This window comes from Embiotoca jacksoni, unplaced genomic scaffold (assembly GCF_022577435.1).
Source record: "Embiotoca jacksoni isolate LCO1_2020_lvr unplaced genomic scaffold, fEmbJac1.0.p SCAF_53, whole genome shotgun sequence".
In the NCBI taxonomy this organism is placed as follows: Eukaryota; Metazoa; Chordata; class Actinopteri; family Embiotocidae; genus Embiotoca; species Embiotoca jacksoni.
Genome location: NW_027185407.1, coordinates 1,011,745 through 1,074,500, shown reverse-complemented (window position 1 = coordinate 1,074,500; position 62,756 = coordinate 1,011,745). Strand labels below are relative to the sequence as shown.

Here is a 62,756-nt window from a genome sequence, read left to right as displayed (position 1 = left end):
CCTGAATTAGAAAGTCATTATGGAATATAAACACACATCACTGCGTGCACACACATTAACACACACACAGAGACACGCACGCACACACACACACACACACACACACACACACACACACACACACACACACACACACACACACACACTATTTTTACACAAATTAAAAGCTGAGTTTTCAGTGATCTGTTTTGATTCGAAACAATTTGAATATATTGAACTGCTGTTTTACGGCATTGCTGGTATGAACAACAGTATAAATGGTGCCCAACCTGAGGGTCAGGATCCTAATGTGGGTCGCAAAATGATTACTGGGGTAAGAAAACATGTAAAAAAAAAAAAAAAATCATATATACATATTTACTTTCTCTAAATGGACACAGTTGTGCATCTCAAAAATAATTTCAATTAAACAGCGGAACAGCTTTCAGACTGCAGAGCGCCGGTGTAATTAGAGGTCAAAGGTTATGTCGTGTGGTATGATGGGGTCATAACAAAAAATGGTTTTAGGGATAAGATTGACGTTCACAAAACATCAGCACAACAACTTTAACTCTGTGGTTTTATTTTTTTTTAAACAATTCATCTGTTAAAGAACAGAAGGGAAACGTGCATTTGTTGGGGACTATTTTTATTGGCGTATTAATCCATATGTGATGCTGTAGTGATGTCGAGCATCAGGACGTAGTGAGTGGATTTGACTTAAAATAATCGACTTTGTGTGTGTGTGTGTGTGTGTGTGTGTGTGTGTGTGTGTGTGTGTACATGCTGATGAAGGAACATGTCAGCCAGTGTAACTCACTGATTTAAGAGTTTTTGAACAACAATGGAGCTCTGAGGCTCAGAGGAGTTCAGATCTATCAGGTTAAAACACACACACACACACACACACACACACACACACACACACACACACACACACACACACACACACACACACACACACACACACACACACACACAAACTCTTTTGCTTTGGCTCTGCAGATGATAATTGTTGACAATAACTAAAGTATGAATGACAGGACAACAGAAGAACTTAAACTTCTCGTGCCAGTCGTCATATTAAAGTCACAAACAGTCATCTTTGAAGTTGCAGCACGTTTCTGGCCACAGAACAAAGTTTCTTTCCTTTATTTATTTAATTTCACTGCTTTATGCTGCAGGTTCGGCCCACCAGGTTAACTTCCATCTGGCATCCCCAGACGTGCTAAAAAGAAGAAAACAACACATCTCCACGAAATTGACATGCACAACGTAATAAATATGCAAGACTGCACGGTGTTCCTCCATCAATGGACCGTGGACAGCTAATCACAGGATCAATCCCACCCGGTACCTGTTCACGATCACCAATCAGCCCGACATGATCGGACCGTGGGAGGAAGTCGGCACCGGGAGAAGATGTGAGCTGACCCACACACAACCTGGCATCACGGCAAAGCGTGAAATAGACACACCCGTCCGCCGCGGTGAAACGTGACATAGCCACGCTTTGGGATGTCAAGGTGTGAACGTTACACATTTTGTAAGCGTGAAACTTACACGCATGTAAATGTCTGTCTCGTTGACGGTTGTGTCTATTTCACGCTTCGCAGTGAAACCAGGTCGCACAAAAATAGTGAATAATATGCAAAATAAATGTGTAAAAAACGACAATATTTTCCATCGTTATAGACATTTTAAGTAGCACAAAATGGACATTTTAATAAGTAGAAGTACCTCAAAAGTCTACTTAAGTAGCGTATTTGAGTAAATGAACTGAACAGGACAAAAACTGAAAACGTCCAAATCAAACCTGTTGTAGTTGCATTGATTTTGTTTTTTATCACCTCGTTTAAAAATGAGATGAATCCGAACCTACTGAGACGTCAGTCGCTCTGCTGCACGAGGCCCATATCGAACCCTCATCTCCCGACGGACCCTCCCTCCCTCGCCCGGCCTCCCTCTTCTCCCTCTCTGCCGTCTCAACATTAGTTAAGATGGCTGCACGGCGGCTGCCAGGAAGAAGCGTTTAAAGCTCTCTGAGGTGCAGGCGGCTTAAACTGGCTCATTTGTTCGCGCTGCCTCCGAGAAGACAAACACTGAGCGGTTATTATGAGCGGAGAGGAAGCCGGGCTCCGGACGGACCGGACAGTGAAACACACACCGAGGGGTCGGCGGGTCGGAGGTGGGTTTCACTGCCGAGTCTGAAGTCTGAGCAGAGACGAAGCGATTCGGAGGGAGATGGTGCAGACGGATGAACACACACGAAGCACCGGGCGCAGCAACACCTGCACCGAAACCACAGCCCGACCATTTGTTCTGAAAAATCACTGAAAAAAAGAAAAAGAAAAGAGCATATGGAAGCCCGGCAGAGACATTCTTATATCTATCTGTGAAAATTCAATACGGATTCTCAGAACGAGCGTGTGAGAGAATTCTGCGTTTGTTCTCGCTGCAGCTAAACAAAGGCACATGTGCTCGTTTTCAGAGCGGGAAGCTGAACGGCCTTATTTCAAAGGCGCGACTTGAAAGACGACAGACAGCTATTTACAATATTTATACATTTAGGATGCTGATACTATGCAGAGGCTGTGTGTGTGTGTGTGTGTGTGTGTGTGTGTGTGTGTGTGTGTGTGTGTGTGTGTGTGTGTGTGTGTGTGTGTGTGTGTGTGTGTGTGTGTGTGTGTGTGTGTGTGTGTGTGTGTGGAGAGTGGGGAAGGGAATCGCTGATGAAAAAAGGTTACTTTGGAAATTCTCTGATAATTGGTGCCTTAAAAGGAGCTCATTTTTAACTATGTCACCACGACTGCTCGATGACAATTAATCTGTTTGCGGCTGCTTCCTTGGCATCTGTGCCAATTACTTTATATGCTAATATATGTAAATGACATCTCAGATGCCAGTTTCAAGTATTATGCGAGTGGCGTATTGTGTCTTTTTTTTTAAGTCATATTGTTGAGGCTGATCAACAATGCGAGTGCTTTAAATTCGGAGGTGTGTTAAGTTATGAATTTCCTTCCCGGTTTCCTCACAAACCGCCACAGCTGACATTTACACTCATGATACATTTCAAATACAACCTCGACTCTTTCTGTTGATGTTGTTGTTTTTGTGTGTTTTTTTTTAAGAATTTGACTCGTGTCAGAGCGGCTTTAAAAACAACATAAATTTACACAGAAGATAATTGCACCGTTTGTACAGATGAAATAAAGAAAGCGTGCAAACAAACAAACAAACAAAATAAAATGTGGAGGTTTTGTCAGGTTTTATGTTTCTGGTCGGGAAGACGATTTAGTACAAATTATTCTAAAAACACAATAGTTTAAAATAAATTATGAAAAAAAAGAAAACAAAATTATCTTTTACATTTTACAGCCAAAAATAAATACATAAATAAAATCTATTTTTGTTACATAATAACACAAATTAGCTCTCAGGTTTTTGGAGCTCAAGGTTGGTTTGATTTAATTTCATATGTAATATATATATAAATACAAATTTGAGTTTCAATGGTTGCAAGCTTTTTGTACATAATAATTGAAAACATTTATTTATATTTTCCATAATATTGGTTTGAATTCCTGGAATAAAACTCAGTAAATCCAAACATCAGACAAAGCCGAGTGTGGAGGCTCCTGGCAGCAGGCCAGACATCAGGGGTCAACGTTATATCAGACCGGCCTTACAAGCAGCATATAGGATCTAAATACTGTTTATTCATGTGTTCATCAGTGATTATAAATCCTCCTTTGAATGAGCAAAAACTAGTAAATAAAAACTGAATTGTTGTTTAAAACGTTGAATCTGTGACCTTTGATGTTTTAGTGAAAAAACTTTATTTAGAGTTTTTCTTCATTTGTTCTTAATTTCACAAAATAAATCAGACTGTTATGTTAAATACTGACTATACAAATACATATAAATAAATACATATATGTGTTTGTGTGTGCGTCAACTCTATAAATAATGTACAATAGATGTACCTGTGTGTGTTCAGATGTGTGTGTGGAGGATGTCTCTTCATTATGGGAATGAGGTGGGATGCAGGGGACTTTCTGGAGACTACATCATTTGGTTATGAACATCTCATACTTCATCTAATATGAACAGTCACATGGAAACACCTGGAACATGCATTACAATATCATTTCATTTAATTCAAGTCTGTAAATGTTTCATTAAAGACTCCAAGAATCCCAATCTGACCTGAGATCTGATCTGGAAACACAAGTCCCAGTTTTGACCCGTTTGGAAGTTCAGTCCTGGAGCCTCCACCCACGTCTCCGCCTGACAGCACCAAGTCAATCAGCTGCTCCTACGTCAGATAACTGGACCGGCTCACCGAACAACAAACTGAAGCGTCACCCTGTTATTTAGTGGAAGTGGAGTAACGCTGAGTAAATGTTAATGAATGCACTTTGAGCGTATTCTCAGAGCCTCTTTTTTCTCTTTCTATAAATGGCAGTAATTACCAGCATTTCTGCATCAGACAGAGACACACACACCGAGCTGCTTTCAGATGCTTTTCTATTGTTCTGGGTCGTTCTCGGTCCTCCGCAGCCTTCCATCACTCCAACTGAAGATGTCACTGTTGTATACCAAATAGCTGCTCCCTGAGTGTGTGTGTGTGTGTGTGTGTGTGTGTGTGTGAGTGTGTGTGTGTGTGTGTGAGGGAGATGAGAGAATATGTTTTCATGTTCATCAGTGAGAAACAAAGCTATGTTGTTGTATTTAAGATGTTTGACTGTGAAGTTTTGACAATGCAGGGGGTACAGCAGACACAAAGAAGAGACGCAGAGGAATGAATCCAGCTGGGTGATCTTTAAGAGAGAAACACATTCATGGAAATGGCAAACCGCTAAATTACATGTTGGAATCAGATTGTTGTGCACATACAGATAAACTGCATTAAAGATATGACATACATCACTTTTATCACTATTATGTTCTTATTTTGCCCCTAAAATCTCACGAATCCACGGCAGAATTTAAAAAAGTGTTTTTATTCCGGTATTCATTATTGAACCGTCGGCTGGTGTTTAAGGAGCAGGAGGTGGTGCCACAAACGGGTCCAGCTTCATCGGAGTCTTCAGCAGCACATGCTGAGCTGTTTTCTGTCTTATTTTTGGGAACTATAACATCATCGCTGTGACTTTATATTTATAGAGGTTTTTTTTTTAAAAAAAAGGAGGCTGAACACGAGACGCCGCAGAAAATATTGTCTGACTCTGCAGTCATAAACATTTTCAATCCCGTCAGCGTGTCTCTGTAGATTTGGTGAGGTCACAGATTCAATCGACTTTCAACAACCATTAGATTTGTCTTTTTTTGTTAAATTGCTCTGTTTATTTTCTGCAGTTCAGTTCGCGGCTTTCTATGAACTTCTTCTCTCGAGTGTTTGTGGAAGTTCAGTGAAAAAAAGAAAGCAGTGAAACAGTTGAATTGAGCCGCAGCAGCTCGGCTTGTTGCTGCGTTGATGCTGAACGTAGAGAAAGTGATCAGGACCAGGTTGTTACAAAGACGGAGGTTTACTAAATATTAGTAGGTTAATTTAAAAGGTTAATATTTAAATATTGGTCACAGTTCGATCCATTCAGATGCTGAATGTTTCCTGTAACAGAAGAGTCTCTGAATTATCGCTGGACATTTGGACTGACTGGTAAATGTGCAGTTGAGAGTTGTGTTCAACATACATTCATGCCAATAAAATCCTGTTAATTTATTCACACAGAAAAAGAAAAAGGAAAAAGCAAATGTTGTAAATGCAAAAATACTTTATAAATACTGAATAAAACAAAATTAGAATTGAATTCAGTAAATGTGGCGTAAAAGTTAACAGTCAGTGTTTGGTGCAAAAATGGTTTTAATGTAACACAATGGGAAATACAGTTATTACTTTTATGAATGAAAAACTTGAACTGGGCTCATTTTAAATGGCTCAGTTTGGCTCAATGTTTTTATTTGAAGTCCTTTTCAAAATAAAAGTCACACTGAGTGTTTAAACTCGTCAAAAATCTTCTCTGCTCCAGAAAGACGAGTCTCCTCAATCTAAAACTGAGTCAGAACCAGAACCAGGGAATTATAATTACTCGAGTCAGGAAGTTTATCTGTAAACGACAAGAAGCCTTGAAAGAATTTGATTTGGAATTCGACGTATTAATATTTGCTGATAAATCAATAACAGCAGGTGGAATCCGTGATTTGATGATCCGTCCTTGAATCATATAAAAGTGTTGCAGCAGGTTCCTCCGTCCCTCCGATCACTTTTCATGAGGATGCTCACGTGTGTCTGTGTGAAAGAAAATCCAGAAACTTTTACTGTCTATATTTTCAAATTAGTTCATTTTGAAGTTGGAGACAGACTCTCTGTGGCCTTAAACTGCCCCCCCCCCCCCCCCCCCACACACACACACACCCTGTCTGCTCTCTCCACCCTGTATTTATCAGTGTGACTTTCTAATCCCTCTCTTTAGCAGCGGTGTGTGAAAGCTAACACTCCTCCATGTGATTACGGAGGGCCCTGGGCTGCTGATTATCTGAAGAGACCACCGCAGAGACCCCCGGCCATGAGCTCCTGAGCCAGCACCGCTTTAACTCTCTTTAATTGATCTTCACACTTTTACAAGTCCTCCTCCACCCCCACCCCCCACCCCCCTCCCAAAAAACAAGAAGAAATCAACTCAGGTGAAAGTGGTTGCTTTGGCTGCGAGAGATGAACTGCATCCGTTTATTTATTTATTTATTTTAACTGGATGTTGTTGGTGTTGACGGATTCTGTCTTTAAATCTGCCAGGATGCTTCATCTGAAACTTGTCAGCCATGTTTCCAGCTCTCCGCTGTGTTGTGTCTGAAATCGACTGGTCAGAGAACCTAAACCTAAACCTAAACCTAAAACTAAACCTCCCCTCAGCTCAACTTTTCATGTCCTGTATATACAGTGTTGTTGTGACGCATCATGTGATTATATTACTAATATTTTAGCTCCCTGACATACTTTTAAAGGAGGAACAGGCGTAACAAGGAATAAATATTTCAGCTGGAACATGTTGCAGACGAGAGGAAAAAGGAGCGACGCAAAGAGCTGAAGTTCCTGAACACAAACAGTCGGACTCTGGGTTTTATCTTGCAGCTGCTCCCCTGAACTCCAGGTTATTATCAGGCTAATTTCACCACCTTTTCTCTGAAGCTCTGATCTCGGTCATTATAACCACGCACGCTGTCACTTGTTCGTCTTTGACTGTCCGGTGAGAACAGACCAGCTAAAATAAACATGTCTGACAGCTGTGACGGAGCTCAGGACTGAACCTGAACAGCTGCTCATCAACTGTGACAGCTCACATTAACCGTGAGATCCTGATCAACCCCGGCTCCGTGTTGGACATAATTCAATTAATCATTTTAAATAATTAATTAAGTTACTTCTAAGGTGACAAGAGACTAAATGTTCACAACTCTCTTTCTGTTTGGAGACACTCGTATGATGAAGCAGGTTTTTATCAAACAAACAAAAGTCGGCCACGATGGCAGCAGAGTTACAGGAAGATCAGCTGCACTGCTGAGCGACCCGGAGGAGTCCGATCCTGCAGGAACTGTTCGTACTTAATTCATTCGCGCCCTGCAGCAGCAGTGGCAACTTATTTAGTTAACATTAACGTTTTCTTTTTTAAGGTTTTGTTTTTGAGCGTTTGCTCATAAAGAGCCGTCTCACTCACGTCTTCTATTCTTCTTTCTTTTCTGCCGAAGAAAAAGAGGAAATTAAAGGAAGCCCAGGTGGTGACGACAGATATAAAGTACCTGTTGGTGGAAGAGGACCACGAAGATGATGAGAAAAGGGATCACGTTCAAACACAAAGTCAAAGAGCCCACATGAAGAGACGGGACATTAGATCAGACAAGACTTGAACCAAACTTCTTCCAAAACTTCAGTCCTGAAGATTTAAAGTCAGCAACTCATGACCTAAATGTCATATTGACCCTGATCTCTGACCTTTGAGCAAATTAAGGTCACCGTGACCTTGACCTTTGACACCCAAAATCGAATCACTTCATCCTCGTACCAAGTCAACCTTTTTGCCAAGTGTGCAAAAATTCCCTCGAGGCGTCCTTGAAATATCACGTTCACGAGGACGGGATGGACAGACGGACGGAGAGCCTGAAAACATAACGCTTCCAGCTCAAAGGTATGAAACGAGTCTAATCATGAGAGCCAGTCTCTCCTGCGGTTTTCGTATTCAGTTCAACCAAACACTGGAATATCGCGGCAGTTGAAGCTCAACGGTTCAGACGCCTTCTGTACGTGTTCTGCTGTAACTTGGAAGCAGCGGAGATGAAGAGTGAGGCGTCCGCAGCACCGGCTGACACCAGATTCATCTGCGCGCAGCAATTATCTGATAAATTCATTAGTAAATATATGCAGATATATTTCAAATGTAAAGCAGCCCATGTGAAGGAACCACTTCAGCAACTCGTACCTTCGCTGAGCCGCCGAACGAACGGAAACCTTCCAGATGACAAGAGGCGGCCACGACAACAGTGCAGAGTGTGTGTGTGTGTGTGTGTGTGTGTGTGTGTGTGTGTGTGTGTGTGAATAGGATGTAGGTCAGCTACACCTTAGTGATGTCAGGTCATCCATCAGAGAGGATCTTAATTACTGTTAATAACCAACAAGCCACCTGTTTGATTTCGTCTCGGTTAGAAGGAGCCTTAAAATAGCAAAGTGTCATTTATTTCTGGTGTAAAATTTGAGGATGGTCCAAGAGCGTCGTCTCCTCCATCTGGGGATTCTTTCTGCCTCCTGACGGTGCTGCCGCCACCTCCAGAGCACACAGTCAGCGCTGTGTCGAAAAAGGGAATAAATCCAATGCAAATAACCCTATTTTTTCATTTTAATAACTAAACATACCTTCTCAGAGTATAATATCATGATATCACCATTCAGCCTGGACACGTTAGTGACTTACTGACTCCATCAACTGCAGTGGTTACCAGTGAGTGTGTTTAAACGTTGTTACGTGACTAGTTACTACTAATACAAATACAAAAAACAGTAAGTCAAAGAAACAAAATTAGAATCAATAATTAACAACTTTGATCAATCAGATATTGGCATAGATATATCCGTCGCACTTTTTTGTTTATTTAATATGTTTTTGTTTGTTTGTTTGGACTTGACAATGAGCATCTAATAAAGCAGCTCTGACAATAAATGCACAGCAGCGTTTCCTGAGCTTTGTGAAACACTAAAATGTCTCCTGTTTATTAATCACATTTAAATTCTCTAGTTGACACAAAAGTAATACATGCAGCATATAAAGTGTATAAAGCAATAATGATCGGCCACTCAGCTCCGGTTGTTTCTTTAAAGACAGCTTTCCTTATTCAGTCCTCATCCTGCACTCAGATTTATTTCATGTTGTTGAGTTTGTATCTGTCCGCTTTGTGTTTTTCCTTTTACGAAGACTGATCACTTGTGCTTCGTCATCACCATCATGCACCAACTGGTGAAGGCCAGTTTCCCGCTGCCGTCTTCGGGAGAAGGTTCGTGGAAAAGGTCCGGAGTGGATCTCCGGAGGCGGTTGGACGACGTACGGATCATCTCCCAGCACCTCCTGCAGCTGTGCTGGTTCATCCTTCCCTTCAGATCCTACCAGCATCACCGAGAGGGGAGTCTTGACATCTGGGCAGCCCAACTCTTCCCTCCCGCCCCGGCCTGCAGCACTGGAGAGGAAACTCCAACGACGTCGCAAGAAAACCACCAGTAATAAGCTTTGTCCGTGTGGCGTAGAAAGAAGCGGCAGAAGGTTGCTTGAAGAGATCACCGGATCTCCCTGGACAGCTGCCGCTGGCCTCGATGCCGGGCAGCCACCAGCCAGATAGGAGCTGCTCCACCGGGTGCGTCGGGCCTCCAGCGGCCTCGGCGACTGGGTGGCAGTAACAGAAAGAAGACTCCAGGTGGGAGTGTGAGCCACGGACGTACCGAAGACCTTCAGCAGATCAACGACACACGCAAGACTGCTGTTATCGAAATGGAGCCATGAGACGAACATGGATTCTGCCTGAGACCCGTCTGGCTGACGGTGGTTCCATCACAGTCAAACTACAACCTTTTTCAGGCCGGTTTTGCCACCAGATTAACGAAGGCAGCACAGAGTTGGTTCTGCTGCTCAGACGGGTCGATATCATCAGTCTTCTCACATCACTCAGAAAATAATCCTGTGTATTTCTCAAAATGTTGAAGGATAACTTTACTGTTTGCTTTGGTCCTGAACATTTTTTTCTCTGAAATAAATAACGACACCACTGACTGTATAAAGGAGCTGTAACATGCACATGTAAAAACACTTTCAAAACTCCCAGTACTTACCCAGTACAATTGCTTATGACAATCTAAAAGATGGATGATGCCACATGAGCCTCATGTCCACTTCATGTCCACTTCATGTCCACTTCATGTCCACTTCATGTCCACTTCACGCTCACTCACGCCACCTTGTGACGTTTTTTTTTCACCGCCATCAACACACTAAATGAGGGGAAATCTTTTGAAGAAATCCTGTAGATTTCCACAGACATCTGAGATTTCAACAAGGGATGTAGATTTATTCTTATTTTATATTTATTTTCCACTCTAACCAACTGTACTTCCAGAGTTTTTATTGAAGCCACAGTAAGTCTCAAAACTTTACAAGCATCCGTAAGATCAGGTGGAGCTTCTTATTTGCATTAATTAGGATACTTTTTTTGATTTTTTTTTTCTTCCGGGATACTGAAGACATAGCTCATTGACCCCTGATAGGGTGAACTAGGGGACAACTGCAATGAAGCCTAAACTACAGACCTTGACTTTGGCTGGCCTCCTGTCAGCGCTTTAATACGATGCCTAGAATCATAGTGCAGCGCGGGGAATGCCAGGACACCGGAGTCTGGTGCCAGCATCGCCCCCACCGTCCCCATCACCCCCATCGCCCCCACCGTCCCCATCACCCCCATCGCCCCCACCGTCCCCATCACCCCCATCACCCCCATCACCCCCGGCCACAGAGGAGCGTTTGTGGAGGGTTTCACTGACCTCTCCAACAGAGTGAAGGGGGACTGGCATCTGCTTTAATAAGGCTGCCCACTCTTCATTCACCCCACGCGCGCACACACACACACACACACACACACACACACACACACACACACACACACACACACACACACACACACACACACACACACACACACACACACACACAGACACACACTCCCCAAGCTGTGGAATGAGCACTGGCACTGGGGGAGAGATGGCAGAGGTAACAGCTGGCTGTGGCCGCGGCGTCGCGGCCGTGGCATGACCACGGCTTTATTAGTGGCGTCCAGGACACCAGCTGATCTTCTCCCAGGGTCCCTGTCACACTGATGTCTTCATCACTAAGCTGAGCAGACAGGCCAGACCTGCCAGCCAGCAGAGGTGACAACAAATCCAATTACCTCCCCTCCATGGTGCCCGGACCAGACTTCGGTGGAGGTGGGGGCGGGGTGGAGGTAGAGGAGGGTGACGATGGGACGGTGGTAGATGTTATGAGGATGAGGGACATGCAAGACAGGGTGGTGGGACAAGACTGACACACTGTTCAGGATTTCAGTTTGGCCTCTGGATGATCCAGCAGGGTTTCTGTATTTTTCATGCTGTAATACATCAAATTCAAAACAAAGTCCGTCTGCATCGCAGCCTTTCAGCTTTCAGTAAGCTGACAGGGAAAAGTTTGACAGGAGGACTGACTGACAGACTACGGCATCAACATGACCAACACTGGTCAGCAGTTCATGGCCACAGACTGTTTATCAAAGTGGACGCAGCTTCCAGGTCTGAAACCGAGGCAGGAAGTGTCTTCAGCTGCAATACCAGCGAGTGCCACTAGAGGTCGGCTCCAAAAAGCCTCCGGCTCCATAGACTCCCATTCAACTTCTCTCATCAAATCCAAAGTGAATAAAATGTGTCCATCAGTTATCTCGGTGTTGTTAGCTAAAGTCACTCCTTCTTATTAGTTTTCTGGAGGTCCATCTGAAAATAATCCCTCATTCATTAGAAAAGAAGATTCAAGAAGACCTGTTTTTGGGGGCGTGTCTGTTTGATTGACAGGCCTGTGGTGCAGTCAGGTTACAGCGATCGGATCCACCTCTGGCTCCTCCCCCAGCTCGTCCAAATATGGTCACTTCCTGCTCCAAACCGCTCCAAACTAGCAAAGATGGTGACGGACAAAATCTGAACTGGAGGATTCATAACGTTCACAAACCAACGATGACATGACTGATGGTTGATGACATCATCGCTTGTTAAGAACTGTTGACCAACAAATCCAGTGTTACTTTAGCATGTGATCGGGTCTTTGTTTGAAATCTCAGAAGCACCAAAATCAATCAGGTCCAACCTCTGGGGACCAAGACTGAATGTTGTATTTAAAGTGGATTTATATGTAATCTGACACACAGCAGGCTCGACACACGTTTCAGCCTCCACCACCCTCCTATTGACCAGCATCAACTCTGCAGCAGGACAACACTTCTACCACAGTTTGCAAATTCTAGCTCCGGTACTTCGGTTTGTTGCATCTGTTGTGAGTTACAACCACTGAAGGCCTTTAATGACCTTTAAAAATGTCCTTTAAAATCCCTCCGAGCAGAGCTGAGAAGACAGAACTTCTTCCATGAATATCTGAAAAACCCGTTTGAATATCCTGAAAGTCACAGCAAAGATGCTGTCAAATAAAAGCGTCGGCCTTCTAGCGGATGCATGCGGTGAGGGTCGTTGGCCCGAGCACCGACAGCGAGGCTGACCGTGGTCTCGAACGTGCCCAAACTTGTCTCAACCCATTTAGGTCCTACTTTTATTTCCATACCGAGTAGAGGTTGACAAAACACCAACCCAATGAGCTGCTGAGGCCCAGTTTTCAAATCCTGCTTTTAAACATTAACTCAATTAAATCTCCATAAACAAATTGGTTCCTACTGATCGGCCGGGATAGAACATGTTAAGTGCTGATCATCGCGGGCCGGTATTGATCCGCCATCGGCCCTGAACGTCCCCTGTGTGGATGAAGGTGAAGGAGAAGGGGAAGTTGTCTCGCAGCGAGGATGGAGGGGCGTCTTCAAAGGAAAAGAAAAGCAAAAAAAAGGAGGCAAACAGCCAAAGCAGACCTCCTCAGCCATTATGTTTTCTCCCCACACTCTGTCTCCTCTTTCCAGCCCGGCTGTGTCAGAGGAGTCTCACCTTATCATCTGCAGAGCCTCAGTGTCTGGAGTTTCGCCTTCAGTCGCTGACTTTGGTGCCCAACCGGAGAAGATCATTCACCACTTCCTCTCCTGACATCCCTTCATACAGGGACGGGATGATCGATTCATGAGCGCCAAAAAAAAAAAAAAAAAAAAAAGAAGGAGGGGATATTGGGAGAGTATGCTGAAAGAGTTGGAGGGGCTCTCACTTTTTTTGAAGGTGGTTGAAGTCTTGCCAAGATACAGTATTTCATATTCATAGTTAAATATTCAGCGCGCATGGTGGACAGGGGCAATTTCTGCAGTCAGCCCGCCATTCAAAAGTGAAAGGGATGTGGCTTGTGGATGAAGGGAGCGAGAGAGATAGACACGCATGGGGCTTCATGGTAGTCAGATGAGAGGCTGCCAGCTGCTGATGGGTGACTGTTTGAGCGTGGCGCCTCAGGACATGCCCGTTGAAAGGCGATGCGATCCGATACCCCCACTTATGCGGGGCTTATATACATATGCCCCCTCTTATGCAGAGGAGGCCCATATCAATTGCAGAACTTCCAATGTTTTGGTCATTATGCCGAGTTGTTTGAGTGAGCGTCTTGCATGTCTGAACGGGGAATGTGGACTTACTGGGCTATGACCACTGAGAAAAGCCTCCTCTGCATAAAACGACCTTGTGGCTCCTCAGAAATGTCGAATGGCGCCGACTGGTGTGTGTCAGCAAAGATACTCAGTGAATAAAGTTTGGATAAAGCACTGAAAGTGTGTATTCCTGTATTTTAAAAGGGTCAGTTCACCCAAACTACAGGAAAACCGGTTTCCTCTCCGCACCGAACCAGACGGATAGTTTAAGTGCTGGTAAACAAATTCTAGTGGAGTGCTGACTTCTTGAGGAGAAAGTCGTTTCCAAGAAACCCCGTTCACCCTGGAGATCACAGCTGGAGATCACAGCTGGAGATCACAGCTCTGCGCACATCTAGTGCGTTAATACGAAGGCAGAAATCTCCAAACTATCGTGACAATTTTCCTCGATTATTTAATTGTATTTATTTGCATCTGCGTGAGGGAGCCTTTTCATTACGTTGTGAGTGTTTCATGTAAACCAGAGTTTCAGTCGAAACCCATCAGGGCTTATTAACACTTTGGATGCTAAAGAGATGTCCTGCAGGCATGAAGACGGCTACAATACAATTTACTCTAAAAAGATGCACCAAGGATCATTAATGTTTGTATTGTTTTTAGAGGGTCTGATTGAAGGAGCTGTCTTTGTCCATTGTTGCATCAGATTGTGGTGCTGTTGTTATCGGGGCATCACCGATGTCTGACCTGGTCCAACACGACAAGCGTTTGTTACATCAACAACAGAAATGCAAAAGATTTATGTTTTATGAAGGATTATGAGCTGCAACTATCTCTGTGCACATAACTGCTGTTTTTCAATTCATGTTTGTGCAACACTGAAGAAATACGACAGTACAGTCAACTGGCATCGCTTGTTGGTTTGTGAACGTACGTTCAAGGTCACCGTGACCTCGTGCCGCTCCCATCCGTCTGTTTTAGATTTGTGATCCCAACATCTTGACAACGTTTTGAGAGAATTTCTTCAATCTGGGCGAAAATATTTACTCGGTTACCAACGATGAACTGATACGAATCTGCTGGTCAAAGTCAAGCTGCCGTCTGATTGGCCCGTTCCCGGGAACGCTCTGTTTCAGGAAAGTCTGGAGGGACTCGTCACAAATGTTCGATTTAACTCGAGGATGAACTCATTAGTTTTGATCGTCAAAGGTCACGATAAGTTCACGTCCGTTCCCCACTAAGAACGCCATGTCTCTACAAATGTGGCACAAACATGCGTTTAGATGTAAACTACAACAAAATAGTCTCAAAATAATCTTTAAAAAGTATCAAAACTTTCGCATTAGTTTGGCGCAGCTACAAAAAAAAACTTGCTTTAGGTCCATTTTCATTTTCAAGCCGGTATATCCTGTCTAGGTGTGACTTCTTTGAACAGTGAGTAAAACATGTTTTGGGAGCACAACCATGAGACAATCACGTATGTTCTCATGAATATTAAAACAGGAACGCATGAAGACTGAGCAGTGTTTCCGTGTTCCCACCTCCTCTCCTGACAGACAGCTTTCCACCACTCAGGTCACTCCTCCGGGTTCATAAAAGTAGGAGTGATTCAAAACAACAAGGAGCCGATGCTGAGTGTTAATAATCGAAGAGCTCCACCTCGCTGTGTACCAAACCCAGCCCGTCTCTGGGAACCCCCCCCATCCCCTCCGGACCTAATCCAGACCAATTCAAAATGGTGACCCCCCCCCCCCCCTCCTTCTCCCTGACTACACATCTAAGTGATTATACTACACCCCCAGCCCCAAACGCACACATACACACACACGCAGGCACATACACACGCTCAGAGGGGCTAATTAAAGCTTTAATATGCAAATGAGAGCCGCAGTAAATTACACAGCTGGCAAATATGCCTGTTTTTGCCTGAAAATACATCAGGAGTGCAGCGAGGAGTGTGTTGCTGCAGTTGTTGTTGTGTTTGCAGAGAGACAGGGGATTGCCCCCCCACCCACCAACTCCAGCCCCACCACCACCACCACCCCTCCACCCACCCACCCACCCACCCTTGTCTGCAGGAGAGACTCATCCAGCTTTGTCCCTTTCAGAGGTATCAGGAGGAAAAAGTCGACTCTGAACAAGTCGTGTTGCAGTTTAGTGAGCGACGAGCAGGTATTTAGTTCACAGATATGAAACCTTTATCGAGCTGTCAACCGTGCAAATACAAGACAATACCAACCGATAAGAGTTCTTTTATTTTGTGCTGACAAGGAACGTTTTCTAAAATAAGGTGAACCGCCTCACACTGATTGATAGAAGAGAAACGAAGGGCAGTTTTAGACTTTCTACATTTAACCACTCCACTTTTTAAGACACAGTTTGTCCTCCAGAATTAAGGAAAAATGAATGAAAAATATTTGCTGTAACATCTGTGATTATTTAAGTAATTTTCAATCCTGTAAGGGCCACAAATTCCGTTCACCTCCACTGTGCTGTGTTGGGTTGGATTCATAAATCTGAGATTGCAATTTGGGTGAATTTATCCTTTTAAAAAAAAGCTTCTTTTATCCCATTGCTTCCTGTTTCCTTTTCCTTTACGTAGTTTAAGTGTACGTGAGGTTGCAGATTGCTTTATACAGCTCATATATAGCAGATTAACACCAGGATGTGAGTTGCCATTGTACTTCCTGTCCCTCGGGGTAAACTCTTTTGGCTGCGGTTCGGTCCGTATTTAAAAGGTTGGGAGCCGTTCGGGTGTTTCTAATCTCATACAGAAGAACTTTGTTGGATAGTGTTATTCATTTATTATTTCCTGTGTGTGTTTGGTGAAAATGAGCTGTTCTCTGGTGACTCACTGTGTTAAATACTGGTTAAAATGCCTCCTTCCTTTCTGCTCCCTGAGCTCTGTGAGCTGTATTGTGCGCCGCGGTTCCAGTAGGTGACTGACTGATCCGGGAGCAGCGTGAACCCTGGTTCCTCCAGCTGCTCCGAGCCGGTCCCTGCTGCCCTCTGAGGCGTTCACGGGGAGGTTTGATCTGCCTGGTTGCTGTTGTCTGCCTACGTACTTTTATTCCCCGGAGCAGCGGTGTCATGATGATGCGAGCTGAAACCTGAGTGCCGACTACATGCATGGTCAGGCCGTCCTGTCACCTAGCCACCCTACTGGGACTGACCGTGACAGGAAGGGTGCCCAAAAACATACCCAGAGACCTCTTTGTCTCACGCTATTCTTAAAATAAGCACCGCCGGCTCCTTCCAACGGCGCCCTCAGTTTCTCAGCGATCTCTCCACAGACCCACACCGACAGATGTATTTCCTCTCAGATGTCGCTCCTCTCACATCCACAGCAAAGTGATCGAAGCCAGTCAACGCTGTTGGATAAAATAAAGCCTAGACGCTGTTGATCTTTTCACAGTCAGTGATCGCTGCGTCTCCGTTCGGCCATTTAAACTCTCTGCGCTGACACGAGCTGCACGATAAACATCACAACAAGAGGAGCGAAGCAGTACAGCCACTGTTTGGGCTGATTGCAGCCTCTCAAGTTCTTTTAGAGTTTTATTGGAAGAAAAGAAAACGTTTTCTTGCAGTTATCAGCTGCATCACATATCTTCCTCCATCCAGTGAGAAATAGTGGAGTTTACAGCCACACATGTTGATGCCAGCGTGCTCACATGATCACAGATGCTGAAGCTAACTGGCATCAAACACAACGTACAAAGGAGCCTGATGACAGTGTCACTTTTGCAGGTATTTAATCACAAACTAAATTCAATTAAACACTGAAATGAGGAAGGTTTTAAGATGGACACGTCACATTTTGACCTTTTTTTATGGTCAATGTTGAGTTTTTACGGGTGGAAACACCAGCGGTGGTGGAACACTATTGTATTTGTCCGAATTATTATTATTATTATTAGTAGTAGTAGTAGTAGTAGTAGTAGTAGTAGTAGTAGTAGTAGTATTAGTCCATCCAAACAAACAAGGTGCAAAGATGAAATTTCAATGAAAGATAGTGAGCCCCGAAGATTCTTTGATTTGACACATCAGCCATTAGGGGGCGCTATAGAAAAGGTCAGCGCGTTTTGTTGAATAGCGCCTGACCCGTACGTCACTCATTGAAATGCTTGCTGCTTGTATAGGCCCCGCCCACGTCCACCTTTAACTTTTTATCGCAAAATTGCAAAACCCACTTTTTCAAACTAGTAGTTCTTGGATTTGATATTTTTCTTGCAGGTGCATTTTTCTAGATATCTCAGAGTATAAGTACTGTTTGGTTTCAGGGGGTTTGAGCACACTGTGGGTACTTAAAGGCAACAGGAACTGTGTGTAGAGAAATAGATTCTCTTATCTGCAGTCTGTGATTTAAGCAAGAAGACACTGAAAAGTCACCTGTGTAAATGTGAATGTCATCATCCTGAAACACCTCAATGGTCACATTTATAAAAGCAACATTTCTTCAACTGAACGTGTTTTTTTTTCGGTCAGAAGTTTGAAACACAACTTGAAGGTCATTAATTGAGGCAGTTTGAGTTTGATTTCTCTATTAAAAGTTGAATAATATAAAAGGTCAGACTCAATGAAGTCATTTTTAAAGTTCGGTTAAATCGTCTCCAGCATTAAAATACTTTTCTGTCCTTTAGTTTCATCAGCGTGAGTCGACACAGATAACCGCATGCTGTTGTAATTATCACTCGGCGAGACAACAACTCTCAGCTACACCTTGCTGACACACGACATTCAGGAGAGGACACTCGGCGGCGTTATCACAGAGCCGCTCTGCTGGAGAACAGCTGACACGACGCTCACGTTGGCCAAATCCAAAGCCAAATATTTAAGCATCAAACAGGTAAACAGGCGGCGAGGCTCGCTCGCCCAAGCCGAGATTAAGAGAGCGTCAGGCAGGAACTTCAGTTCATTAGCTGGGTTAACAGAGTCCCCCGATAAGGATGTATAAACAGCTCCACCTTGCAGTGGCTACAGAGAGAACTTGCCCCTCGGAAAAGGCGGCTTTCCACCAGGGCCAGGGTGCATAAATATTTTAAACGGGTAAATAATTAATAATTAACAGCAAACAGGCCACTGATCAAATGGAGCAGCGTCGCAACCGACATGAAAAATCTGACTCTTGTAAACAAAGACGAAGGTCCCAGATTTCCTCGCCGCTTTCCAACTTCTCTTTCTCGCCTTTTAAATATGCGCATCTTCAGTCGCCTCCTGCATCGCCGTAAAACCACACGCACAAAAAGGCACACGTATGAACACACACACACACACACACACACACACACACACACACACACACACACACACACACACAGTGCTGCCGTAACCCCCTCCTCACATTCATACACACACCTATTTTCCTTCAGAAGAATGAAATTTCGCCGTATTCCTCGGCGACCCGGGGAACGTGACTGAGCGAGAACACTTGATCTGGCCACCCGCTGTTTTCTGATGGAAAGATTTGCTTTTTAATACAACCGTCACTCCTCCCACCTGGATATGCCACGCCAAGACAAATCCCAGCTGTGTGACTCTAAAACCTGACAGAGCTTAAAAATTCCCTTATTACCATTCCCTTAAAATGCCCGGCCACACTAACTCCCAACAATAGTGGAAATGCTAATCACATCTCTCAGCAGCTTAGAGGAGCACGGAAACACGACCACCGATGTGCAGGCTTTTGGGTGCAAAAAAATAAATAAAAAAACAAGTGAGGAAGAAGAAGAAGGAGAAGATGAAGAAATCCCAGCTTTAATGACACACATTCACAGAAGCGTCATGGCTCTTCAAAGCTGCTCCTCCAAAATCTGGCACATCTTGCCGCTTGACTTTAGCCAGAGGAGACATTTCATAAAAATCAGACTTAATCGTGTAAACAACATGCAGACAAACAAAAAAACCACTGCAAACAAAAATAAAACAACTTTGGAAGCTGTGCACGGATCGCCTTCAGAGTTAATTTTAAAGTAAGCATTCCCTTCCTTAGAGATTTTAATTAATGCTTTAATATGCAAATAAGTTAGCGGAGATAAAATCATGACAAACAGATGGCAAGTGTGGGTAATTATTTTGTGAATCCAGCAGGGGCATGTATTAAAGTTATGGCATCGTTTTCCTCGGGCCTCTGCAGCCACGGAAGGCAGAGAGGAGAAAAAACAGGAGGATCACCGATGAACTGAGACATAAATGACTAACTTGTGTCTCCAAGTGACAAATCTGTGACCACAGTGAGCCTGAACGCACCACAAAGGGCAAATAATCCGAAAGTCACCAGCAGCTCCTGTTTATGAATTAAAAGGGAAATTCAGATGAAAACAACAAACTTCATTTGAACGGCTGCAGAGAGACGGAGTTCCTCCGTTTTACTTCGAAAGCAACAACAGAAGTCGGCGTCGTTCACCGGGAAGACGTCCGATAGCGTCGTCATAGAAACACAAGTCACAACTCAACAGACCCGTCAACGTTGTGATGCATTTAAAAACTATCTGACTGTCGTACAGACTTCAATCATCCACAGGATCTTCAGAAGCAGATTCCAATTCACAATTTTCTGAGGAAATTGTAACGTTACCATGTTGATAATTTACCAGAAATGTTTTCACTTGTTCTTTATTTTAGTTTCTCATGTTTGTATGATCACATTTGCTAATTAGCAGTAAACAGACATCTGATCAGGATGTGGTTGCAGGTTTTCTAGCATTTGGTCAGAAACCAAAGTATCAGACAGACCGAATGTTTACCTTGATGGAGATGTGTGTGTGTGTGTGTGTGTGTGTGTGTGTGTGTGTGTGTGTGTGTGTGTGTGTGTGTGTGTGTGTGTGTGTGTGTGTGTGTGCATTGAATGCATCCAGTCATTGTCGAGCTGTTTCACTCTCAACCATTCATCTTCCCTGTTGTTGCATATTTAAGGTGCATTCGACGAAGTCATCAGGATTCATCCTCTGTGGACCATGAATGTCTGAACTAATCCACCCAACTGTGGAGATTTCTATGGAAGATGAAACAACTAACAAGACAAACGTCCCCAAACAATGCCGACCGGTTGAGCCAAGCTGCATCGTTAAAAATGTGATACGTGGACAGGAGTTATTTTTTAACATTGAAAACATCACAAGCAAACTGAAGAAACAGTTTCTGAATGAACTCAAACATATCTTTGGATTGCTGCACTGGATCTTCTCATCACCGAACCTACTTCTGTGATGGGATCACGTTGGCTGATGATATCGTCTGTGCTGACGGATCATTTGAACCCCAACTATTCGCTGTGTAGATCATTATTTTTGGTAACTCTAGAAGCTGCTGCAGCTACAACGACATAACAATGTCTAATTGGATGTTAGATGGTTATCACCATGAACCAGCTGGTTGAGATGCCGTGCAGGTACTGATGAGGATTACACACACTGATCTGAACGCCTACCTGCTCCTGTGGAGGTTGGTGGTCCACGTCCAGACCGGCCAGGGAGCGGTTGATCCTCAGGGCCAGACTCAGGGCCATCAAACCTCCGACCTTCACCTGGTTCTGACGGAGGTCCAGTTTCCGAATGAGACGAGACTCTGCGAGGAACTCAGCCAGCGCCACGGCACCTTCGAGCAGAGGAAGTGATGTCAGACAGGAACGAGCTTTAACCGACAGGTTAGTTTGGTTTTAAAAGATCCAGATTAACTGGGAACCGCAGACGAACTGCCTTTGTACATATTTCATTTTTATTATGTCACCTGTGACCCCATTTCTTTCATGTTTATAAATGTTTCACAGCTCTTCATTTTTGCATCCAGAGCAGCTCTAAAAAAAAATTTGAATTTAAATCTGTTGTGGTTCGTTTGCTGCTAATTGTTCTAATGTTGGTTAGTTACACATTAGAGCTTTAAAGGAGGAGAGGGCTTAAAATGAATGATCTCATCTGCTGTATCACAAAAGATGTTTTAACATCACAGATCCAAAGGGGAAATTATCAGTTTAGAAAAAATATATATATATATTTTGAAATGATTAATTGGCAATATGTTGATAACTGATTGATATGTAACAGTTTTGAGTACAAATTATAACTAAATAAAACAAAAACATCAACTCTTCTCTACAACAACTAACTTAATATCTTCAGTTTGTTTAAAAATATAAATTTTTCGTCTGTGAAACTGTGGTGGGCCTTTTCATAATATTTTATAAACTGTTTAATCAATATTGCGCAGAACATTCATTAATGAAAACAGTTGGTTAATATGAAACCAGTCATGTATTACTGATAAGAATATGTTGGCAAAACAAACAGAAATGCATTAATAGACAAATTAATATGTGACCAAATTCAACAACAGTACATCACATACAATCATCTGATATAGAAGAATTATGACTTAATTTAAACATAATAAACCCTGTGCACCTTCACAGGTGATGTTGGCTTGAGCCAGGCCGAGCTGCAGCAGCGAGCCGTTCACCATCAGAGGCTCCCTGATCACCTGCATCCCCTCGTTCCCCAGGATGTTCTCGCCCAGATCCAGGATCTGCAGGACCTTCAGCACCGGCTGCAAAACAGGATGTTATTGTGAATTTTACATCAGTCTAAGTGAGTTCAAATGACTTCTTTAACCCAACAACTGCTTGAGAATCTACTTGTGTGTCAGTGTGCTACTTTCAGTGTGCAAGCGAGTGTGTAAAAGGCTGAGAAGTTTTAATTATCATTATTATTATGCAGTGATTATTATTCCTTTTCAAAATGTTTCCTCTCGTGTTAAACGCTCAGAACTTCTGCTTTCGCTCTCCAGAGCCACATTAGCATTGAAGGTTGATTAGCTTGTGCGTGAAGCTGGGGGTGTCTGGGGCACGAGGGGCCCGCGTTGCCCAACAGCTCGGAGAGGAACGGTGCCACCCACTCCTCGGTTGCCCCCTCGCCTCGCCACCCTTGTTAACTCCTCTGGTCACTGCTCTGAAGAGAGAGGGAGTACGGGGGCGGAAAGGAAGCCAGGAAGGCAACTGACAGACCCAGAGAGCGTCTTCTTCTGAGTTAATTTGCACCACGGTGACAACAAACACACTTGAGATCCCCCCCCCCCCCCACCACCACCACCACCACCACCCTCCTCCCTCCTTTTCCTCGGCACACAGAGGCACCGCCACATCCAACGCACGGCAACAAGCTTCTCCGGTGAAGAGGGGAGGAGGAGAGGGAGGGAGAGCATCCCGAATGGATATGCACGAGGGATAATGGCAGACAATTAAAGAGGCGACTGCGTGGTTGAGAGTGTGTGAGAGTCAAGCATGGTTGAAACCTGTCAAACGTAAACCACGGGAGGGTTGGAGTGAGAACTTTGAGGGGGTTAGGAGTGTGAAAGCACCAAAAACACAGTATGCTTTCACACATGGCATGCTGGCTTTAAACAAAAAAACAGCACAAGCATGCAAAGTAGTACAAAAAATCAGAAGCTCTGCATGACATAGTCACCTCAAAACAATCTTTTTTTATGAATTTTTCGTAAACAAAATGTCAATTTAGACATCATCAGCTAAATTTTACAACTTGTAAACCTGTCTCCCCCCACCCCCCATCTCAACGAAACAACAAGCCAGGAGGACAGAGAGGAGCAGCAGATACACCAACCAGGAAGGTTAATAACAGTTCTCCCCATCATCATATTTGACACGACTGGCTACGGGTCTAATTATCATCATTATGGCCTGCAAGGACATCTACTTATCGCTGTGACTGGCAGGCTGCATGAGCAGCCCTCCTTAACACATATCTATTATTCAATCAAACTGTTCCTTCTTTTGGTCGCACTGGGGGAGCCTGGGGAAGTGTGTGTGTGTGTGTGTGTGTGTGTGTGTGTGTGTGTGTGTGTGTGTGTGTGTGGTTTTGTGCAGCAGGCCTTTAATTTCTAGCCTTTTGACTTCCACAATCGCCGCTCACATGACAGGAAGGTGCAGTTTATGCTGCCAATCAGGTGGAAGGAATGCATGTTATTAGGAGTATGAGATGCGTGGAGGCGGCACATTTGGTGTGGTGGGGGGGGATTCTCCGGATGAGGCCCATTTCTTCCGTAAGGCGGAGAGGGAAGCAGGTATCAGTCGGACAGTTAAGCTCAGTTCGAGTCCATATCCATAAATTAAAGAGGATGTTCCTCGTTCTTTGAGTTTCTCGGGTGTACTGACTTAAATCTATGACGAGTTTGGAGCTCTGTTGTTATGGCGATGCAGTTCTCCCCCCGGCTTCAGGTAGTAATAAAAATAGCAGGGAACACATCCATGTAGAATCCCATTAACGATATTTGTTTGACTGTGACACACTCTGTACTTCACTGGAAGCCGGTGAAAGTGAAATCTTCCAACGTGACTTCTTGAATTAGGAGTGCGGACGACTCAGTTTCTGATCCAGAGCTTTAGTAAGAGACAAATATCAGTTAACACAATCACAGTGGCATCGGATCCTTCAAAGCTGTGTTTGTCCAGGATATTTGCATTCCTTGCCAGATATCTTGTTCTGGCATTTAAAGGTTGTTGTCCAGAATGGAACCCAAATAATTAGTAATGATCCTTTTTTTTTTTTTTATCTTATTTCCCAGGTGGGAATCCTTCATTCGCTTAATCTTCACCCCAAACATGCTTGAGCATGATCCAAAGGATGCGTTGAATAACTGTTTTGGCAGTCGGTTGATAATAGTTCAAATTGACAGGCTTTAAAATCAACACAGACTGGATATTAAACTGCCTGGTGCCATCTTGTTCTATAAAAATGCCTGAGGAGTTAACTCTTTAACACTTTAAAAAAATAATTTGACAGGAATCTGCAGATTCTGACTCAAAATTTGACAATTTAAAAGCACAGAGCTTCAACAAACCATTCAAATGCTGTAAAATATTTTAATACCAATATAAAGTGTGCCAATCGGAGAAAGTCCAAAGACTTTTACCTTCAGAAGTTATTGTATTGTATGTTGTATGGACGGGTTCGTTTGAAGCATGCTGAACCATTTTTTTTTGGTCACAGTTCTATTTGGAAAATCTGCATTGCTAAAGAAGAAAAATACTGTAGAAGAAAGAAAAACGGGCGTCAGGACTTCCTGCATGGACGATACACTCCTAAAAACACACCATGTGTTTACTATTCAATATGTTTCACACGTGTTCGATACCTCTCTCCAAAAATAATAATTCACTTTAGTTTTTCTGATGCAGAAGCTGCAGACATCTACACTCATGAATATGATGTCACATTCGTACCCAGTGTGCATCATATCCATATGAAGGCAGCATTCGGTGGTCAACAGACGTCTGTGCTCAACGACAAGAAGCCGACATGATTCACATCATTTATGAACCTTGGCAGTGCGTCCTGCCCCTTTAAGGACAGAAAAACAAGAAACCTTTGGCCCTAAAATCATTATTTCTACCTTCAGTCTCGAGGCTTCTTTGGCACTGGACTGTCAGAATATGTGTAATATATGCTGACTGGTGTAATTATCTGATGGTGCTGCAGACTAAAAGCTGGTTGTGTGTTCCTCACCAGAACCTTGGCCAGGTGCTCCATGCCCTTCACCGTGATGTGGTTGTTCCTCAGCTGTAAGACCTTCAGACCGGCCGTCTGCCGCCTCAGACCGTCACACAGCTCCTCCAGACCTGAGAGGCACAAACACGACATGAAGGTGGTCGGCAGAGTGACAGTGTGACGACCTGTCACACTTCATCTCACTGTCTTGTTGCTTTGCTGTTTTTCTCGTCATTGAGGTCATTATTTAATTTGCAAAAATGAACAAGATGCAAAAAGTTTGAGTAATAATTAATACTGTACGGTAAAAAAGAGTTCAGTGATGTATTTTAAGAGACAAATCAAGTTTACAAAAAATAGTGCATTCACTCATTTGCTTTCTAGGAAGGATAGGAAGGTTATCAAGAAGTAGGTTTTTGTTTTTCACTCCCTGAAAACAAAACTGTTGTTTTTTCTGTTTCTGTTCATCGACAGTTGAAACAAGCAGACAAACAAAGTGGGAATTCATAAACTTCACGGGTGTTGCTACACAGATTTTTGAATGCTGAACAGAGACGAGCTGTTCTGTTCGCAGAGAGAAAGCAGATGTCCCAAACATTTCGTTTTTTTATACAATGAAAATGTTCTTTAAAATGCAATCAGTCAGCGATTCATTGTGAAGGATTTAGTTTATCTGCACAGAACAAAGTTAGTCTGTGTGACACCTGAAAGGTGAAAGATATATTTTAAATCCAGCACTTTTTCCAACTTCCTGTAAGCCTTCTCTTTGTTATTTCATGTCCAAATCATTCAACAAACATGTGCTCAATTCATTTCACAAATAAGATGAACCTGTTAGTCTGAATGAAACACCCACTAGAGTGAAATCACAACTTTTTACACACATCACATTTTTACTACATGTTTGGAAAAAAAAAACCCTGAGCATCTTACCAGCATCTGCTACAGCGTTGTTGTTCAGCTCCAGAGTCTGCAGGGTGGTGTTGTACCGCAGCAGGTCTCCCAGCTGCAAGGCGTCCTGGTAGCTGTTCAGCAGGTTGTTGGTCAGGTGAAGCTCTTGTAACGCTCTGTTGGTCTTCAGCGCTGCAACTAAAGGCAGCGATAAAAAGAAACAAGAGTCCCGATGAACCGAAGCCAACGTGACTCGCTGATTTGGATCCTGCAGGTGGAAACAGCGACCCGACGAAGGTTTCTTTGTCTTTTATCATGCTTAATCAAATCTGTTTTTATTTTAGCATTCAGTTCATTTATATCAAATGAGAAACATTCACGAAACACAGATTCTAGCAAAAACACGTGTCGATCTCATTAATCTACGTTTAGGAAAGTTTCTGTCGTTAAAAATCAGGAAGCTCAGATTTCTGCAGGATTCACAAATCCCAAGTCTTTACAACAAATGTGCTACATGCAAAGTTATCAGGAGAATGACCTCAATTAGAAATAAATGTAGAAATACAGACATTTTCTTTGAAGTTCTGTTGTGTAGGACACGAGACCAGAAGTCTCCAACCTTTTTTTTTTTCTCAGTCCAGCCGGAAATATTGTATTTACATTATTAACCAAATTTATGAGCACCGTTTGTTTCCAGCTCTTCCAGAGTCTCTGCTGTGTTTCTGTCCTCTGGTCTCTGCGTGTCTCACTGTGGGCGGAGCTTAGCCTCTGCTGCACAGACACGGGTGGAGGGAGCGAGGGGAGTTTGTCCACTTGTTAATGGATCGCGTTGTTAGCATCGTTCTCTCACGCAGGTTAAAAAATTAATAAATAAAAAATGCTGAAATGGATCAACAAATATACCTGAGCGACCCGCCCAGGGAGAACCTTACGCAATCTGCTCAGAACCGGGTCGTGGGCTACGGGTTGGTGACCCCAACACTAGATGTATATTTGTGCAGTGTTGATTGGTGGGAGGCCAGCGAGGATCAGACCGTCGTCATGGTACGACTCCGGGCTGGTCAGGTGATGCTGTGAAGCTGTTGAAACGTTGACGGTCATGACTGGAGACTGAAATAATCATCCGAGACACAAAAATCTCAGAACGACTGAGGAGTTTGCAGCGAGGACGAGACGACAACAAAACTTGTGATGAAAAAATAAAATAAAAACGTGCCCTCCCATATTGATCTTTTTAAATTGATATCAAATACGATCCATTGTACGAGCCCGTCCTCTGAGCACCGAAGCTCCAACCCGGAGGCCAAATGAACCTGAGCATGAAAATGAGAGCACAGTGGGAATCGCAGCCTCCTGCAATTATTACAGCCCAGAAGTGGTCATGCGTCGCCGTTCGAACACAAACGAGACATTGTTGAAGCCGGAGTTGTAACTCCTACGTCCCCTAAGAAAACATCCTCGCCAGGAACTGTCAGTGTGAATGCCATTGTTACTTTATCCCAGATTGGATGGTGATTTGGAGAGATGTTTTGTATTTATGTGTGTGTGTGTGTGTGTGTGTGTGTGTGTGTGTGTGTGTGTGTGTGTGTGTGTGTGTGTGAGATGTGTACTGTACTGCGGTACACATGTGTCCACGTTGCCGGGGTCCTCGCTGCCCTTGCGTCCAGATCGATGCTGCAGATTTGATCAAGCCCGTTGGGCTGCATGTGGAATGCCAACATTGTCATCAGGCACAGTTGGAACCAAATGGTGGAATCGGTGGGATTGATCCGGTCAACTCCACCGCAAGCGCCCAACCCCACAATCACAAGCCCCTCCGATCGAAGGCAATGATCCTCAGCTGGGACCCCCTGCCGGGAGGGGGGGGAGGGAGGGTGGCTGCCGGTGGGCTCGGTAAAGGCAGAGACGATGGGGTGGGCTGAGGCTGGGAGGAGGTGGGGGAATGGCCTAAAATATCAAAGAGATCCAGGAAACGGCTGAAAGTGTCGGAGGAACAAGTTGCTGTCGGGAAGAGAGGACGGCACACTGTGTCCATTTGGGTCCGTCTCCGCTCCAAGCTGAGAGGACACGAGAGGACACTGTTCGCGTTTTACTGTCCCGACGAAGAGTCAGAAACAAAAAGATGATTTATTTACTCGGATACTGTCCACAGTACATGGAAGTCAATACGATGTCCTAACAAAGACAGCTGCTCAAACTCCTGTGTGTGTGTGTGTGTGTGTGTGTGTGTGTGTGTGTGTGTGTGTGTGTGTGTGTCCATCCATGCTTGGCACTCAACCCCCCTCTGAGAGTTGTGTTTGCCCGTGGTGAGTGTATTTATATGTGTGTATACTCATCCAGTAAATGAGAGTCTGTGTGTGTGTGCCTGCATCTACACTCTGTTCATTTGTGGTCATGTGACCTCCCCCCCAGCCGGCGTCCCCCCCCCCCCCTCCTCCTCCTCCTCCTCCTCTTCCTCCTCCCTCACTGAAACAACCGAGGGATACAGCGGCGGCCGATCGATGAAGGTCGGAGAGGACGGACTCCGCCGGAGTCATCGCGTTTTGTTGTTGGTTTATTCGAAATGATCATTTTAATAATTTGTGCTGTAAACACGACCGTCAGTGTTCTTAATGACTGAGCAGCCACAGATCATCCAGTATTTACATATGTATTATGATTAAGGAGTAACACTATGTGTGTGTGTGTGTGTGTGTGTGTGTGTGTGTGTGTGTGTGTGTGTGTGTGTGTGTGTGTGTGTGTCCTGGCTGCCACAGCCTTTATAGATGTGTGCGGTGGTGTGTAAAGTGACAGGTAAGAGATTAGGCCTCTAATCCGGGTCCAGACCTGCAGAGAGGGTCACGGGCCAAAATCTGGTCCTGCTGGCCGCAGAACACACCCACAACAAACACAACCACTCACACACACACACACACACACACACACACACACACACACACACACACACACACACACACACACACACACACACACACACACGCTTACTTACAAATCTACACACTCCACATTTGCACAGATATTTTAACTGTAATAAAAATAAGATTGATGTATCATGAATGAGCAGGAGACACAGACTTCATAAAACTGTGTGTGTGTGTGTGTGTGTGTGTGTGTGTGTGTGTGTGTGTGTGTGTGTGTGTGTGTGTGTGTGTGTGTGTGTCGTACCCAGTGTGTACAGCGGCATGCCGCTGAGCTGGGCGTTGTGAAGGTGCAGCGCTGTGAGCCGGCTGGTCAGCAGAGCTTTAGACAGAGACTGGGCCGGATAGTCAACCACGGGCACGTTACACACGTCCAGCCTGGACAGTCGCACACTCTGAAACACACACACACACACACACACACACACACGTTGTGCAGAAACACAATGACGAGTCAGACTGTCTAATCTGCAGCAGAGAGGAGGAAGAAGAGAAAGAAGAAGAGGAGGATGAATATTGAAAGAAAAAGCTGCACCGTCTGCTGTCAAACACTCAGACCTGCAGAAGACAGCTGGTTGTGAGGACTTCCTGTCTTACAGTGGACGGACCAGTCTGTCCTCCCTCACATCAGGAGGAGTGACAGGGCGGTCAAGAGGATACTGATGTGGTTTGGGAGGGTGTTAGAGAGAGGAGGTTGTGTTGAGCACCGATGGAGGAAAACATTCATCCAGATTTCAGTTGTGTTGTTTTCTCAGACTTTTAAGGAACTCTGATTGTTTTTGCTGACCTGAGAAGCGGTTGTGTGATTTTGGTGAAGTTGGAGAGAAGTTTGTTAGAGACCAAAACCAAATTACAAATTTGAAATGATAATGATCAGCAGGAAAAGTAAATCCCTGCAAGTCCTCAGCATTGAGTTCAACACATCACACATCTCAGTGTTCCTGATCTTAATTTGCAGGATGTGTTTTACCTGCTGAAGTGGTGTGTGATTATGTTTTATGCGTCTATTTTCCTAATACACACTTTAAACATACACACCATGACAGAACAAAGTGTTTTATGATGGTGTGTTCAGATGAATATGATCATTAAACTATCTGCTACCAATCCCTCCAGGAAATCACAATTTTGCAATCGCCATAATTAACGCAAATTCAAGCAAATAAATATTTGCGGGAGGTAAAAATGTTACAAAATTCCAGCAATTATTCTGCGTAAAATGTCGTGAAATGAAACTCTGCTGAAAGTTTTAAACAAATCTCACTTTAGTAACAAAAATATGTCCTCGTTTCCAATCAGCACGGCTTCGCTCCTTCTCCTCTCATCAGCTCAACAAACTGCACCAGAGAAAACCGGAAGTGACGAGGTTTGTGGGAAATTGAGGAATATTTGTATGTTAAATTAGTTTCAGACTTGTTTTTGTGCATACAGCCTGTGTTGAGTTAATATTAATTAAACAGCATCTAAAGCTTGTTTTTGACAGCAGATGTGAACTTTATTTTCTATATTACAGTCACAGACTTTTGGACTCTTGTTTTATCTCTTTGAGCCTCGTGATGCTTCTCTTAGTTCAACACAGGAAGAAAAACACTTCACGAGTAAAACACATCTGCGATGTGCAGCAGGATTATCATCCCAGGCAGTGATTTCATATCACTCTCTATCAGGTAGTACCAAAAAACATTTAAAGAAAATTTTCCTCGACTTGAATGTTTTTCTAATTTCTGCAGTTTTGAATACTCTGAAAATTACATCGCAATTTTTGAGAAAATCTGTCACAAAATGAGGAATTTTCACAACAAAAGAAACCTCCTGCAGGGACTGAAATACTGTAAACACTCCCACATGAGCAATTAACATGAATACATTTGTTGACTAATAGCAAATTGTCCTGACAGCAGAGTTCAAAACGAACCGCTCTTCAAACCGAGGCTCCACAGAGGAACACGGAGCCGGACCTCGTGGAAACTTGAAAACTTGGTTGTCATATTTTTGACAAAATATTCTGAACTCAAAGTTTTGCTCAAAGTTCCCACATTGTGTCTCTGAAAGTCAGTCGGTCGTCCCGTACACGTGGACTCCAGCTGAATTCACCTCACAGCTAATCAGTAATGCCTGCTAATGCTATCTGTGATGCATCCGTGTGTGTGTGTGTGTGTGTGTGTGTGTGTGTGTGTGTGTGTGTGGTGTTGATCTGTTTGCGCTGGTGTCTCCAGAGGGAGAACTTCTCACCCTCTTTGCTCTGCCCTGCATCTTCAATCTGTGTAATGTGCCACAAACTCACTTCCCAGGATGTACATTATCCCTCAGAGAAAGCCTACATGAAAAGATTACTATTCCACCGCGTCAGCCAACCTGCTTTATCAAATGAGCGAGGGCCCTCCAACCCGAAGTTCCCATACTGCTGTTGTCAGAAATGTCAAGATGTGTTGTAGATTCATAGTACAAAATCATATCCAGCAAGGACGATGCTCCCTGGAACAGAAAAAATAGAGAAGGGAAAAAATGAAGAAAGCAGGGCCCCAAATTTGACAGGAATGTTATGAAGTTTCTTTGGAGGGAAAAAAAAAATCGTCTCTAATCTGATACAGCGAAAGGCCTGAATATGAAACTGTATTGGAACTGGAAGACGAAGATGAGGAAAATAAGTTTTGCTCATAAAACTCACATTTTCCTCCAGTTGGGCTGCCTGCAGATTGATGAAATCAAAGTGCAGCGATTTCAGGACGACTTCCAGAGCTTCACAGGAGCGGTGGTCTAATCGCTCACCTTGATGGAGGCAAGCAATCAAACGGAAGATAATTGGGAGGCTGTTTGCTAACAGACAAAATTGCACCACTCTAAATGTGCTTTATCCTTTTTTTTTCTGAAATGAACATTTCAGCAAAAATCACGACAAAACAACTTCCTTTAAGACGACGTTTATCTGCGTCTGTGTGTTTTCTTATAATAAAGTTCTGAGACTTAATCAGAAACACAGAAAGGGAAATAATGATGACAGCTCCAGTTTCTCATGATTGGACTTCCACGATGTGACTGCTGGAGTGTCCATTGATTCCTGCCTGCCTGCAGACCATCGTAATCAATACACGTACCTGAATACAGCAGCTCAACTTCTAAAACTACCAAAAGTAGTCAGATTACTTTATCTGACTGTGGAATGAACAGAATAACAGATATACATAATGATGTATGAATTATTCTGTTCTATGAAAGAACTGATTACATTTACTTATATTGGACTCATTTCCAGTTGATTTATACTTTTACTCCACGACATGACAGAAACAATGTACATTTGATATTATTGATTACAGTTAATAAGCTTCACTTTAATCAGCTATAAAATTATTCACATAATACTTACAGATGTTCTTCTGCATGATCTGCACTTTTGCCTTTCATACTTTATTTACTACAAACACTATTCAACATATCTATCATATATTTTTCTGCATACCGATACAGTAGCTGACAATGCATTATATATATTATATATAAATATTGAGCTGAATCAGGTATCTTTTTAGATTTACTTTATTGCTTCTCTGTCCCTGTTAGACGTCGACTCTCTCGGGGGATTATTAACATGCAGCATCATACACCTCCAATCCTCTTCTCTCTGTAAGACCTCCACACAGGTGAACCTTTTTTTTAATTTGTTCTTTACATTTAAAATGAGTAACAGAAAGTAACAGAGCTGCAACCTTCTCCACAGTTTGTGTTTTCCAGGTGGACGACTGAGGAGCAGCAACGTGTCATTCAGGCTTCGCAGCCTCATTTGAACTCTGCAGCTCAGAAACAGAAGAACTGAAGCTGCTGCAGCAGAAACGGCCTGAGAGGAGGATCTGACCGACGCCGTGTGGAAATAAAGCTTCATTTGTTTCTTTAAACTCAAACAATCGTAGATACGAAACCATGCTGTCTCTACAATTTAGATGTTTTGTCTTTTTTATCCGGGATCTTCCCCGTGTAAAACTTGAGGCTTGGGTTTTTCTTCCGAGCAGTCAAATGCGACGTGTTAATGAAAAATATGAGCAATGCATCACAAATTGCTATTTATACTTTTCAAAATAAAAGACCTAAAACCTACAAAACCACGACCCACTCTATGTACCAAACTTTGAACGTTTGTTGCATCATTACTCTCCTGGTTGTAAACTGTGTTGATGGCACAACATGGAAACACTTCTATCTTCTGTTCGACTCACTCCTGTGAGAATAAGAAGTGAAACCCTGAACATCACACTGACCGTTTCCACCAGGACCAAAGACATGAAACTCAACTGGTCTTGTTTTAAAGCTTCAAGTTTTCTCACAGTTTTATTATATTTTTGTAATCCGACCTTTAATCTTATTGTTTCTGATTGATTAATGTGTTTTTAGGAGTAACTATCAGGAAGTACTGTTCCCATTTTGTAATCTGATTACTGTGCGATCCTCCTTCTCACCCGTCTTCTTTATTAAAGTGAGTGAAGATATTTCTTGATGCAGCTCCAGAATCAGTGAACACTGTAATCTGATTACTGTTGCTGCCGAGCGCTGATCAGAAGTCACACTCCAATCAAAGTGTGACTGATCAGACGAATCCATGTGACTTTTAAGACTCTCTACCCCCCCACCCCCCCACCCCACCCGCCGCCCCCCCACCAGCCCCCTCTCCTAGGTAATTCTTATCTCCCCGGCCAAGCAGGGGAAATGATAATTATGATCATAATTATTTCCAAAAAGATTTTTTTTCCCCTCTGTTTTAACAATAATCACTTAACTGAGCGATGGCAGAGGGCGTGTGGGGTGGAAGGAAGAGCCATCTGAAATCCCATTTTTTCTAATCCGCCCTGCGTCGGGAAGATAATAAGGCAGGGACACCCGCAGTCAGATGTCATCAGTGCGTGACGACAGTGACGCCCATTATGGCATCACACGCACAACTTTACACTGCTGCTGTTTGCACATGTGTCTGCTTCTATACTAGTGAGGACCGGAGGAGGTTCAGGGAAGACAATCGGTCCAGTTTTACTTTAATAACAACACGACTTCACACCAGAGATGGGATTCAGGATTTGAACTGAAATCAGGTTTAGTTTAATGACACGCCTACAAACTGGACTTCGGTTCAGGATTTGTTCTAATGGGACTACTTGTGTGTTTAATGTAAGAATTTTAACCAAACTTAGTTCAGGAATATAGTTTTCAGCTGGGATGTGAATACAGTTTAGGTTCATTTATAAATAATGAATAAATCAAATGTAATGTAAATGTAAGGTTTGGTTTTTGATTTGAATTTGGATTAAATAAATTTAGCTGCCATTAAATGCAGTTTAGGATTAGGATTTATGTGTAGAGTTAAAGATTTGTATTAAAGTGCTTTAATCAAATTTAGTTTAAGATTTGGGTTTATGATTTGAACCAGGGTTTAGGTGAAGCCATAAACCAGGATTATTGTTAGTTTATGTTTAAACTGAAATGTCATTTAAGATTTAGGTTCAATGTTGGCTTTCCATTCAAATTTAGTTTAGTTTAATATTTTAACCATCTTTTTTGGCATATAAATGCTATATTTGATATTAGTTAAAGATTGGAAGATTAGGATTATGATCAGTCAAATTCAACACAACAACTGGAACTCCATTTAGTTGAAGGTAAAATCTGTTCAGTTTAGTTTGCAGTCTGTCTTTGAGGTCAACATCTGAGATTCGGTTTAGTTGAAAGTAAAAGGTACAAATTTATTTATGCGGTTCAGGATTGACTTTTGGGCTCAAATTGCAGTTTATTTCAGATTTGGTTTGATATAAGAGCTGCAGGCGGTGGCTCAATATGAGGCAGGAATAAAAGGTTTACAGATAGGAATGGGTCAAGATTAGATTTGGGGTTTGGAAATCAAATTGTTAATGACCAGTGATCTATTGATCTGCCTTATTTGGTGCTGTTTCATATACAGACGCTGGAGTGGAGCGATCCCTCGGATGGTGTCCTTTTGTGAGGCAGCTCGCTCCTCTCAGGCTTTTTCTGGCTGATTTCCAAAAGAAATTCTGCCTTGGGCTTTGAATAAACACATGGAAATAATAATAAACTGTAGCAAGTAAAGAATATAAGCAAACATATTTTGTTTAACAGATCATTTTGATAAATCATCCCACCTGGACCGGAGCCAGACTTTAGGAAGAAATAGAAGAATGGGTTTGTTTCTGTGTATTTGTGATGTTTTTACATATTTTTTTTTCTATAATTACACTTTAACTGAATATGTAAAACATTACAAAATCACTGTTCGTATCATGAATGTCACATAAAGTCCTCAATCATATTTAATGATGATGGAGTGAGGCGTTCAGCTTACCTTTGAGATCCAGACATTCCACGCTGCCACCTACACACACACCCTGCTGAGAGGGAGACAGAGAGAGGGGCACAAGCAGGAGGTGTGAGGGAGAGGCGCGAACACACACACACACACACACACACACACACACACACACACACAGACAGAGATATCTGGCACCATCCTCCTCCACCCTCCCCGGTCTCTCTCCGCACGGCCTCTCCATCCACGCCACGCCATCACTGGGAGGCTTATTGGACGCCAGAGTATGAATTATGAATTTCACACAGTTTACCGCCGCCGTCGCCGGTGACACGGCATCCTAATTAACCAGTGTATAATAATTAGAAACAGCTGGTCATCAGTTGATGTGTTCATTTGCCAGAGCCAGTGTTCCACATACATCTAATTTGACTGCATCAATCACCGGAGGTGGCAGATTTGTGCACAGGGTGGAAAACAGATTTTTTTTTTTTTTTTTTTTTTTTTTTTTTTTGACTGACAAGTAAAACAAGGAAAGTAAACAGTGATTCTTTAAACCTTACTTTATATATTGATGATACTCTGTGACATGAGGTCATTATATATAGAGCGGATTTTGGCTTTTTATTAATTTTAACATGCTTGTATTACTTATATTAGAGGGATGAGGGATGTTCCTCTTTCTTTAGTGACCCAAAGTTGGTTCTGTTGGTATTTAAAAGCAGTGATTTATGGGAGATATTCCTCATCATTGATTCGGGTCACTAGAGGTCAAAAGCTGCAAACCTTGAGAGAATTTCATCAGTCTGATTATTTAAATGTTCCCTTCAGAGGCTTTCACAACCCATAAAACACTTCTTTTTTTTTTTTAGGGATATTTGGATTTTTTTTTTTTTTTTTTTTTTTTTTTTTTTTAGTTTAACACCAAAAACTGTCAAATTTAGAGACAGTGAGCTGCATAAAATATCATTTTAGGGCGTCATGTCCACCAGGGGGCCCCAAAAGTGAGCAAATTAAAAAATTAGAAACCTGTTCTGTTCATTTAAAAGGAAGGTGACTGGTTTCTGTTTTGATCAATAAAAATAAACAGGATTTGGGGTGCCCCGTTTAGCTCCGGCCCTGCACAGCCTCCATCACCCCCGTCTGAATCCACCTGTCAGTCACAGCCTGCCTCTCAGACCGCCCCACCTACATCCACTCATCCTGGCTGCCTCACACTCAATTGCTGCCTTCTTATTTTGCACGCGGCGCCTTGTTTCCTTTCTCTTTGCTAAATATGATTCATTGTTCAAAGGGACACGGCGAGTACAAAAGCACTTGGAAGGCTTTCCTCGCTCGGCTCTCGTGAGCAAGGAGAGCAAGGCAGCAGACAAAAGGACGGCGGCCATAATGTGCTCCTGTTGAAGGAATTAGACAGATCAATGGGACATAAATTGCACTGTTTATGTATACAAGAGGCTGGTGTGTAATTGGTAGAAGGTGGTTGAATTTACCCCCAGAATTATCTTAACTCAGGCGCGCACACTTCAGCACAAACGTGTTCACGTGCACAAACACACATTCTCACACACTGAGAGCATATGTGTACGTATTTATATGTGCTTTAACATATGGTGTGCAAATAAAGAAGGCGTTCAGTCTCTGTGAGGAAGGAGACGAGAAAATCTCACTTCACTTCGGTTTCATTACAGAATATTTTACTTAATACGATTCTGAAAATACACCAAACAAACAGGATTTGTGGGGCTGGTTGACATTTTTATAATCTACTTGTATTAAGTCCATCTAATGCATCATTATCTTTTCCTTTTATTTTTATAAAGACTTTTATTTTTTTTGATAATACACAAATAAATAAATTAAAAAAGCCCCCCCCCCCCCCCCCCACCCCCGTTACTCAGACATGTTTTTGTCGCCTCGAGGCAACAATGTGTCACGAAGGTAAAAAAAAGACACGACGGAAAATCTGATAACAGAAAATATTTATTAGAATATACATACCACATTATTGTGTTATTAATCTGTATTTTTTTAAACAGATTTTAAAAAAAAAATCTTCAGTGATTTCTCTGTGTGGGTGAAACCTCATGAATAGACGTTTTCTACATTCTGCTTTTTATATGAAGCAGACAAAATACATTTGTGTTATCGTCTCCTATTTTTTCCTTCCTCTCTACACTAACATAATTATATATATATATATGCATATATATAAATATGACTTACATGGCAGATGTGCCTCATTCTCTGTGTAATAAATATCTAATTCTATAAGAAGGTGTTAATCTGTGTTTATTTCAGACGTACGTACTGTAACTACGTCTCTGACCTGATTGGTGGATTCTTTCCTCCTCACGTCCATCCTCACTATTCCTCTGTCTTCAGCACAAGTTTGCCTCGGGGCAACAAATGCAAAATCAATTGAGGAATATTTACAATATGAGAGTAAAATAAGTCTCTGCTTTTATAATTCGTGCTTCTTCATAACAGATGCAGACGCTCGTCTTTTCTCCAGCAAGTTATCCTGATTCATAGCTGTTAAACACACGTGGATCAGCCCAGAGGTAACACCTCCTTCCAGTTAACTGACTCCAGCTCACTCTTTGATTCATCATAAACATGTCATCACACCCTGCAACATGTAGAAATTCTCATATTTCCATGCGGGAGGGTGTGAGAGTCAGAAATCCTCCTTCTCTGTTTCCTCCAGGCAATAATAACAGGAAGAGCTGTTTTTATTGGGCTTCATTAACACCAGGTTTGACTGCAGGATTATGAGTCTATTTTGGAGGAATCTTGTTGTTATGAACTTGTGTTACTCACCCAAAATAAACCTTTTTATTAGTATTTTTTTAGGTTCATTTCAGAGGACAATACAGAGGCGGTTCTGGATGTCCGACTTGCTCCGTTTATCTTTTTCACTGACTTTAATATCCCCTCTGAATGGTTTCAGTCTCTCACAACAACAGTCAGTGAGTTCTGGCGTCCGGCTGGTGACTGCTTGAGAAACTGGTTTGTTTGTGGAACCAAAACAATGAACGATGTTCAGTAAGAATGTGCAAGCAACTGACTGGCCACACACACACACACACACACACACACACACACACACACACACACACACACACACACACACACACACACACACACACACACACGTAGAGACAGAGACACACGTGCTGCACTTCCTCCTCCTCACAAGGAATACAGTGGCGGCTGTTTTTCATCTTAATGAATTTCTGAACTTGTTCGTTCCCTCTCCGCTCGCTGCTGCCTCGTCGTGAAAGACGGAAACCGAAGGCGCCGGCTGCCAAATCAATTGATGTGTCAGGAGGGAGAGAGGACAAAATGGAGTGATAAAAAGAAAAGCGTTCCCTCCCTCACACTCCCTCTCACACATTCACACACAGGCAGCAGAAAAAGACGGAGAGAAGAGGAGGGGATCTGGTTTCCAAACTTGACTTCCACAGAAGTCATCTCTGGTGCATTCACGGCTCTTCACTCAACCGTCCAGAGCTGCTCTGCTTCTCCGGGTGGCTTTGTATTAAAAACACTCTGAGTGCCCCATTTTTCTTCTGTCTTAATGAAGTCACAAATATATATATATATATATATAAATAAATATATATATATATATATATATGCATAAATATATATAGATATGTTTTAATGTGTATTGCTGAGCTCTTTGGGGTTAAAAATCACCCCCTCATTTTCCTTTCAGCATCTTTTCCGCAATAAAGGATAAATTATTTAAAATAACACGACCTTTTATCTCACACCCTTTGAAGGCAGCAAATTAAAAATGTAAATTTGGAGCTAATTAATATGCAAATGTATTCATTCGCTGTTAACAATTAGCAATTAAAGCTGCAGTGTCTAGAAAGAGCACAGACAAAATTAGTAACTTCATTTATCATTTAAAAAAACGAGAGATCTAAAAACGTACATAAAATTCTAATTGACTTTCACAGTATTTCCCACTGTCACCGCCTTTGTTCATCCGCGGACGGTTTGAAATACATGATAGCGTGCGTTTAGTGACTTAATTAATGCCACTTTGAGTAAAATACACTGTCCCCTTAAATGGTTGATGTCAAAAATAATGTACACATTCAAGGCTGAGTGGCGAGTGCTCGGGTTGGAAGGGTGTGTGTGTGTGTGTGTGTGTGAGTGTGTGTGTGTGTGAGTGTGTGTGTGTGTGTGTGTGTGTGTGTGTGTGTGTGTGAGAGAGAGAACAGCATGTCATAATGCCTCAGTGCTTCAGCAGGCTGATCTGTATGTTTGGCTGTTTTTTTGTTCATTTAACTCTCAGCTGAATTTCAGATTCAGTTCTGCAGATTTCACCGTGTGATGACATCAGCTCGGCTGCTTTGGTCTTTTTCGCTTGTTGGATTAAGACAAGAAAAGAAAAAAGACAGCGAGGGTGATGGTGACATTTCTAATTATGTCAGATGTCTGATTGGAAATATGTTTTAAAAAAATCATCATTAAAATAAAAGGTCTTTAATTAGTAAAAACAGCTATTTGTGAATCCTGGTGATGCATTTTAAAACCAGGCCTTGGTTTGTTGGATGAGATGTTCCCCAGCGGTCAGAGGGAGGCTGCTGAGGGATGCTGCGAGTCGCTGGGCTCTTATTCATTGGCACAAACATTTCTTTCTTTTTTAAAGTTTAAATAAATTACAATACAACTCAATCCCAGTTCTTACACTGCTACAAAATAATGAATGTTAAAAAGAGATTGTATCGTTGACCAAAGAGATGCAGGTTGAAGCTTCACGCCTACTCTTCTCTAAATACATAAATTATAATGTGAAAAACAAGGTTTTTCTGGTTATTCATATCCAGACATGATGCAGATATATGTGACACCCGGCTGGAGCTTCAACTGGAGACACTGAGTTTGTGTTTGCAGAACTTTACTGGGACAATTTGGTGGGAAGTTAAACTGTAGAAATAAAACCTCGGTATGTAAAGAAAACTACAAACTACGGTTTGTAGTTTACGGCCGATTCCTGCGCTTTTGGTCAAATGAAGCACATTAAGTATCAGAAAAAGTGTGAATTCAGACATAAATAACATGTAACACCCATTTTACATGTGAAAATACCACATTTCATTAGGTATCAAAGTGGAATTAGATGCTTGGAAATTATGAATTTAAAACCTGCATTAGGACTTTGTACTTTTGGGGTAATTTGTTGTCTTTTCTCTTTTCAGCAGGAGTTGTGGATTTATCTGAAGACAGAATATTTTTGTGGCATCTTTTAGTGCTCGTTAGCTCCACAAAGTGATCAGCAGACATTTTGTTCACAGAAGAGACTCCAGCTCTGTCTCAGCTCCGAAGCATCTGAAGAAAGATAAAAGGCTGCTTGAAGAACACGTTCGGTGTCAGTTCGGGAAAATGAATCTCTCAAATGCTCCTCATGTTAACACATCTTACTGCACAACACAAAACTCCACAGAAGATATTTCCCTCCTCAGATGCTTCTCATTCGGTGTCCATGCATTCACTCTGATACTCCTCTTATTCTGAACAAGCAGCGTGCAAAGCTGCATTGTGACTTTAATTGGGTCAGAGGTCACGGCGTGACGCTCCGCTCCTCTGCGGTTGCACACATCTTTTGCAACCGCGACATTCAGAGCAACAACACTGAGGACTCTTTCACTGTCGAGACAGAAGCAGAAAAAAAAGAAAAAATGGAGCAAAGATGTGGCGCTTTACCTCCACGACATGAAAAAGTAAAACCCCCCGTTGTTAGTGGATCATCTCTCAGCTGACAGACGTCAAGATGAGACGGACTGTTTTTTAAAACGTGGTCATTTCGGTGACGGAGCTTCTCCCCTCGGCGAGTCCCGGCCTGTAATATTATCCCACTTACAAAAGCACTCGTATTACGTGTGCGGCCACCCAAGCATGCAAATTCAATTCTCCCTAATAGGGCACTACCAATAGTGCATCACACGTGCCATTCAGTTTAACTGCAACTGCTCCCAATTCAATTAGACGCAGAGGATGTAAAATAGACTCTTTTACACATAGACGAGCTTTTATCCTTTTCTCAGCTGCGCATGCTGTTTCCCAAACGGCTCTAAAGCCAAATCGTGTAAAAGTACAATGGAAAGGCTGTGTGTGTGTTTTAAATAAGATGTGTGTGTGTGTGTGTGTGTGTGTGTGTGTGTGTGTGTGTGTGTGTGTGTGTGTTTTAAATAAGGTGTGTGTGTATGTGTGTGTGTGTGTGTGTGTGTGTGTGTGTGTTAAATAAGATGTGTGTGTGTGTCTGTCTGTGTGTGTTTTAAATAAGACGTGTGTGTGTGTGTGTGTGTGTGTGTGTGTGTGTGTGTGTGTGTGTGTGAAGGCCGTCTGAATGACAGACTGGAGTGTGTTAGCAGCGGTTCCCGTGGCGATCCTCATCCCAACCTGTACTCCCTGCTTCTCTCTTCTTCTTCTCCTTTTTTTTTTGTTGTTTCCTCGGTCGCCACGGCAGCCGCTCGACGCCATTTCAAACGCACCACTAAGTGCCCCGTTATCTGCGTCTCGGCCTGTAATGAGAGGAGCGACATATGTCCGGTCCCCCTGCTGTTTCCTGATAAGCCCCGCGCATTCAGGAAACACTCCTCCTCCTTCCTCCCACCAAACCTCTCTGTGCTTTTATTTTGCATTCAAACCCCGCTAACAACCACCAAGGAAAATAGTGCGGCACTTACTTAGTGACATTTACCTCGCCGCCGACTATTCCACACGCGGGGGGGAGTCGCAATAACAATCAGCATGCATTTAATTTAAAAGAAAAAAATCTTCCCTTTAGAATTACACAGGCAGGGAGAGATATAGCTTTCTCTCTCTCACAGTACATGTGTGTGTGTGTGTGTGTGTGTGTGTGTGTGTGTGTGTGTGTGTGTGTGTGTGTGTGTGTGTGTGTGTGTGTGTGTGTGTGTGTGTGTGTGAGAGCAGCTATAACAGTTTTGTGCCAGCAGACTTCCGCAGTGCAACATTAATGCTAATCAAAAGAGCTGAGAAAGCAGCGGTGGTCTGTAAAAACAGATTTTCTCTTGTCTTTTCATTTCTGGAGGGATTCTTCCCCCCCCCCCTCCCCCCCCACCGCACCTTCCTCCCTCTTCCCCCCACCCTGCTCGTCTTCCTCGGAGGGCTTTATCCTGGTAAAATAGCATTTCTGGGAATTGAATCTGACCCTGAATTTAAGAGAGACACACTGTCATGTCATGTTTTTTTTCCTTAGCTGTGGAATAAATAATGAAAGTTAAGTTGTGGTAATTGATTTCTCTTCAGTCCACTCAACTGAATAATCTGCAAGGGAAACAACCACTAAGCTATTCATTAGAAGATTTGCCAACATGCAACTAATTCCAAGCTTACTCTCCAAACATCATGGAAAGAATACAAACTCATCGTTAAAGCTGGCTAAGTCTCGGATCCCTTTGTGTTTGAACGGTTGGAAAATACTTCACTTGAAGCCTCAAAATAATTCAAATGATGTTTTTCTCTGGAAACTGAAATAAATAAATCAGTAAAAAAAAAAAAAAGGTCTTTAGAAAAGCAGGAATATTCAGTAACTCTAAATTTTAAGTCATGATCTCAAAGGTTTTTCATGAAATAAATGTCTGTTGTTGATTGAGCTCACTGGTGATGAGTTCGTGGCCCACTGATGATTTGCAGCACAACAAACTGAACCAGCTGAGTGTCGGTGGAGATATTTATGATAAAAATCACAAGTGACGCATCACAGTGTTTGTTCTGCCGGGGAGACACGACTCTTCAACTCACTCCTGAGCCAAATGCCGACCGGCTGACGTCACACATTGACATCGAGAAGTGAAGTCCAAAAACAAGGCTGCAGTTATTGCTTGCCACCACAGGGGGCGCCACAGAGGACAAAACGGAAATCTCTGCGATTGTAACTTTAACTCAAACTCATGTTTAAGAATAAAATTCTGTGAGGATAACAGTGTTTCATAAACCGTTGATCGAGTAGACTTCACTGTTATAAGAGAGATAACAGAGTCTTTGTAAAACTACAACGGAGTATTAGAGCAACTTTAAAAACATTTGTTTTCGAGGATTTTTGAAAAAAAAACTTTAAAATTGAAATTAAGAGAAATTATAATTCCAGAATACGAGGAGGTTTTGTCTCTTTCAGTGCACAAACACAGTTTGTTAATAAGTGTCAGGACTTTGAAGAGATTGTGACAAAAAATGCACAACTTGGATGAAGTGGCTGCGTACGGACAGTGAAATAGCTGGAAATGGACAGATGTGAAGGTATCCGTGGTAACAACTGCAATACGAAGAGGATATATACATTTTTGTTTCTCTAAAACCAATTATTAAAAAAAAATCCCTCGTCTTATTCTTTTTTCTTCGATGTGGCACTAATACACCATCATATAAAGAAATAGATTCTTATTTTTTTTTTAAATATCTGAATATTTATTGTGATTTCATTGAACATGATTTTTGCTGAGAGGTGTCTGATTTATATGATGTAATGCAATCTCTAAGTAAGAGTGTAATATCATTTCAAGAAAAAAAAAAAAAGCTTTTTTTTTTACATTAATCCAGCAATAACAAACACAAAAGACATTTCTGTCAGATGACACTTAGAATAAAAATAAGTGATGTGATTTCATCTAAAAATGATATTTATTTTCAGTACAGTGTGAAGTGAGGAGCAGCGAGTCAGTACTGAAGCATATTTCTGGAGTAATAATAATGATAATGTAATAAACTTAGAGAAAATTGTGGTTTCATGCCCATGATGCTCTGCTGATAAAGTGTCCATTTTAGCTGATGTATTTGTAAGATATATTGTTTTAGTAAAATGATTGTACTTCGATTTGGATGCTTTGTAACATGTAACTCGTGATGTGATTCATTTAATGTTTGACTGTCGCTGGGAGTTCGTACGTGAGATTGGAAATGTCCTCCACAAATGTAAAAATGACGTGTTAATATGCCTGAACTGCAGCTCACTGAGAGGATCTTTGACTGGATATTTTACACGGACATCGCTGCATTACAGAAGTGAAATCTTCATTTTGCCAAAATGTAGCAGCACATAAAATGTCTCATCGTAAAAAAATAGTCTTTGAGACGAGTGTGTGAAGGTGCGTTCAGGAAGCTTTAATGCAGAGGAACAAAGGCTGCTCGCTGTCTGTCAGGTGAGCCGTCCCCACGTGAAGATTTAAGAGCTGTATTTCTGAATAAATGACCGTCATCTCACACGATTTCCTTCGGCTGATAATTGTTGTTGATCGTTTCCGATTCGTTTCTCTCAACTCCATTTGTGGTGCTTTGTGCTGCACGGTAACACAATGAACAGCAACGACACTCATCGCTGCAACATGGCCATCGACATACGTGTATATTTGCATCTACATGTGCGTTGGTGTACGCGTGTACATCTGTATGTATTTGTGAATATGTGCTATGTAGTCGTTCATATTTCTTTCAGATGTATTTAAAGGGTTAATCTCACTGACAGATGTGCAAAAGAAAATGTGTATGAAGCACATTCACAACAGACACTCAGTTTACTGATACTGTGAAGTGCGTCGGCACAGAATATTAAAACACTTTCATTTCACTAATTTCCGGAGCATTAAACATTTTTAATTTCAAATTCAAACATCCTGTCGTCTGATGTTATGTCTGTATATATGTGTATATGCCGATCTAACTTTAAATATCTCATTGTTTTGTAACAGTCTGAACACATTTTCAGTTTTTATTCGATCTTCAATAGAAGAAAGTAAAAGAAAAAACTGTCTCTGGAGGGAAACATGGATCTTACTGTACCGCCTGTATTAGCTCCTAATGTGCATCACACTTTTTTCTCTGTTATAAATCACTGCCGGGAAGCCGGTGCCAAGACATCGTGTACAGAAGGAGCTTGATCATCTCAATTACCTTTCTAATCACAGAGCGAGCCGCAGAGAAACGCAGACACTTCCCAGTTTGCACAGTGAAATCAGAGAGTTTAAGCGTGGCGGCCTTCGTCCCCGCTGGCTCCAACCTATTATTGTTTACCACTCCTATGAAGATGTCACCAACAGCAATACTGTTTTACCCACTTACAACATTTCAAAGGAGTGCAGAGGGCCCCAAGGGTGCAATAAAAAAAAGGCTTTAAATAGTCTTCAGCGCTGGTCCTCGGGGGAATCGCCCCTCGCCTTAAAAGACCTAATTTAATAAATTTGCTCTTTAGGCTTTCGTCTTTTCGATTTGCATCGTCTCATTATGGATTCATTCGCATGCAGCCCTTTTGGTCTAAATATTGCCCCTCTTAGCTAATGCTTAACCATACATATTTTACTCTTTCAGGAGGACCACCTACATTCGTTTCCAATGCAACTGGGTTCATTAGCACCTCGGAGATAATACGGCGGCTGTATGCTTAATGTAAGCACTGCTAAGTCTCTAATTTTCCACAAATAATTCCCCTTGATCTCAAGTGAAATTTATTCGTGGGTGGGGGGGTGGAGAGCAGTGTGCTTTTACATGGCTGGTCCAAGTAAAGTAAGTATGTACACAAAATGAATTATAAATGGCAGACTGTGTGTTTCAAGTGTGGCTATGAGAGAATGTGAGTTTATTTTACTGGAGAGGAAAAGAGAGAGAGAGAGAGTGTGTGTGTGTGTGTGTCTGTGTGTGTGTGTGTGTGTGTGTGTGTGTGTGTGTGCGTGTGCGTGTGTGTGTGTGTGCGTGCGTCACTAAGAATATTTTCAATGCTTGCATGTGCAAGTGCGACTGTGACAAAAAGTACGTGTGCAAAATTATGGGATACTATGAAAAGGAAAATTGTGATTTCTGATGTTACACTCTTAAAGAAATACATCTACAGAAACAGACGCATTTTTCTTTTCATCAACAGCACATCCATCCACATCAGTGTGTCTGTACATTTGGTACACTTGTGGTTCAGGGTTGGTTACATGACTGGTCTGAGGTGAAAAGTCGCTTTGCTTTCCTTCTCATACGGATTTAAAGTCCAGTCCAAAACCCAAACATATAAACTAATACACTAATTCAACAGATGTTCTTCTCACCAAACGAAGGAAAGTCACCAGCTCAACGAAGCACCGTGCAGCAAACACTTCCACACCGCTGCCCTGAAGCGCTGCTTCAGAGACCCGTTGCTTTGATTGAGGGGAAACATTTAGTCTTCAGATAAAGATGTCCTCATGTCATGCCCTGTAACGGACACAGAACTCCTCTACTCGTCTTCCTCAAAACTCCCTGTGATGCTCCACATCAGAAACACACTCAGTCTTTGTGGAAAATGAAAAACAAAGTCCTGGAAAAGAAACAAAAAAAAGCTCGAAAATAATCAGACAGAAACAGAAAAACACGATCGTCTGGTAAGTCCCTGTTGAATGTGTAAATGAATAACTGCGTCTCCCTTTGGAAACGTGCCGACTGTTTACAGCTGTGAATTATTTGCATTACCGCTAACTTCCGTCGTGCGTTGCAGTTAACCTGCTCTTAGCCTCGTTCAGGCTGGAGATGCTGTTAGCGCTGCGCCACAATAAACCTGATTGAGGTTGATGAAAATCATTTAAATCATGCAGGGGATTTTAGCGTGTGTGTGTGTGTGTGTACTGAGTCAGAGTGAGTGTGCATATGTGTGTTGGTGCTCTAAAAATCAGTCTGTGAGCTCTCCACTGTTACATGAAGGCACCTCTGTTTGCAGTCAGCTCTGACAGCTCCAGTTGCACCAGGTTATCGTGTCGATATCGATCCTCTCTGGAGCGCCGTGATATCGTTTCATGGGACGGTTATTGTATGAGCAGAGTTTCTGATGTTGCATAAAACAACAAGTTTTCACACATTTCTGTTAAAGCCACGTTCAGTAAAATCAAACTGGTGGAGGACAGACACGAATGGGACTTTTTGATCGGGGCCTTTCTGGATGACGATCGTGATCATATATTTCTGTGAAAGTCGTGTTAAACTGCAGGAACTCACACAGGAACAGCAGAGACCGTCTGGTCAATTTTCAAAATAAAACACTGTGCAGACCCCGAATCGTACGGATCAAATCTCCTGTCACTTCATCAACGTCAGGTAGGGGAAGAAATGTGTTCTCAATTTCCTTCAGTAAATTGTGATTTTGTGATCGCAATAATTAACGCAAATTCAGGAAATCTCTGCAGTATTTGCGGGAGCTTGAAAATTTTGCTAAATTCCTGTGACTTTTTTTGCAAAAAATGTCCTTAACCGAAACTCTGCTGAAAGTGTTACTGCATAAAGTTTTTTCGTCAAGACTTTTAAGCTGATGCTTAAAACAGAACTCGCACACACTCACATTTACTCACATTTACTTTTCACGTTTTCACTGACTATCAAAAAAACATGAATATCAGTCAGTTTTATGGAAAATATGAATCTCAGAATTCCTCTTTCTGTGAGATTAGTTGAACTGTGTAAACCAAGCTCCCTGCGGTACCAGCCATACAGCCGGCGGGCTCTTTTAATAGCCGTGTGTGTACTGGCCTTCAGTTTGAATGTGATGCAGTTAAAATACTTCGCTGACGTTACATCCTCACTGCTGCACACTTTGGCTCCGTGTTGGGAAATATCGTGAGTTCTTGCACAGCAGAATGAGCAGTGAACATCAGCAACAGGGAAAACAGCACCGCCCGCCCATCCGACTCCAACAGCAGATCCAACAACAAGACGAGCCTCACGCAGTTTGAATGACGTGAACACACAACGGCTGGTGATGGAAAGCCGTTTACCTGCAGCTGCTGCAGGATGTGCGCTCTGGGTTGGACCTGGTGTCTGCTGCAGCTCTGCTGGTAGGCCACCATTACCTCTGTCAAGGTGAGGCAGCTGTCAGCTGAAATAGAGGAAAACACTCACTCACTCTTTAATGTGTGCATCCCGCCCGGTGAGCCAGCAGCAGCCAGCCACAAGTGCTGAAGGGGCTCCGAAGTACCGTACGGGGAGCTGAACTGTTCTGTGTCAGCAGTCAGCGAGAATGACATTAATGTCTGTCTTATTGGGTGAAAAATACCAGATGTGAGAAACTACAGAGGATTTTTTATGACTGAAACACATCAACGCTTTGATCCTTCAAAAACTGGATTACTTTTCATTCATTTGTGCAAGTTAAGCATGATAAAATGCAGATATACGTATAAAGTGAGGTCAATCAAATAAATATCAAATCACTGTATTTTAGTTATGCAAGAATTAAATTGAAATGTTGAAGCTTTGGTTTGTCAAGAAGAGAATGATGATGCTGACGATACTTTGGCTCAACAAGCCACGAAGACCTTCTTCAAAGAAGTTCAAAACAAATCCACCCGTACTATTAAAGGAGTAATGTGTAATTTGCAGCTTACCCTTTCTGTCGGTGTTCCTGTGCTCCGCAAAGCCGGACACGATCTGCTCATCAGGAGGGAAAGACACATGCTTTCCTTCTTTCCTCGTCCTGCTCTGGTTCTGGTTCTGGTTCTGGTTGGGTTCCTCTGGGCCGTCATCCGTCTGCTCATCGCTGTCACTGCAGCGGGTCATCTCTCTCCCCGACTCCACCACGGAGCTTTCCACGGAAATCTGAAGGCAATCGGTCAGTTCAGCTCAAACTGGAAAGTCTCCCTCAACGACGGCCACATCCTCGTGTCCTCCACGGAGCCATGGCAACGGTTTCTGAAGTACACATCCTCCGAATGTAAAGAGGGAGCAGAAGTGTGTGCAACAGCTGACGTACCAACCAGCGGCCCGCTCCGATCTGAGGTGCTGCTCGCTTCACTCTGTGACACCAAAGAACCACTATCTTATTCATGAGTTGTGCACCGGGCCGCGAGCGATACCCAATATGTTTGTATCAAATGACACATTCAAAATAAGCAAGGCATTAACATTGCTGTTCACATTCAAGGTTTGAAACAACATGCAGGAGTTACAGGATGGACAGCGATGGTGACACATGTTGTCAGCAGTACGTTTCCCTGAGATCCTGTTGGTCCGTTGTGTTGTGATATAAATGGCAGTGCCGCACTAGATTTAAAAACATATATGAATACATATATGAGCAGCACCACAAAGACACACTAGTTTAATTAAAAATAAGTTACATAAAGGCCTCTTTAATTAATTGTCCTCTGACGTATCTTAGTGTTCCTTCATAGAAACGTGGACTTCATCTTTATCAGCTGTGAACTACTTTCAGAAATGTTCCTCTGCTCTGTTCTTCTTGTGTTTCAGGAAACGTGAAACTCTGTAAAACTCTTTAAAACTCTGTAAAACTCTGTAAAACTCTTTAAAACTCTGTAAAACTCTGTAAAACTCTTTAAAACTCTGTAAAACTCTGTAAAACTCTTTAATTCGCTTCACGTCCTTCAAGAGCTCAACCACGAACGCTGACGTCACTCCGTCCTACGCAGCGTGAGCCGACCAATAGAACAGCAGCGCGTCGTGACGTCACTTCCTGACCTGTGAGTTTGCGGGAAGTTTGTTCCCGGTACAGTTTGAGAAGAGTCCTGCTGACGGAGTCGTCCTCCCGGTCAGCTCGAAACAACACAGCGACGGTACGTATTGACCCGTAGTTTACCGACAGGTGTCACGTTAAATGATAAACGGCGCAGATGTTCGGGGCTCTTTGTTCTGGTGTGACGTCGCTGCTAAGGAAGCAGCGCGGTTAGCACGCGGAGCTAACCGGCGGTTATCAACACGTGACGTTTCCTCGAGTCTGTCGACCGATTAACGGCTGTCCGTACCACACACCGTTTAACGTTTCAACCGGAAACACGGTCGCGGTTACTGAACTTCGCTGCTCGGAGTCGGACAGCTGTTAGCAGGTTACCAGCTGGTCAGCTGACTCCAACCGTCACAGCTTCCGGGTAGCTCCGGATACCAGACCGTCCACGTGTTGTTTATATTTGGGTTTGAAATCAGGCGTCAAACATTTGAGGAGAAGTCGCTCCCAGTTCATCTCGCCTCCCTTTGAACCTCTCATCCATCCCGACGAGCTCTCTGTTCCAGATGCCTCCGAAAACCAAAGCAGCAGCGAAGGGAAGAGCTCCAGCGAAGAGGAGGCTGGCGGAGGAGTTCCCTCCCGGAGAAGTGCTGACGGACACGGGGAAGAAGGCCTGGAAGCTGGGCGCCCCGATCGGCCAGGGGGGCTTCGGCCTCATCTATCTGGGTAAGAGGCGGCAGGTCTGAAGCACCTTCACCCTCCAGATGTCTTTAAGAAACAACATGTGGTTTTGTCCTCCAGCTGATGAGAACTCTGTGAAACCTGTTGGAGGAGACGCTCGCTACGTCATCAAAGTGGTGAGACTCTACACCTCCTCAAAACATCAGCATCCTTCACCTGTTTCAGGTTTCATCTATAAACTAAGATATCAGTGAACTGGAGAGAAGTCTGCAGGCGTGTTTCAGGACGTGAAACCAGACTTTTATTTGTTTTTTACACCAAAGACCTTTTACACCTTTAAAATCTCCCTCCTTGTTCATTATGGACAAGAACAGCTGATGTGACGACAGGTGCATGTTGTGTGTGCTGTTGTTTTATGAATCACTGAGCTTGGAAACAGTGTGATTTATACCAAGTTGAGGCCAAAACTCTGAAAGCATTTTTTTTAATGGGACTGAAGGAGATCCAAGAAAATAACACGTTGAGATAGTTTATGTTGGATGATCAGGAGAAGTTCAAGACTCACCGTAAATGTGTCAGAACATTTCAAACAAAAGGAGGAAACTATTAAAACATTAAAATCTGTGAGTGTTGTTGTTCGATTTAATGTGTTAAGGTTGTTAATTGATCACTTCATTGATCACGTCATCTGTTGTTGAATTCCTGGTGTGGTGACATCAGCTCGTACCTGAGCGGGTTCATTCTTCAGATATTTCCGGTTGTATTAACGTGTTTCATCACATCATTAACTGATGCCTCTAACACATGTTCACACTCCTGAATCCATCAGTCACACCGGACCTTTGAATTGTACTTCATCTTTTTACCAGCACTCGTGTGACAACACAAAGTCCGTCCTCTGTGTTTGTGTCTCTACGGTCCTCTAATGTTAAATGTCCTTTCTGTTCTGTCCACAGGAGCCCAGTGAAAACGGACCGCTATTCTCTGAGCTCAAGTTTTACATGAGAGCTGCGAAGCCGGATCTCAGTAAGATGCATTATCATTCCTCACACACACACACACACACACACACACACACACACACACACACACACACACACACACACAGGTAGAAGTGTGCCACGGAGCCAAAGTTCGGCCTGTGATCAGCGCACCAGCAGCGTCTCACCACCGGGGCGAACAAACAAATAAAAGAAAGGCAACTTTCTTAATTAAAAAAAGAGGTTGTGTTGGAGGAGGGGAGTCTTCTGGTGGCTGCTCTGTGAGCCCCCGGGCCACAGCTTTGCATTTTATATAATAACAATCCAAATGTCAATCTCCCCTGACAATTAACTGTTATATTACTAAGGAACCAAAGGCTCATATTTAATTCATGCTGGAATCTCACGTTGTTGGTAAATATTTGTCCCAGCAGCAGATTAGCTCACGGCCATGCTAGCCAGCCCCCCCACACCCCCCTCCTCCATAACACCCCCCTCCCCCCGGGAGTATTATACTCTTATTACTTTGAGCATCACAGCCGTCACCCACTTACACCGACACCACTGAGCAGTGACGTCACATCAAGTTTCAATAATCCAACTGTCTTTGCTTTCTGTTTCTGTCCTGCAGTTCAAAGCTGGATGAAGTCGCACAAGTTGAAGAACCTGGGAGTTCCCCGGTACTGGGGCTCCGGGCTGCACGAGAGAGGAGGCAAGCGGTGAGACGGGGACTGTTCGCAGGGCACGACACACGAGACCTGCTCCTACTCTTTCAGCTTCTTAGTTTTTAGTTGTAGTTTCATGTGAACACGTTCCAGAAGAGAAAACTACGAACCATTCAGGGTGTTTCTGGACCGTAACTCTGAGTCTTAAAAAAAACAGCTTTCAGGTGTTCAGAAAATAAACTGGGATAATTCTATTATCGCAATTACAAACAATACAAAATACAACTGAATGTTATTGGCTAGATAAAATTAGCAACATTCATTTCTTTATCTTTCCTATTTAAAAACAAATATTGCCTGTGGCTAGATTTAACATTTGGTTGTCTTTGTTATTGGAATAAAAAATAAAACATTTCAGAGCCGTGCAACAAAGCGAGCAACGCTCAACTATTACTTGCATGGATACGAGAAAAATGATTTTAGTGGCAAGACTCAATCACAGGATCCCTTCAGGTTTTATTTATGTTCTCATGATCAAATGAAAGCCAACAAAATTAAAATAAACTAAAGTCAGAACTAAATAGAAACAAATTTCGAACCAAAATAACAACTGATAAGTAAAAACATGTTAACAGAAAGGTTTCAAGATGTTCAACATGGTCATAATAATTCATATTTTAGGTTAGATTTGCAGACATTGGCAGATTACTTTTAAGGTTGTTGTTGCAAGTTTCATATTATTTTCTCTTCGGGCTGCAGAGCTTCTTTTTAGAAAGAATCAGTAGATGTGAAAGTCTGCAGCGGAGGATGTGAAGAAGTCGTGTTTGTGCCCACCAGCTACAGGTTCATGGTTATCGACCGGCTCGGCACAGACCTGCAGAAGAAGTTTGAAGAATGTGGAAGAAAATTCCCCAGAAAACTGGTCCTGCAGCTCGGCCTCCGACTGGTTGGTGATTTCATCAATAAATAAATCAACTTTCTTTCCCCTCAGTGGAAAAACAACAACAAAAAAAACGTGTTCATTGAATTACAGGAAGGTGAATTTGAAATATTGAGCAAAAACATCATCTGTGTTTTTTGGTCTGTTGTTTGTTTGTCGTCGTTCAGCTGGATATTCTGGAGTACATCCACGAGCACGAGTACGTCCACGCTGACATCAAGGCCTCCAACCTCATGTTGAGCCACAGCGATCCTCACCAGGTCAGTAGTGTTTCAAGCTTCTCGGCTAAAATCATCTCGGTCTGTTTCTGGGGGAAACAAATGTTTAACGAGCGTCCGCCTCCTCGACGTGTTCAGTTCAGCGCTGCACTTCCTGTTGTTGTGAAAGTAAAGTGGCGCCGTGACCTCGGCGCTGCTCCTTGAAAGCAGGAGATGATTGTGTTTTTGGTTGTAACGCACTTGTACCGCTTCGTTAGATTCAATTAAGGCCTGGAGAGGGGGAGGGGGAGTGTGTGTGTGTGTGTGTGTGTGTGTGTGTGTGTGTGTGTGTGTGTGTGTGTGTGTGTGTGTGTGCGTGTGTGTGTGTGTGTGTGTCAGAGGAGATTAGATGGCTGCAGCAATGAGCTTTTTCTTGCAAACAAGGAGGGGGCCGGGGCAAATATTTAATTTGAAGATTAATAATGTATCATTGGTGGTGTTATTAAAGAGCTATTTATAAATGACAATTTAAAAATCAGCCCCTCAGGACATTAATACTAGGTGAGCTTGTTGTTTTTAGGCTTTACCCTGCAGTTACAGGGATGTACACTCAGTCTTTTATTACTGTATATTTCTTAATAATAGACTGTAAGAACAAAGTAAATAGTAAGAAGCTTGTGAAGGTGAAGTTATGATTTTCAAATCATGTTCTTCCTGCTTTCAGGGTCCCTGGTCTACGTTTGTATTTAGCGCATGAACATCGGGTGAAACGGATATTTAAAGTGGTGCAGTTTTATTCCTTTAAACATTTTATATGTATTTGTATATTCATCATCAGTCGCTCCCGGAAATCACGATCTTACAATCACAGAAATTCTCACAAATCTGAGCGATTGGCGCAATATTCTGGGGAACTTAACATTTTGGAAAATTCCTGTGGTTGATCTGTAAAAGTGTACGAAATACGCCTTTCCAAACAAAAACTCCTCATTCTCCTTTCATCACCAAAACAAACTTCATGCTGGCTGACTGGAAAAAAAAAACAGAAATGATTTCTGGGAAATAAGTATGTGTTCAATTAGTTTTCTACACACAGTCAGTTGTCCAGGGTTGCACTTAGTTTTTGTGCATACAAGATTGTTAGAAGTGTTTTTTACAAAGCATTTTAGGAACTTCTTTTTACAGCAAATGTTCTATATAACGGTCACAGATTGGTTTGTAAAGCTGCGGTACTTTTATCAATCTTTTTATAACTTTGAAACTCACGGTTCCTTTAGTTCAGAAATTTAAAAACATAAAAAAGATTGGAGCTAAAGTATTTGTGTGATGCACAGAAGAGTGATTGCATGACAGTTTCTTTATTAACGAGTGTTTTTATAGGAAATGAAAAAGAAATGTGTAGACTTGCAATTTATTGCCAATTTCCATAATTTTACCACAAAACAATCACTTAACTTCACAAATTGCATCGTAGCAAGTGAAAAATCAAGTTCTTTTAAATGCTCAGCGAAGTGCTGGAGGTGCTGATACATGTATAAAGTGTTAAACGGTTCTGGTTGCGTGCATGCCTGAATAACTGTGTTTGTACCTGCAGGTGTACTTAGTAGATTATGGGCTGGCATATCGGTACGCGCCCGACATGGTCCCCAAAGAGTACAAGGAGGATCCCAAGAGATGTCACGATGGCACCATCGAGTTCACGAGCATCGACGCCCACAAAGGAGCATGTAGGTCCACGTAGGCCGTTTGTACAGTCGTGACCCCAAAAACAGAGTCTGATATACGATGTGCATCATAACCGTTGTCATGCCGACCGTGTTTGTTGTTGCTGATGTGTTTGTTGGGCTCCAGCTGCGTGCAGGCGAAGCGACCTGGAGATCCTGTGTTACTGCATGGTTCAGTGGCTGTGTGGTCGGCTGCCCTGGGAGGACAAGCTGCAGGACGCCCTGTACGTCAGAGACGCCAAGATCAGGTGAGACTCACCGATCGCTGCACACGTCTGAGACCGAGCGGTCAGGAAAGGCTTCGCGCTGCATGAACACGGTTACAATTTGTTCATTTCATTGCTATTTCATGTTGAGAAAGATTTTCCAGATTGTTGGTGAAACTTTGCGTCATGTTTTCCTTTACAGGAGTCAAGAAGGCATCTCTGAGTTTATGAAGACGTGTTTCTCCACCAAAGACAAGCCAGGTAAGAAAGAGACACACAGCTGGGAAACTGGAAAACCACCTCCAGTGTTAGTCTGCACCTCCAGTTTAAGTTAGTAATGTTAGTAACCATTATTAGTAAATATCAATATTAGCCTCATAAATGCAGTATTAATTGGGCTTTTAAATTGACATTTTGTTTTTTCCAGGCTGCCAAGGTAAAAAAAAAAATCAATAAAAACTTGATCTGATTATAGTTTTTCAAGCAGAAACCTTCCATGTTTCTCATTCAGATAAAAGTCCAATAAGACCTTTAACGTTTGACGTATCGCTGTGAGAATAGTTGCATTTCTAGTATTTCCAGTTGGACCTGAAGGCAGCGCGTCGCCTTCGAAGACGAGACGTCACGCTTTCCTCTGCTCTGATGAACACAAACACAACTGCTGTTTGCAACTCTGTGTGTGTGTGTGTGTGTGTGTGTGTGTGTGTGTGTGTGTGTGTGTGTGTGTGTGTGTGTGTGTGTGTTGATCTGTTCGCGCTGGTGTGTCAAGTTTGAAGAAAGTCACAAACAGGCTTCGCCCCGACCGGATTAAAACATTAGTGTTGGAACAAAGATCGTGTTTAACAGGAGTTGAGAGATGTTCAAGTCCAGTCGGCGTTATTTATACAGTCTTGGAGGGAAGTAGCTTTCATGTTATGATGAACTGGTTATGACTATGATTATATTCCAGATGAGATCCAGAGGTTCATGGAGGAGGTGAAATCTCTGGGATACGAGGACAAACCTCCGTACGACAAGCTGCGCTCAGTCCTGCAGGCTGGACTGAAGTCCATCCAGGCTAAAGATGACGCCAAGCTGGAGTTCACGACTGTCAGCGAAGCAGCATCACCTGTCCAGGTGAACACACACACACACACACACACACACACACACACACACACACACACACACACACACACACTCACACACACACACACACACACTCACACACACTCACACACACTCACACACACTCACACACACACACACACACACACACACACACACACACACACACACACACACACTCTCACACACACACACACTCACACACACACACCGAGGCAGGCTACGACCTGGAGGACTTCACCTTTTCAGTTCCAGTTCATCGTTCCTCTGTGCGGCTGAAAGTGATCCGTTAAATAAAGCTGATGTGTGAATATAAACGGTGGACACGGGACAAACCGCAGACCTTCAGGTCCGAGTTGGAGACTGAACACACAGACGTCACCAACAGGTTTCTCTCCAGCACAGTTTAGCCTGTAAAGCTTCATCTGTAACTGCTGGATGTGGAAATAAACAACCGTTTACCATCAAGTTCATCACATAAACAGCTTCAAATCGAAAAGAGTGAGAGACGGTCTCCATAACAACCAGAGGCTGCAGCTGATTGAAATCGAGCCGTCATCCTCTTCAGGTTGGTCTGCTGCCTGGGACTAATCAACCTCTGAGATCCGTGTTGAATCTCCTCTTTAGTGGCAAAACTTCACCTTCATTGTTGGGGAACAGGAAGAAGTCCTGGGGAGGTGAATGAGCTGATGCTCCTCCTCCTTCTGTCTGGCACAGTGAAGCTCCGCCCCTCTTGACACGTGATGTCATCAGAGCACGTCGCCCGGCTCATCGTTTCTTCGCCGTAGACTTTCTGAAGCGTTTCGAGCGTCTCCGTTGACCGTTTACACAGTTTGATGCAGAATGTGACGTTTGTCTGCTCCAGTTTCAGGTCGACGGTGAAGTCACGAATGTTCACGTACCGGCGCTCAGAAAACGTCTCCAACTCCTCGCTGATGTCGATCAAACGACCGAACTCGTACACGACTGCTCTGCGCTGCGTTCCAGAACTTATTTTCTTGAGTGCTGAAAGAATGAAGCTGAAGCCCTGAAATCTGGAGGATTATAACTTTTAACAAACAATAGTCGCTCATCAGTGCTGCAATTTTTACTGATTTGATGGTGAGAACTGAAATAGTTTCCAGCTGCAGTGTGCTGAGCTCCAGTCTACCACTCCACCTCCAACACCGTCAGTCTGATGTTTGTTTCCTGTCCTCCATCCTCGTCTCTCTCTGCATATGGAAGAAGCCACCGGGGACGTGGTGTTGCCAGCCGAAGGGTTACCGGGCCCCGGCGCTGGTTATTCTATGTAATTATCCCGCCAATCTGTTCACCTCAGCGGGTGCCGCGTGGTGATCATGAGGTAGCAATTGTCAAAAAATATGGAGGGGGAGGGAGGGAGGGGGGGTGATAGTTCAGACTGAGTGGAGCTTCATTATAGAGTCCTAGAAAGGAGGAGGATGGATGGAGGAGTTGATTGCCTTCGATAAGTACACGACTCTCTGAGGACACCTTCACTTTTTTTTCTTCTTTGATTTCTGTCGGGAGGACGGAGACGATGACGTCCCAGTTCACGGAGGAGATGCAACGACTCCTGTTTTAGTTCTGATCTGATTCTGATACCTGCCGTTAGAAATCTGCCAATAACGATACGAAACTGATACCAGAGCTCTTCATGTTGTTATTATTATTATTATTATTATTGTACTCGGTAGTGGTGAATTTATACGGGAAAAAAATACATAGAATATGTTACATTGAAATGTTTTCCAATTGAATTCACTCAAACAGACAGACAGGAGTGGACAACCATTAAAACCAATTCATAGAAATATCCAACGATGAGATCTGGATCTTCATGGATCAGAAACCTTCATCATCAACAGTTTGTTTGTTTGGTTCTGCTGTGGTCCAATCAAGGAACACGTTCTCATGCTGCCCAACTCACTAGTGAACTAAATGTTTGGATATCAAAGAAGTCAAGTCCAAGAAAACATCTGGAGTTACTGCTCATCATCAACAGGTGCTGCCGAAAGGAACGACTGTTGTTCTTTTATAACTGGGATTTGTCCGATTTTGATTGATGATTGTTTTGGAGGTGTGAAGGCTGGTCCCATCAGTCTCTCAGAAGTACAGCAAAAGGCTTTCAAGTACTCTGAACAAGAGCTTCAGCAACAAACAATACTGGACAGACAGCTGAGTCGGCGGTTTACAGGAACCTGAACATGTGAGCCCTCCGTTGAAAACCTTTTTCCTTGTTTCTTGTCCCTCCAGAAGTTGACCAAGAGAAAGAAGGCGTCAGATGATCCGGAGGAGGACGAGACTGATGGAAGTCCTGTCAAGAAAAAGAGAGTCACCAAGAAGAAAGGTCGGTGTCCTCTGTTTATTTAATGCTCTTTACTACCAACTGACATGATACGTTCCAACGTCAGTAAAATAACTCATTAGCCAATAATATCTCGGTCTCTGATAATCGCGCTTTATGCTCAGTTGCCTCAAAAGTGTTTGGACGGACATTAATGGGAAGTGTCCGATAACGGCGTGAACCTGTCGAATTTTCCTCTGCAGGAGTGAACGGGGTGAAGACAAGTCCCAGAAAGACTTCCCGACCCAGGAAGGAACCGAACTCGGGAAAAGCCGGCGCCGCAACGTCCAGACTGGTGGAGACGAGCACCCAGACGACGCCCGGACTCGCCAAGAAGTCCAGAGGCAGACCCAAGAAAACCAGCACCTGAACATCCACCTGTTCCCGACACGCCTCCTCCCGGCGCCCCGCCCCTTCTTAAAAACCCGTTTTATATGCTGTCACCTGTTACACTGCTCTGATAGATGCTGATGTTTGTTTTTGTTTGGTGTGCTCGAAGCCCGATCCGTTGTAATAAAGAGGAACTAAAACATGACGTGTGGTGAGCGCCTCCTCGGACCTGACGACCGTTACCATGACAACCATTTAACGTCCCCGGTGGCGGCCGGATGAGGAGCTCGGTGTCAGTTCGGGGGTTTTGTTGTCTAACAAACATGAATTCCTTCCGGTGCCGGACGAGATGAACCAAGTGTGTTTCTGTAGTTTAACTGCACCGACACGTCGATCTGAGTTATCTTCTGGAGACGAGCCTCCGGCCGCGGTTTGTGGAAAGATGTCTACTTTCTCCGATGATTATTTAAAATCATTATTCATTACAATTATCAGTTATTTTTATGCTTCTTAGTTCTTTATTATCACGATAACAACCAGTTTTGTGGAGCTCATAATAATTTAGTTGTGACTGGGAGGTTTTTCTTTCCTGCGATTAGTCTGGAAACCTTGTTCACGTTAATGTTTGGAGTTCCGACCAATCAGGAACCAGCGTGGTTGGCAAAGTACGATGAAGTTGAAGTCGAGCGTTTTGTTTTTCGTTTTCTTTATGTTAGTGCAGCGGTGGCGGATTCAGTGCATGTTGTGGTGAATGCTGATTGGCTGCTTCAATAGTTTGGAAATCAACCCGAAGTCTGCTAGAAACAATAACGCGTGTTCTGATGTATTCACGCAGGATCGACCTTCCTATAAAACTGTAGGGTCTTAACCTTCATCTATAAAATATAAAATACCTTTAATGTATGTGATGGCAGTCGCCTTCTATAAAACGTCTAGAAGTCCTTTTTGATAACTTGGTTCACCGTGACGAAATACTTCATCTTTCAATTAGTCATCATGTCTCAGACTTTGTTCGTGAATTAATCTTTTTCCAGAACTGAACTGGAATATTTGATAAAAAAGTCAAAAGTCCTGCTGGAAGATGAAGACTTTTGAACAACATGGCTCCCATGAATGAATGTTAGGAACTGACTATTTGAGCCGTCAGCGTCGACTGTCCAGGAACAACAGATACTTTTTATATTTGAATGAAGTGAACTGAATCTGGATGAAAACGAGCTCGTCCTCGTCATGATGATTTTCTTTGATGAGGAGTCGTTGTCGTGGCGATGCTCAGTCGTCAGCTGTTCCCACTCAGTCGGTATAAATGTGAATGTCACATTTGGCTTGCTGTAACCTTTGAGAGGACACGTGTCCCGCTGCTGAGCTCAGCGCTGCTAATGGACATGGTTTCCTGAAGAGGCGGTCAAATCTGAATTACTGGCTTTCACTTAGTGCTGCTCTGTTTTCTTCTCTGTCTTCTTCTCTGTTTTCTTATGTCTTCTCTGTCTTTTTATGTCGTCTTCTCTGTCTTCTTCTGTTTTCTTCTGTCTTTGTCTTCTTCTTTGTCTTCTCTGTCTTCTTCTGTCTTCTCTGTCTTCCTCCTGAAATGTCACATTTTCTGACAGATGTTTGTCAAATATTTGTGAAACCGTCAGCGTCTCGTTTCCATCAGCGTTCACGATGACATTTCACACTTGAGAAGTTGTCCATTTTTCCCTCCATCCATCTCCGTCCTCAAGCTCATGGACCGCCCCCAACGGGACCCCCCACCTCCCTCATTAACTCCCAACAGGCTCCCCTCCCCGTGGAGGAAGACATCTCCACTAATGTCAGTGTTGTGAGGGCCCTCGGGGGCCCCTGCGGTGGCTGGTGGTTTGCCATCGATTGTTGCAGCCTCTTCAGGAGTAAAGAGCCCCCCCGCCCGGCTTTTCCTCTCCACCCCCGCCCCCCCCGCCCAGACATTGACCTTCGGGGCGCCACAGCCGTGGGCCCGCAGTAGGGGGCAGTAGTACATAATGATAGCAAATGGATGTAGGTGGGTGGGGGGGCAGGGATGGAGGGTGTGTGTGTGTGTGTGTGGGGGGGGGGGGGGCAGCACTTAAACAGAAGACTACCATCTTCTGCACAATTTGAGCCCAGCCGGCCGCCTCCTTCGGTCCGGCTGTGTCCTCCGCCGGCCGGCCGGCCCGCCGGGTATTTGCTGCGGTCGGAGCGTGAAACCGTCGCAGCAGCGTCCTCACCAGCGTCCTAACCAGCGTCCTAACCAGCGTCCCATGAGACGATGCCATCCCTCCCCACCGCCAATAACTCGATAACAGTTTGCCCGGCCAGTGGGTACCTGTGTTTGTGACAATTGTCAGTGTTTTGGTGGGTGGGTGGGGGTCCTCCGTGTTCAATGGGAAGTCGAAGGCTGGTTTCATACGGGGTCCAAAAGTTCAGACAACATCAGTACGTGAGTCCATCCGCTAACATTTTAAAAATGGATGTGAAAGACAACACGAGTATTTGAGCTGCAACACTTTTAATACAAACTGCTTCCTCTGAAGTCAGAGAAGAAAAAAAAAGAAGACAGAAGACAAAGAAGACAGAAGAAAACAAAGAAAGAAGACAGATAAGACAGAGAAGAAGACAAAGAAGAAGACAGAAAAAGACAAAGAAGAAGACAGAAGAAAACAGAGAAAAAGACAAAGAAGACAAAGAAGAAGACAGAAAAAGACAAAGAAGACAAAGAAGATTCACACGAGAACTGAAACATGACGACATCCTCCTTCACACCGAGGATTCAAAATCACGTTTTCAGATGGTGTGCAATGAATTTACGCTTTATTTTTATAACCAGGGGTTTATTTTCAATCAATCAATCACATTACAGAAACAATAAGGAAATGTCCGTCAGTGCAAAGCAGGATGTGAATACAAAGAAGGAATTTAACTCGGGTCAGTTTGAGTCTCATTTGTTCCCAGTGAAATGTGTTTGGTTGCATTGAAGCACGTCAAAGGAAGGATTTCATAAAACATGGACAAAACATGCACTTACAGGTTCAGAAGCGTTTCCACTCTATGATTAAATAATTTACTGAGTGGTTGTTGACCATTTAAATTTAAATTCAAATTCAACTCCAGCTGAGCACAAATCTTCTATAAATGTCCACAAGGTTGTTTTAAAACGTGTTTTTGACACGGAAACGAAGGATGAACTTCAACACAGACTGCTGAGTTCAGATTAGTTTGTAACATTTAATTAAAGTTGGTCAGATGGAATATTAGAGATATTATTCAGTTTATAGTGACTTTTCTGTTGGAAACATTTCTGTTTTTTGTCAAATTCAAAATATCAATATTAAAAGAAGAACCAATTAGAGTATTGATGAACAACATAGAGTATGGATAATAATAATAATATAATAATAAAAGCTACAACTGCCTGCTGAGGTCCAAAATTGGATGAAAAAATGCACAGCAACCTGTTTTTCTGCCCAAAACACAAGAATGCAGCTGGAAAGTTTCAGGTTTTAGCTGAAGGGAGGAATAAAGTGACAAACTGTTCAAAAACCAAACTAATATGCTGTGAACTAGTCACTAAATTGTACCATTTTCTAGGATATTAAAGGTTTTGAATAAAGAATACATGTAATTCTGGCTCTCCGGTGCCTGTTAGGACACAGAATTAGATATAAATAAAGTTGAAAAGAAGTCATTTTTCTTTTCATTGTGTTTTAATGTAAATCATATGGAATTCT

The 62,756-nt window shown here is 43.0% G+C and overlaps 2 protein-coding genes across 2 annotated transcripts; one reads left to right on the top strand and one right to left on the bottom strand.

The window, feature by feature from the left end:
• Positions 1–21,151: 21,151 nt before the first annotated feature.
• On the bottom strand, positions 21,152–49,432 carry LOC138212157 (protein phosphatase 1 regulatory subunit 37). Its single transcript, XM_069172441.1, has 10 exons — positions 48,788–49,432; positions 48,179–48,279; positions 35,454–35,499; positions 31,782–31,882; positions 31,469–31,588; positions 29,361–29,508; positions 26,238–26,393; positions 25,323–25,435; positions 22,206–22,347; positions 21,152–21,402 (listed from the first exon to the last, which is right to left on the bottom strand). Exons 1-10 carry the CDS (start codon positions 48,957–48,959, stop codon positions 21,152–21,154), a joined length of 1,350 nt encoding a protein of 449 aa, XP_069028542.1. The 5' UTR covers positions 48,960–49,432.
• A 442-nt stretch (positions 49,433–49,874) lies between these two features.
• On the top strand, positions 49,875–59,239 carry vrk1 (VRK serine/threonine kinase 1). Its single transcript, XM_069172472.1, has 13 exons — positions 49,875–49,972; positions 50,427–50,586; positions 50,662–50,717; positions 51,498–51,567; positions 52,153–52,240; positions 53,024–53,132; positions 53,294–53,386; positions 54,918–55,050; positions 55,175–55,295; positions 55,456–55,514; positions 56,203–56,369; positions 58,614–58,707; positions 58,908–59,239. Exons 2-13 carry the CDS (start codon positions 50,427–50,429, stop codon positions 59,072–59,074), a joined length of 1,317 nt encoding a protein of 438 aa, XP_069028573.1. The 5' UTR covers positions 49,875–49,972; the 3' UTR covers positions 59,075–59,239.
• Positions 59,240–62,756: the final 3,517 nt, after the last annotated feature.

Excerpts from the sequence above, each read along its gene's own strand:
- LOC138212157 (XM_069172441.1), bottom strand. The coding sequence starts at position 48,959 with ATGACCCGCTGCAGTGACAGCGATGAGCAGACGGATGACGGCCCAGAG. Across the intron at positions 26,394-29,360 it reads CATGCCGCTGTACACACTGG|TTGCAGCGCTGAAGACCAAC; the intron begins GTACGACACACA and ends CGCTGCCTTTAG. Across the intron at positions 25,436-26,237 it reads CAACGCTGTAGCAGATGCTG|GTCTGGAGGAGCTGTGTGAC; the intron begins GTAAGATGCTCA and ends TGTGCCTCTCAG.
- vrk1 (XM_069172472.1), top strand. The coding sequence starts at position 50,427 with ATGCCTCCGAAAACCAAAGCAGCAGCGAAGGGAAGAGCTCCAGCGAAG. Across the intron at positions 51,568-52,152 it reads AGCTGCGAAGCCGGATCTCA|TTCAAAGCTGGATGAAGTCG; the intron begins GTAAGATGCATT and ends TCTGTCCTGCAG. Across the intron at positions 55,296-55,455 it reads GTCAGAGACGCCAAGATCAG|GAGTCAAGAAGGCATCTCTG; the intron begins GTGAGACTCACC and ends TTTCCTTTACAG.